Source organism: Thermobia domestica, chromosome 2, assembly GCF_964235325.1.
Source record: "Thermobia domestica chromosome 2, izTheDome1.hap1.1, whole genome shotgun sequence".
Classification (NCBI taxonomy): domain Eukaryota; kingdom Metazoa; phylum Arthropoda; class Insecta; order Zygentoma; family Lepismatidae; genus Thermobia; species Thermobia domestica.
The window spans coordinates 7,932,008-8,004,096 of NC_137455.1; positions in this window are offsets into that span (position 1 = coordinate 7,932,008).

Below are 72,089 nucleotides of genomic sequence, written 5' to 3' on the forward strand. Positions count from 1 at the left end.
TTATATTTATTAAAATTGTAATTTATTATTAATAATAATTTATTATATTAATAATCGACCTCCTTATGATGTTTACGATTGTGTCCCATTAACTTCCATATGCCTATGAAAGTATCATATGTCGATTTAGCAGGATTAAAGTATCTATAGTTTACTTGAAGTATTCTACCGATTTTTAAACAAATCTTATAGACCCTATATACAGTATGTCCCTAGAGGAAGCTCTAATTTGTTAAATTGTGGTATGGGTAATGTTAAGCAAAAAAAAACTCACCTGAACATGGGTTTTATTTTCAACGGTCTGGGAACTATAAGTTGTGAACCATTTTAGACTTTATGGGCCTTATGCAGAGTCGTTCTGACGCGTGATTAGTACCATACTAAAAACTCCGACTAACATGTGTTTCCTGTAGTAGTCAGGCCTTTAGCATGAAGTTAATCATATGTCAAAACGACTGTGCATAAGGCGGTATATGTTTTATTACTCATCCTGTAGTTATTATTCAGTGGTAAGATATAGCGCATTTTAAAAATAATAGAGCAGCCTTTTCAATGGTATGCAACATGTTACAAAGGTATCTTAGGAAGATAAATTATTTAGGAAATTTTCCGAATGTTAAGATTATTTAAGAGAATTAGATTACAACACTGACTTCCAAAATTCCCTCAATAACTTCCCTTCATAAGACACCATTGCTGATTCCTGCATACCATTGGAAACACTATTCCCAGTGGTCGAAGTGAGGCGGTATGTGGTGGTATGTCATACTGCCTCTGGTTTCACAGTGATAAAGGCATACCGTCTCTGGTTTTTCAATTATTAAAACATACCGTCATTGGAAAGTAGATGCTAAATACCTTTAATAAATCCATTTTTATTGACGAATAGCTTTGCACGTAAAAAGATTTTATTTCTTATGTAGAAATAATTTTTGACAACAACGACATTTTTCTTAGCTTTTTCCTACTTATTTTTTTTAAATGTGTCTTCAAAGAAGTTCACCTAGTTTATATTTTGATGTCCCATATTGCTTTGTTTCTTTGTTATGTATGTGTGTGTCTTCTTGTCTTGCATATGAATGCCGTGTTTTGAGCATGGGCGGACTTACGGGTTGTCTGCTGTGTTTGGAATACCCTACAGTCGAGTGGGGGACCGGGAGTATTTTCACAGGAAATTGTTAACATTCTCACTCGGGTTTTGAGTATTTTTAAGGGGATATATTTTTTAAAAAAATTTCAGACAGTTGTTGGAATAACTCAAAGTCTCTCCATATCCCGCCGCGTTACTACAGAGAACCACTCCAATGGTTTTGTCATTATGTAAATAGAAATGCAATCTTTCAGGCAACATACCTTCACTGTACTTCAACATGTTGATAGCCGGGATATCGAGTCAAAATTGTAATAAAACATATAGTCTCTGCTTTTTTCCACTTCGAACACTGACTATTCCATCACCTTTTACATGTGTTGTGTCTCATGATCCTAAAATTTCTACAGAATGAGCAATATCGAACAGAAGATCAAAAATGGATCACTATCTGTATCTCTCAAACTGTTGAGAATAGGACCCATTCTCATATGAACTTTATTTGAGTTTAGAACCACCCATACAGGATTACGGTGGTTCAGTGGTAGAACGCTTATTTATGGTGTGTCTGGTTCGATCCACTGCCAAGTGAATTTATGGTGGACAACATCGTGTCCGTGGGTTTTCTCGGGGTGCTTCCTTTTCTCCCACTTTTTCATTCTACCAATTCTTTCAGCATCATTTATTTGAGTTAATCATCATGTTCCTTAGCCTAAATGCCATAATCATGGGACGTTGAACTCAAATTTTTTGTTTCGTTTTTTTAAAAATCACCGATATTATCATTTCCCAAACAATTGCCACTTCCAACTGGGACATCCTGTATATATAATAAAAAATGTTTACGGTCCATGTTAAAGGTGATGGAATGGCCTGCAGCATGCACAAGTGATGTCTTTGGGAGGAAAGCTATTGAGGGAAACTTGGGAAAGTTAAGGTTATTTTTTAAAAAAATGGGATGGCAACACTGATTCCGCAATATCCCTCAATAACTTCTCTTCCAAAGACACCACTGCCAGAAGCTGCATACCGTTGGAAAGGCTATTCCATTACCTTTCAAATCCGCTCTGTGTCACCTCTGTAGAATAAATACATGGTGAGCAAGAAGCAACATGAAGTCAAAAATGGTTCACAACCTGTAGCTCTCAAACCGTTGATATTAGGACCTATGTTCATATGGACATTTTTGCATAGAATCACCCATACTACCATTTCCAAAAATATTGCCCCTTCCTCCTGGGACACCCTATATAAAGTTCGTTCTGGCAATGCTCTTGGAGCGTTCTCAACTAGTTTTCTTTCTTAATTTTTGCTTGCAACTTTTTAACCTGCAGCTCTATCCAAACAATGAGACTACGACAGATCAGTTACTTCCTTTGTTTTGACTTTTTCTTTTCATGAAAAGAAATGGTAAACATCTACCATATTTTAATTAATCTTCGTAATGAACAAACGAATGTCCTTTTATTCTGACTTATCCTGTTGCAGTCACTGTCGCGAAACTAACTTGCCTTTTATGTGACTGTTATTCCTTTCTGGAGGCATTGAAGGGGAAGGATATCTATGCTAGGACGGATCTTCACAGCGCCAACGGAAATAATGTTCGTATGCAGTACCTTTTATAGAATACTTATTCAAAGACAACAAGCACACAAAGATTTGGATTTAATGAAGATTCTTTCGTCTGTTACTTATAATCACTATCAAAAGATAAAGGAAAAGAAATACGCCTGTAGAAGAACTAACAAACTTTTTCTCTCCGATTCTTCTAACAGCAAGTGTACAAAAGAACAACAGGAGCAGGGTAGCCAACACTAAAACTTTAAAAATCCCAAACTCACTATTAAACATACTCAGTAAAAGTTTGACAGCACAATCTGCCTGGTTTTATTAGTCATTAGGCTATCTATGTATTAAAATTTTAGATTTATATGTTTGTCTTCAAGAAAAGTTTAAATGTTTCTGGACGTTTATATGTTTGCGGCCAATTATTTGACAATGAAATCTTCGAAACCACAAGCTCTAGACAGATGTCGTTTTCACTGATCGATTGCAAATTGTGTGTGGATTGTTCAGTTCTAATTGAATATTATAATAAATGGTCGTTATTTCTTTATTACATTTTTAGGGGTACATTGGATATATTGAAATTTAAAAAGGTAAACCATCCTATCCTACGAGTTATACATTCCGGCATCACATGTTTGTATACGGGATAAGTATATCTCTCCGGCGTTTGTTTTATATTCAAGTGATAATGAAAAACGAAGGATAACTATTTCTCCAGTCTAAGATGAATCTTTATTGTTTGGAGTGTTTCGCCCAATGAACACCATATATCACTGATATTATAATTAATTGTGTATGTAATGTATTTGCTTATTACATATTGCATGCAAGATGAAAGAAAACACTGATCATATATGAATTAGAAACTCCAACCGGAAGTAGCTCAAATCATGCAAACGGTGCGAGTTATTGAAAAGATAATCGTAAAACTCTCGACTTTAATTACTACTTGCCGATTTTTATCAAGACGTCCTTCACTTGTGTCTGTGAATGGCCATGTACAGATGTTGTGAGGAATGACAAGGAGATTCATGCACAGAGAAAAATCCGTTCTCCTGACAGTGGTATACGGTACCCTCTTGCTTACTACAGAAATCAGTACGGAGCATACGTTATATGTATACTACATAGACACTTCCCTTAGATGTTACATCATGCCGTTGCAGGATGTCTGACATCTAACAGTTTTCCGTATATCACATGCATATACTTATGTTACCTTCGTCGGCTATTTGTTATATACGTCCATTTGTATGTGAGATCCTGATCGCCTACATTGTTTCATACGAAAAGTACGTATAGATGGAACACTTATACGGAAAGCATTATAAAACATGCATTTTCAGTTATACGTCTGCTGTATGTTAAGTCCAAAAACTACAGGAATTACGCATGTAACCTATCTTTTTAAGTACGACACCTACAATTTTTTTTTCTCAGTGTGCTTATATGTGAATGATGCGCTGTATAGAAAGTGCAGATTTAGCTAATTGTCCTGGTAATAGTGTTCTAGAATTACATGCAGAATATTATAGTTGACCAAGGCATGCTATTTCAGTTAACGTTGACTGGTGAGCATCATGCACTTTGTCGTTGAAAGAAAATTTTAAAATGGTGACTGCAATTAAAATCTAGAATTAAATTTTGTCTCGACTTTAGCATAGGTTGACGCTGAACAGTTCCTGATACAAAAAACACACTGCTATGGGTAAGGAATTTTAGGGAGGGTGGTGAAAAAGTATGGAAAGTCATTATTATTAGGTAAGTATCAAAGTGACACTATTCTTGGATACAAATATGTCATTGGGAAAATTTTGGGAGACTACGTTAAGTAATGTGAGGGAATTAGCACTTCTAAAGAGGATTCTACAATGAAAGATTACTGGAATTGTGTTCTACTATGTTCGAGTCTGCATAATAGTTATATAGATACTAAAATATCCATCGAAAATGTCCGCAATTAATAAATTAATTGGCTCTAAAAATAAATTCAAAACAATGTCACTGTAAGAAATTAGTTAAAGGGAGAATATTTTCCGGATTCGATTTTCGATTGGAAGTTGTATAGTTCGGATCCTACGCTAAGCTATCCGTCGCACATTGTGCCGGCGCTGAAAAGAACCGAAATGGCCACAGCCAACAAACAAACAAACAAACAAACAAAATAAATAAGATGCAAACGTTAATAGGTAAAAGAAAATATGTGGATCTTAATCGCAGCTCCTTGCTCCGATTTATCCTAGTTCTTAATGATATATACCTAGGTACAATATACAGGATGTTTCGAAACAACACCGACAACGTTTGGGAGGTGATTTCTGACACCAATATAACAGGAAAAGTATAGACCAACCTGGGTACACAGATACTTCATTTCGGAGTTATAGGCTGCCGAAAATACGAAAAAATGAAATTTAAAGGTTAATAGCTCCAGAACTATGAGATCTACCGTAGTCTGGTCAAGATTTAACTTCGGAACTAATATGTGTGCTATTCAAAAATACATATTTCAGAACCCTAAAGTCTTACCACAATTTTTATAGAGGGAGTTTGGCTATGGGCATACAATTTGAAGTGCTCATCAATTACTTCTATAAAAATTGTTGCGGAAGTACCGCAGGATTCTAAAACATGGCTATTTGGATAGGGCACATACTAGATAGTTCCTAAGTGGAGTCTTGACCCGACTACGGTAGATTCAATAGTTTTGGAGCTATGGACATTTAATGTCCATTTTTTCATGTTTTCGGCACCCTATAACTCCGAAAGGAAACATTTGTGCATCCAGGTTGGTTTATACGTTTTGTCTTATCTTGGTGTCAGGAATCACATCCCGGACGTAGTCGGTGTTGTTTTGAAATACCCTGTATAAGATGCAAAAATTAGTAGGTAAAAGAAAATATCCAGATTTTAACCGAAACCCCTTGCTCCGATTTATCCTACTTCATAATGATATATACCTAGGTACAGACACATATTTTTTTCTGAAATTGGGTGACGGCGAAAACTGAAGCGGAACGGTATAGAAGGAAGAAAGTTTGTATCTCTGAAGGGCCTGACCTGTTATTAGAAAGGGATAAGAAACATTCGATTACTGAAACAATAGTCAGTGATGTAGATATGGGCTATATAGTTTAAATTTGTTGTCCCGTACCATTAAAGGCTACCTATTCCATTTTCAGTAAGCACATCATATACAGACCAAACACAGCAATTTAAAAGCTGACGAACGAGTGGTACAAACAAATAATAACTTTGTTAAAATTGAATCTAACGAACACTACGCAAAACCCAAAACACTTTTATATCTAATCCAGAAAAATTCAATTTTAAAGAAAATATCGATGTTGGTAACACTGCCTGGCTTGAAGTTTATAAGCTAGACGCTATTTTCTATACATGTTCATTATCTTTCCTTTCAGACAAGGGAAGGAAATAAAATTAATATATATATACACCTTATTTTGCAAATACGTAATGTAATCTTTTGGCTCTGAGAAGATAAAAAGAGAAAATTGGAAATGTTCATTGCAATTCCGTAAAGGGGGGAGACACCCGTTTTTCTCTTTATCTTAAAACCAGATCTAGTAGACAAACAAGCTGAACTCAAAGTTCTATTTGCAAAAGATTAATGAAAGTCAAAATTTTAAAAAAGAGAAATTTAATTATTAACAAAATTATAGTTATCAGTTATTATTAAAAAGTGAATTTAATTATTAATAAAATAGACATCACTCCGATTTGTTTTCAGATGTCTTTTAATTTTTCAAATATTGATTTTATATCAATTTATCTAACGTAAAATAACTGTATTCTGTTTCTGGTCTTATTTCACTTAATTTTATAGTATGTAGAATTATTATTATTATTATTATTATTATTATTATTATTATTATTATTATTATTATTATTATTATTATTATTATTATTATTATTATTATTACCATTGGCGTAGCCTGAATTTTCCATATGAGTATGCGCAAAGATAATTAAAACAACTTTTCATTTGGGTATATACAAAGACAATTAAAATCTGCTTACCGTCTCAATATACAAAAAAATTCTTGCGTGTTCATCTTAGGACGTTTAAAGTGTATTAAAAATCAGATGAAATATTATTTCATTGTTCTGAAGAGTTACAAAGAACATTTTAGAACCCATGACAATTGAAGGGAGAAAAGAAGAATCGAAACATTTTATTATTGTATTCGCAAGCACAGCCCCTAGCTTCTACTCCTATGAATACACTAGTCAATAAGGTTTTTGCCACAAGGGATCTGAATAGTGTTCTAAGGTTGTTAAGTTTAATTTATGTTGAAATATATAACTTCCTACTTTATAAGTATTCCGTAAAACATCAGTTCTGATCCCCATCACATCCCTTTGTTTAAGGTAATTTATAACAAATTAGCTTTAAGTTAGTATCTAAACCTGAGCTAATAGAACGGATGCTTGCACAAGGGTCATGCTAAAAAGAGCTCACCGCCACAATATTATTCGCTAACGAAAAGAGGGTGATACAGAGAATTCTTGACAAGTATGTTCCAATCAGTCAAACAACTATTACGCTGTGCGTAGGAAATCCTACATAATTTGCATTTAAAAGAATGATTTTTTTCCTGTACGCTACATGATGTGCTTGCTAGTGTCTTACGCACAGCTAACATAAAGTCTTAGTAGGAATAGCTGAAGAAAAAAATCTTAGAGAGATGAGTATAGTAGTCCAGACAGGATTAACTTGGTATAGTATACAACGATACTTTGTATTTTAACATCTTTATTATATCTTCATTTGTATTTATGGGCAAAATGTACTTTTAAAATATGCACAAGCTGTTCAAGAAAGGGAGAAGAAGAATATGAAAAGAGAAATAGAAGAAATTTCTTTTCTGTTGTTATGCGATGATATTTTGTTATAATAGTGATTTGACGATATAAGTTTAGTTGTCATAGCAACGGAATATAACTAATACATAACAAAGGATCTATCTCGTGAAAACTACATGTATAATTTTTAAGGTGCGTAAAAGTTTAATTTGTTACGTACTATAATAAAAAGGTGATATCATGATACAGCGTTTATACGAATTTTGATAAAATCAGTAACCTTGTTTAAATAAATATATGAACTGTGGACCTTACGTTATAAATAGGCGTCATCCGCTCCAGGATAACGTCCTAAGTATAACCTCTAGTAGTGGTTTATTTTCTGTTATGATAAATTTTTGGGTTCCTTAAGGTTTGATTATTAACATAGAGTAGCTTCCTAGTACAGGTAAGAAATTTACACTGATTGGCGCTTTCAGAAACATTCATCGCAGAGTACTGAAAATTGGCTCGTATACATCAATAGACATGTTGAGTAGATTTTCGTTATCACTAATATTTGGCATTTTTTGGTTCTTTTTCACACTGTTAAACCCTAACTGAGCAACAGATGGAAGTTAAATTAGATAAAATGCTTTAGTTTTCATGTTCATCATTTTAGGTATTAAAGCTTTCAGGAAAACAGAGAAGCATATATAATTGTATTGCTGTATCATGTTTCTTCAGCAGAATCGCAGACGAAACATACACTACGCCGGTGTCAAAAAAAAAAAAAAAAAAAAAAAGCGAACGCAATTCGAAAAGTGCACAGTTAAAGTTGATTGAAGAACAGAATATATACCTACGACATATTTCAGCACCAATAGAAGAAATAGTTGATGTTATGAATGAAACAAATGAATAAATATTTTCAATATTAGCTACTTTTATAGTATTCTTTTCGTAGTGACTGATATTGAGGGAATATGTTTCCATGTACAGTCCGCAGCAAAAATCCTGTAACATGAGCATGTAAGTTTATTGTAAAACGACGAAGTGTTTTGTTCAAAAATAAGTGTGCAGGGGAGGACGCAGAGGTTTCTCCTGGCACGATTCGTGCCACTTAGACGTTATGTTGATTCTCTGCACTGTTAGGCGTAGTTTCACAATAAACAGGCGTAGTTACATGCTCATTTTGCAGGTTTCTTGCTGCGGACTGTCATATTGTGCAGTCGCCCCTTGTCGGGCTGAAAGCTCAGATATTGCACTTACAAATAATGTAATTGGGGATGTCAGAACCGACAAGTTGCGCCCAGGATTTTGTATACGTTGAATTTAACATAATATGAGGTACGGGATCCAACCTGGGTTGCATTTAAATAAAATCCAACACGTACAAAAGAAACAGACTGTGATGTAAAAGGGGATGAAAAGGGGGAGAGAAGGGAGTGACTTTTAGGATAGGTTAACCTACTTGCACTTACTTGCGGGTCTGATTGTTGTCTTCTCGACGACTCCTCCAGCGGGCCGACGTCCGTTCATCTCTCTGTTTGGCTGGCTGGTCATCCAAGTAATTGAAGGTTAAGAGTCGTCGAAACCCGGACTGAAAAAACAACTTTAAGAAGACCGTAATTTTAGTTAGAGTCGAAACTTCTTCTCAAAAAACAATACATCGTCGTTGACAGCTATCTGACGTTAGCTGAAACAAAGGTGCTCTATAGGACAGAGCAAGGCTGTATCAGTCGTAAATTCCAAAATGAGGTTCGCGGTCTACATTTCAACTCGTCTCTAACTCCATGTCGACTGTTCCTCTCAAAAGTCTCTCAATCGATTCTGTATAGCGTTCCTTCCGGGTTCATATCCTCGGTTATTCACTCTGATTTGCTGCTCGATGAAAAAGTGCATGATCGTAGATTAACCAAGGTAAGGTGATGGTAGGAATGCGGACGGGGAAGCAATCTGTTGTATTTTTTAATTGAGAAATTACAAACGTAAGAAGTAAATGACAGACAGCAAAGGCAAATGAACTTAGAAAAAAAGTCGAAAGGTGATTTAATTTATAACGAATGGTTATTCTTTTCACTGTAATGTTTTTTCTAGAATAAAATGTCCCATAGTTCAAAATAAGATACTTTGCCATGTGTCCAAATACACATATCTTCACATCCCCCCCCCCCTGAAATCAAAGTCCCGAATGAAAACATTTCGGAGACAAACAGAAAAATCACTTTTTAGTTTTTCTAATAAAAAAAACAGTAGCATCTTTGTAGTTCCATTCAGTCTTCATGATAAAAACACAGCAGCAAATATAGTCTGGAAAGAATCATATGATGAGAAATGATGAGTACAGCATAAATTTTCACACACTAACACAGTTGACAGCATAACAGTCAATGCTAAATGACGTGAGCACAGCAACGTCGATGTTGTAAACACAGCATCACTAAGCACAAAATGTAGGTCTGGAAATCACAGGTACAATGTCCTTACACATCACATAACTGGAAAGTTCATTCAGTACAAGTAGATTATAGGAGTAGGGTAGACAGGTATATAATAGTAACATCACAAAATTTAGGGGATACAGTCAATGACTGCCCAAAACACATAAGATATGAGAGTAGGGACAATAATTGGATAAAATAATGGAATGAATAAAATCAACGAAAAATCAGGGAGGAAAATGCAAAAGTAATAACTAAACCATAACCCATACGTATATATCTATATATAGTAAATAAAAACTCCAATTCTAATAAAATTGTAACTCTATAATCAACATAGTCTTACGCGGTAGAAGAAAAATTAATCTAGCTACCCATAGAAAGAATAGATAAAACAACACAAAAGGATGTTGATTTCAGGTTTTAGAAAAACGAATTGTGGAGAATTTAGTTCCACAATGTCCGACGTGTTGGCAGAGTTATAGCCCTCTGCACTGGCTATTAAAACCTTAAAGAAATCAACATGACAGACTATCACCAAACATATTCCTAAATCCCTAACTAAATATACGATAAAAGAGAAACAAAAAAATCTTCTTTCTTCTTGTACAAAAGTAAAAGTACGTATACCCACAGGTAAATGTGGAATCAAGTCGATTCTTCAAATATACAAAAATATATATCAAATAAGCACAAATCTTCGTTATACATGAATCCCAAGTCATCTTCATGATGAAATACGCAAGTTTACTATATACACTGCAGGCGATGAAAAATTGATCATTCAAAGAGATCACCAAAATCACATAAGAGGTTATAACAGTGTATATTCCTTTGAAAAGAATACATTGACTGAGTACATTCCCATTAACTAATAACAAATCGTAGGATCGAATCAAAAATCCAGGGAAAGAAAAACTTCATTCTTCTTTACATCCACATTTGAGTCATATAATGCATCTTGAAAAATGCAAAATACGTAGAAATTCCTTCTTCATCACTATCATAACATAGATAGCATACCAATATCAATTCATAGTCGCGTCTATCTCCCTAGTTTTCTTCTGCTAAACGTAATGTATCAATAAGATGTTGATTTGGTGCCTAGGTACTAATTTATTCAGTTTATAAGCTGTTGATAAGATGACCAGGAAAAAGAACGTATTCTACAAAGTTAACCAACAGTTCTAAGTAACTGAAGAAACAATGATGTCTGTATGAGTACTCCTTTTTCTCCTTCGCTTCGTTGTAATTGTTATTGCCGGCAATACTTAGAAACACAAACAAACCAAAACAAATTCCATAATGACATGGCCAGTGTCAAAACAAAATTCGTCACCAATTTCACAGATGTTCCTAATCCATCAAATCTTCCTTTGAGAACCGTCTTCTTTTTCCCTCTTTTTTTTTAAAAAAAAAAAACTTCATTGCAGAGAAACAACTTCCACTTCTTTTCCTTCTTCCAAGGGAAAATACACAGGTAAAAGACGCTGATAGAGATCCCAATTCTCCTGGTCGAAAATACACAATACAATACGGTCTACGTCATCCACATGATCCTCTAAAAATTTCCGTGTATTTAACAATGCAATTCTCGCAGCAGGTTCCTTAGGGAAATGAAATGCACCAGCAGCGATGCAAGGAAAAGCCAAAGTTGAAAACTGATTTTTCAACACAAAATCAAAACAATTGTTATAACAATTCTCCAAAGTCTTCTTGTTCGCATCTCTGGGACCACACGTCAATAATACATGATCAGCGGGGAAGTTATAGCCTGGAGCAATCTTCACTTGTCCTGGTTTCAAAGAACGTATTTTCTCGCAATCTTCACGAAATTTTTCTCCTGCAGCTTCTTGGATACTTCTATCTGCTCCTCCTAATAGAATAAGTAATTCATTCGTGGGGTTGACAACATCGTCAGTTTAATCATAGCAATATCTCCAGGAAAAACACTGATTTTCTTGCTGATTGCACAATTGGCACCAAACTTCGGCTTCAAACCGGAACAATTCTTCCCTGTTTCAGCCCAAGTGGGTAATTGGTTGGCACTCACAACCTCACGAAGATTCACAAATGGAATATCTTCTTCTTTTTCTATCATGTTTACTGCGGGATTAAAAACAATTTCATAATGTTCTTTTTCTTCCTCTTTCTTCTGTTTCTCTCCCTGCGCTTCGGCACAGCAGGCATTCGCAGTAGCATCCTCAACAACGTCTTGTATATCCAAGTCAACGTCATCTTCTTCTCCCTCTTCCTCGTTTTCCTTCTCCTGCTTCTCGTAGTACTTCTTCAATCTCTGTACTGCAATCGAATCAACCTTGAATCTTCCTCGCGCAGTCCTGAACTTAACAAAATAGGAATTTGGGTGGTCAATATCTTGAATGATTCCTGGACCAAAATAACGTCCACTGAAAGCTCTGGTGGATCCTTTCTTCATGGTATTGTCCAAAATCCATACCTTGTCTCCGACTTTGAAATTGGGTTTCGAATGACGTTTGTCATAAAATTTCGTTGCCGTCTTATGTCTCTGGAACCATTTATCATGGGCTTTGTCTCGTATTTCTCCAAGTTGCTGTAAACGTTCAGCATTGTCCTGAAATTGACAAGGGATGTCCAAAATTGCTTCATGTAGCATGTACTATAAATCTGTAGATGATTTTAGGGATTAATAAAGTAAACATGTTCGTAATTTTAAAAAGTTACACTATATTCATTTTCGAGTAAATTTGAGTTTTACGTAATGTAATGAAGTTAAGATAAGATACATTTCTGAGTTTTTGTTTCGTGACGTCACAAATGTATGGCGTATGTTGATGATGTAAATTTAATAGGGGATGATAAGAGAACAATAGAAAGAAATATAAAGGTCTTATTAAACGCTTGCATATACATGGATTTAGAAGTAAATGCAGGAAAACTAAATACGTGGAAGTTCGTCGGATCGTAATACTGCAAATTATGGCTGTATTAAAATACCAAATAATACTTTCGATTAAGTGAATACTTTCTCATATCTAGGATCAGTATTAACAGACGAAAACATATTCACGAAGAAATTAAATGTCGACTAAAAGCAGGAAAACAGTTCAAAATCTCTTGTCACATTTCTGTCGAGGAATTTGAAGTTTAAAATATATAAAACGATAAACATGTCTGTTATTCTGTATAGTTGCGAAACATGGTAGTTTACTCTGATGGAAGAAAGTAGACTGAAAGTATTTGAGAACAAGATCCTGAGACGAATATTCGGACCTAAGAGGGACAGGAATGAGGAATATGGAAACTTCATAACGAGAAATTACACAGATTATACCGCTCACAAAGCATTTTTAGGGTCATCAAGTCTAGGAGGCTCAGGTGGGCAAGTCATGTAGCCAGGATGGAAGAAAGTAAGAACGCTTTCAAAGTTTTAATTGGAAATCCAATCGAAACGACCATTAGGAAGACCTAGGTGCACATGGGAGAACAACATTAAGATGGATATTTCAAAAATAGGAATACAAAGTACAAACTGGATCCAGTTGGCTAAGGATGGAAGTCAGTGGTGAGCTTTTGTGAACGCGGTATTGAACCCACGGGTTCCATAGGCCATAGAGTTAGTTAGAAGTCACAAATGCACATGCAGGCTACTATTTTATCGTATAACAGACAAGATTATTTGCATTTGCTTCAGAAACTTTTAGTATTAGAAGGAAGTGAGTACTTAGTTGATATTTAGTGTTTTTTCCAACACCAAGGTTACAGGTTAGGGTGGAATTCGTATCAAATTTTGGTGTTTTGTAACTATATTATAATCAGATACAGTAGACTCACGAGCATCCGGCTTGCGACTATCCGGCCTCAGTGCTCTCCGGCAGGGTTTTCTTTCATCATAATTAACTGAAGAAGGCAAGGCATTGCATTGGCAACATTGCCAAGGCATTGGGAGGGGACGTCTGCTACGATCCTCCTACGTGCCGTGTGCAAAATACAAGTTGTGACAGGAAAAGGGCAACGTTCTGTTCCTTGTTCATTCTTTCGTCAGTGTGTAACGGGCCTCAATGCAGTACGCTTTCTGCTGTTCCTAATTATAAGTGTAACAGTACGTACAATATTGCACTTGTAAATTGTTCTTGGGATATGCTTAATGTTCATAAAGAAATGTCTTCATAGAACTCCGGCCTATCGGGCTTTTTTATTATTATTATCCGGCCTTCGTCTTCCTTCACATTAGACCGGATACTCGGGAGTCTACTGTACTTAAAATTGTCACATTGACAGTTTTATTGTTTGGTTTAAATAAATCTTTTGAAAGTCTTTGAACGACAAAATTTAATTATCGCCTTTGCATCATTTTTGCATGCGTTACTGAATTCTAGTATTAATGTTATAAAGTGGTATAGAATTAATGACTAATGGGGGCGGTAGCATCGAGGCTATTTGTCCCCGTCAAGACATGGAAAACTGTTCAAACACGGACTGCTCGCAATAAAAGACTAGAGTGAACAGTGTAAAATATAAAAAAAAAAAAAAACAGGCGCTGGAAATGAAAGAGAAAACTACACACAAAAGAGTTAAAAGAATAAATATAGCTGATAAAAGAGATCACAATAATAATCCATATATATAAAATTGAAAATCACTCTGTTTCTGACTCTAAATCTCCTGAACCGCCCGACGGATCTCGATCAATTTTGTAACATGGATGAGATTCGAGGCTGGGCTGGTTTTAGGCTATTCACTTTGATGGTAGAACTTATGGGTTGGGGAGGGGGAATATAAAAAATAAATAAAACTTAATAACTCCTCAACCACTCGACTGATCTTCATCAAATTTTCAGCATAGATGAGGTTCAGGCCTGGGGTTGTTTCTATGATTTAAATTTGAGGGAGAAATATAGGGAACGAGAAGGATTTGTATATATATATAAATCAATTTATATAAGACTGAAAGTGGCTATTTTTGTAACTTAATAATTCTTGAACTATCCTACCGATCTCAGTCAAATTTTCAAGATACATGATATTCGAATCTGGAAACATTTTTGTAATTTCACTTTAACGGTAGATCCTAGGGCAGAGAGAGGGGAGGGGGACATATAGATAGAAACTAATAAAACTTAATAACTTTTGAACCACCCCACCAATCTCGATCAAATTTTCAACATATATATGAGGGTCAAGCCTTGGGTGTTTTTTTATCGTTTCACTTTGACGAGCCAACGTAGGGGAGAAGGGAGGGGGAGATATATATGTAAAAAAATTAAAATGAAAATGACTGCCTTTGTGACTTCATCACTCTTGAACCACCAGACCGAGCTCAACCAAAGTTACAACATACATGAGCATAGGAGTAGAAATTATTTTAGGCTATTTACTTTGACGATGCAACGTACTTGAGGGGGAGAGAAATTTTAAATTTATCAAAAAGAGCGACATTAGTGTGGAATCCATAGTTTTCGGGGTCGATGAGAGAAACAGTGACACTTCTGATGCTGTTTCAATCCAAGTTAGGCCTTTATACTTGGGGAGGGGAGGGTACAACGTAGGGGAGGGGATAAACATTTAAAATAATCGAAAATGGCTAATATTAGTGTCGAATCCATAGTTTTAGAAGTAGCTGATACAAACAGTGATAATTCTGATGCCGTATGCCGCAGCACAGAGGAGAGGAGGGGGAGCTATATATACCGTAAGAGAAGTGGAGGGAAATTTAAAAATGATCAAAAAAGAGTGACATTAGTGTTGAACCCATAGTTTTCGGGGTCGATGAGAGGATACAGTGACACTTCTGATGCTGTTTGAATCAAAATTCAGCCCTGATAGTTGGGGATGGAGAGGAGGATAAACATTTATAACTGATCGAAAATGACTAATATTAGTGTCGAGTCCATAGTTTTTAGGAGTAGCTGAGATTAACGGTGACAATTCTTATGCCGTGTGCCGCAGCACGGAAGAGGGGGAGCTATATATAATAATGATTGAAATGACCAATATTAGTGTCGAGTCCATAGTTTTAGGAGTAGCTGAGATTAACGGTGACAATTCTTATGCCGTGTGCCGCAGCACGGAGGAGGGGGAGCTATATATAATAATGATTGAAAATGGCCAATATTAGTGTCGAGTCCATAGTTTTAGGAGTAGCTGAGATTAACGGTGACAATTCTTATGCCGTGTGCCGCAGCACGGAGGAGGGGGAGCTATATATAATAATGATCGAAAATGAGCAATATTAGTGTCTAATCCATAGTTTTCGGGATCATTCAGATGAAAAGTGACATTTCCGATCCGGTTGAAATCCAAAATCAGCCCCGTCACTCGGGGAAAGGGGAGAAAGAGATATATAAAAATGATCGAAATGGCCACTACCAGTATCGAATTTGTAGTTTTGTGGGTCGCTTAGATGAACACTGATATCTTCGATTCCGTTTAAATTCAAATTCAACTCCACAACTTGGAGGGGTATATATATATATATATATATATATATATATATATATATATATATATATATATATATATATAAATGATCGAAAATAATCAATATTAGTGTCGAATCCATGGTTTTCGGAGTCGCCGAGATAATCAATGATTTTTCCGATGCTGTTTAAATCGATGCTATTAAAAACGAAAACAGCATATTTCACGGGTACTAAACACCTAAACACATGAGATACGGAGTTGTGCATTTAAATTTTCATTTAAACCCAGCAAAGCGGCAAATATATGTTAGTAAATAATATAAACAACAATAAAAAGTCAGAACAAAAGATAAAACTGCAGCAAAAATAGGTAAAAGAGCAAATAATTAAATAACTCAGAGAACGTGAGCAACCTCAGCACTGTACACAAAAAGCAAGTGCACGTCTAATAAAATCATGATAATTCCCCAACGCACGATCAAGTCCATGAGACAGCTCATGACGTTCTCTGAAATCTGAGTATTCAGGACATTCTCCAAGAATGCGCCGAATACTCGGCGGGACAGTACACTCTTACCAAATCATGCAGCCAATGGCTATGCGTAAAATTATACTGTAGCCTATGTATAACATTAAGCAAGTCCAAAGAAAAGTGCCAGCGTCTGAACTTTCCATAGAGTTGCCAGAGACTCTTAGAGAAGCAACCTAAGATTTAAAGAGCAGGGAAAATGATGGTAGAGCAATGTAACCTATGAATAAAATGAAAGCAATAAACGATTTAAATTTTGGTAGCAAATACACCAGGGCTGAATGTAGTAAAACTTGTGTGTGTAATTCGAGTACTTTACTGAAATTTAAGACCAAAAATGATGCAATGAAAAATAAGAGCCAGTTTAACAGCATAACGCTTAACGGGCCTGATGGGCGACAAACACCATTTTCGAACAGTTGGCACTGTACGTCTTCTTGGTACGGTAAAGTCCTTGATTTATGGTGGTTCTTATGTGTTGGTACCACTACCTAAAGTCCGACTTCTCAGATCGAGTACTGACGTCTGTAGAAGACGTAATATCTACTTTGCCTGATTTGGAATGCCTAGCTAAGCCGGAGATTGGGTTAAGTATCTTCGTGAAAATGCAACACTTACAATTTTAGGAGGCTCTTTTCAATTCTGAACTAGGAAGAAGTGGATGTCAATGGGAGAGATATCGAAGGAATACGGTGGGTAAGAAAGGGTACCATGATGCAACTCATGGAAAGCCTTTAACAAACTTTGCGCAAGGGAAACTGTCCTCGCCACCTGCAGGCTGGGGAAACTGTCCTCGACATTAATCAGGATCTAACCACTGTTCTGATCATTTACGATTATTTTACATCTGAAGTGAAGATTGGATACAGAAAGCCTTCCCAGTTATTTCTATTAAAATTTGGAATTTTGTTTGTATGGCTCATTTATATCCTAATCGGCATTTAAAAAAGTATACTATATTGCACGGGGGTATGTCTATTTTCACACGCTACTCTGGTCAACTGTTTTAAGTTGGTCACAAAGAAGCGGGTGAGGGTAGAGGTATATCGAAGTTACACCACTCGAGTGTGACGTAATGTGACGTGGTATTATTATAGGGGTCAAGGTGGAACAAAACATGCCCTGCGGAGCCTCGAACCCCCTACGCTTGCTCAGCTGTTTCATAACGTAAGTAAATAACTTTTTATGCATTATGTATTACGTACAAGGAGAAATGAGCATTATTTTTATTTTATTTTGATGATAATAGTGTTATTAAAATTTTAAAAAAATAAAAAAAGAACTTTCCTTGGACCGGGTTTGAACCCACGCCAAAAGCGACAGTCATTACGAGCCCGCACACTAGTATGCTTGGCCACTAAGACCGATAGCAGTTGGTGTTTGATTTGGCTATATATATATATATATATATATATATATATATATATATATATATATATATACTACATGGCGAGAAACAGATAACTTCAACCAATCAAAACAGTGTATTTAATTCCTATGACTAGGGCCAAGCGTGATTTAAATATATGCCACACGATTATATGTTCAGTATCCTCTTCCCAATTCAGACCACATTATTACAGTGTTATTTGAACTTTATATAATTACAAAAAATGAACTACATTTCCTTTGAACCTGTAATCTTGTTTATCCCGTTCCTTTTTCTTTCTTTATTTATTTTTACCCACATGTGAAATTTGTTACAAGTACTTTAGTGTAATTATAAAGTATAAATAAACTCTTGACTTTGTGAAAGCAGAAATTTTGTCTATATGTTCATGAACATTTGACGTCGAAGATTAGGATATTGAACTCGATTGTTTCAGCTTTAATATCCTCTCTTTTAAAAGAGAATTGACGCTCGAATCACTTGCTTTTTATTCTGCGCCTTTGATTGGTGGTTTTAAACCAATCGTTTGTCTCAAAGCAACTCAGCAGAGAGTATGAGCTACTCTTTTGTTTTATTTTTTATATGTTACACTTTGTCCTTTTTTTGCAACGCAGCGTTGTCACGTAAACGAAAGAGAGAGGAAGAAAGAAGATCGGTTGCAAAACAAAACAAAACAAAAAAAAGTAACAGGCGATTGAAACGTATTTACTGACTTTTTTTCTGAACTTCGTTGATATTACAAACATGGGTTTCACAGCTCAGTAATTTTAAGTTTTATTTATATACACTGATGTTTAAGATAAAACGTCTACTGCATATAAATCACAAACTATTGGTTGGACATGGAAGAATAGAAACGAAAAGTGAGATTGGAAAATGTCAGAGGGCCCATCAAATGGATCGCTTTGCTTGGCACATTGGGTGGCCCAAAATTTTAAATACAAAGATCCTGTAAGCCTCAGCTGCTACTTTTACACTGTCTTAAATGTACACCTTCACACACGCGCTTCGGTGCAAGTAAGCCGTTTCTCTGAGCCGCTTTGGAGATCACCCCGCCAGTAGCTGTCTCGAGCGGGCTGCTGGTGGGAAAGGAAATAATACGAGTCTTATATGAGCCCTTCACACATGAGCGTGTACTCGTTTGGAAGGCAGAAAAATGTATAGATATTTGATGTTGTAAATGTTCTCATTTTGGTATTACTCCGCTGAAATGCACACTTTATACTATTATAATATAATAGTATAATATATAGTTCGTCAAACTAAGATATAGAATCCCTGAAGTAATTTTTTTTAAAAAAAAATCTTTCATATTCTCTCAGTTTAGGAAACAGACTGTAAAATGAACATTCTTCTAGTCAAGATAAATTTATAGGATGAGTCCATATTGTTCTCTATCTTCTTTTTTTCTTTTTCTGGCTGCAGCTTCTTCTGGCTCCAGCTTGGCTACCATTTTGGTATCAGGGTCTTTTGAGCGGCTCAGTGGTATTCAATGTCATCACAGTACAGGTTCACGTGAGCGGATCACACGATCTTAGTGTGAAGGCTTCCTAAGAAACGGTAACCACTTAATTGTGAGTTTTATCTGACTTTGAAGAATTATCCATAAAACGGTGGCCATTTTGTAAACAGCGCCGTACACGATTTTTTATTACAAAAATTGTTTGATTCTCCTTGACGTTTTCAATGATATATCAAAGTCTTGTTATTTACAATTTTTCGAGTATTGCAAAGTTTATAATCATATATAAGGCTATTTTTGTTGCAGCTGAACGATAATACGTTGCATTTGTTTATGTTTACTCCAAGTTGATTCACTGAACACCAGGTCGCAATACTTTCTAAGTTCGAAGTCTACCAGTTTTACTCGTATATAGCATCAAATTTGTTTTGATTTTTTAAAAATACAAACTATATTATACTAGCTTAATATCTACATTTTTCCAGTAACATTAGATATTAATTTAAGCTGACAGTTACTAGCACTGTAAGATCTAGAAAGTATTTAATTCTGTGCAGGATATCAGATATATATACATTAAATTCTACTCGTTTCGCCTATAATACGAGGCCCCTCAAGCACCGAGTCTATGATAATCGATCCACTTCTTTTCCCTCTTCCCCAATGATTGCATAAAATACAAGGTTTTTCTTATTTTTTTTTACTTCTGATCCATCATTCAACAGTTTATTTTGTGTTGATTCATCTTCATTGTTCATCCTTCTGTACAAAGTAAAAGACAGCCCCATATCATCAAACAACAATTTCAATTTCACAATCATTCTAACGTTAATTAAACAAACGTATTTATCAAACTAAAATAGAAACTTAGTTTATGTGGCAAAGAACAAATGCAATATCGTGATTTCATTCCTTACAATAACAGTTTTCCTTCTGGCTGTCGGTAGACGTATGATGAACATTGATATAAATAGATTTTCCAATAAAAAAATATTTTTTTTCTATTTCTCTGAAATTTCAATGACAACAATTTCAGCCTTTTCTTGACAAAACGTTGATTTTTTTTTTTTTTTTTTTTTTTTGTGAATGGCAAAGACGCCGCAGATAGGTGGCCTTCAATTTCTTTCGTTGGTTTTCGTGTTCTGTCCAGTTGAAGACTTAAAGAAATAAACAACTTCCCTTCTGTAATGGGCATTGTTGAAACGGAGAAAAAGCCGAATCACTTTGCTTGGGTTTTTCTTACATCTAACCGTCAGCCATTGACAACTCTAGCACTTTTCTTTCATCAACGTCTATCGGGTTGATTCTTTCAATTTGTCTCGCGTGGGTGAGTTAACCATCTCCCTTGTGGAAGTGAAACGTTGCGCATTCTTCTAAGAGAATTTCATTTAAGGAAGAGTAGCTCAGGAATTAAGCATTTATTTCTTAGAACGGTCAGATCGGAGTTACCATAAATTTTATTGTGATCAATATATTGTATTTACGTATTTTTTGTATGCCCTCCAAACAAGGGCGCCCATCAAGGGGGCAAGGTGGGGCGCTTGCCCCCGTAAAAGAAATTGTACTTCAGAATATCAAAAACCCAACAGAATTTTTACATTAGTTGCAGCAAAATTTAAAACTATATTTGAAACGTCGCTTATACTTGCCCACCCTTGGAAACTACAACATGGGCGCCCTTTCCTCCAAAGTATTTAAGTGTAACTAGGGATGCGCACGAGACAAGTCGAGACAGGATTTTCCTGACAAAATTCGAGTGAAGACACGGCTCTTCCAATAGAGAAATATACATTTTTCGATTCGAGACCACTTTTATGGCACATTTTCGAGTCGAGACAGCCACAAATCTTGCGCATCCCTAAGTGTAATATCAGAAATAAGATAATTGAACTCATCAGCTCGTACACAATGAACTTGGAAACGGGGGAGATCTTCTAGGGTTATCTATGAGACGAAATGAGACTAGATTTTCATGGCTTGCTGCAAGCATGAATTGCAAGTCGACAAAGCTTGCATCCACCTTGACTTAAAACGTGGAAGCATGCCACAAGCTGGATTCTAGGAACCAACTTACATGGGGGCAACCTTGCATTCAGTGTTCCATTCAAACTTGACGCAAGTGTTTTACAAGTCAAGTCAAGTCAATAGCCAATGAATGACCAGTGATGCTATGACGCTCTGCGAAGGTTTTAAAGCATCACTTGCAAGTACAACAAAAGGCAAATTGTATGAAAGCATGCTTTTCAAGTGCAAGCGTAGAAAGCCAAAAGCCAAGCACACACCAACTGCCGAAAGCTTAAGGCAAATTGTATGAAAGCATGCTTTTCAAGTGCAAGCGTAGAAAGCCAAAAGCCAAGCACACGCCAACTGCCGAAAGCTTAAGGCAAATTGTATGATAGCATCCTTTTCAAGTGCAAGCGTAGAAAGCCAAAAGAAAAGCACACGCTAACTGCCGTAAGCTTAAGGCAAAATTATGAAAGCATGCCTTTCAAGTGCAAGCGTAGAAAGCCAAAAGCCAAGCACACGCCAACTACCGAAAGCTTAAGGCAAATTGTATTAAAGGATGCATTTCAAGTACAAGCATAGAAAGCCAAAAGCCAAGCACACGCCAACTGCCGAAAACTTTCTTGCTGCTTGGGAAGCAAACTTCCTTTGCCATCTGCAGGTACAATTCCGAACTCAAACTTCCTACATACTATTCTGTGGTCGGATCTCAATTTATTCCATCTGATAACTCAATTTCGCCGGAAGTGGCTTTTACCATTGGTTGCTCCGAGCCTTTCATATATACATCACAGAGTGGAATTCAGACGGTTTCTTGCTTTTTATTTGAATACCCTCACTAAAATTATTTGTGATTACTACTAGTTCTATCATATGATTTACACAATATTTCAGACTATGGAATGAACTTCAAGTTCAACTACCGCATATCATTGCACTTTACAGATGCTCAACATGAATGTATTAGTCTCATTCATGGCAACATATTTAGTTGATAAAATAGTCATAAAACACACACTATCTGAATTCTCATTTCCTTAGTGAAAGGAATTTCACGAGACCCAAGTGGTTCGAAAGAGAACATAGAAATATTTCAGTACACTTGTCTAATTTCGTTTCGTTATTTTCTTTATACTGTCCAGAGAGTTAATGAATCCAAGTTTTTATTTTGGTTTCGGTCTTGCTCAGAAACTCATTCAAACTACGGCCTTTGTCATTCTTCTCTGGTAATAAAAGTATGGGTTTAGTGTATGTATTTCATCCCTTGATAAACACGTAAAATGTTTTATCATAAAGGATGTGGCACAGTGCAGGAAACCGTTCTCTTTTTCTCTTTGCTTTTCAAAGATTCTCTCTGATGATAGCAACGGCCGTCCTCTCAAACAAACAGGAAAATGATTAAAATAAGAGGTTTTTTTTTTTTTTTTTTTTTCAGTTCAGTTCAGTTACAAACTATTTGCAATTAGCTAACTTTGAATCTTCATCTCTACCTACGCCCATGGATCTGATATTGTTTACTACGTCACAGAGAAGAGAGAAGCATACACGGTCTCTTAGCAGTGACAAATTGTTTGTTAAACACCGTGGCTTAATTATTTCGTGTTCTCTGAAGGTCAGTACCTCCAACACACGTATATACTCTTTCGCTTTAAAATAGATAGGGTAACCACACGCATAACGCTACAACGGTGTATTGGGAAAGAAACACACAAGCACACAATGAAGAGCGAGATACGTATTGTCTTTATTGTCTTAAAAGAATGTAAAAAAGAAATTACAATGACGTAATGCCATTTGTATCCAGTATAAACTTAATAATTTGGGATATACGAGGGATGATCAGAAAGTAAGGTTACAACGTCAATATTTCTGGAGTTGGAGTTGGCAACTGTGAAGATTTTCAGCAGCCTGCCACGTGCGGCGCTAGTTGCATGTAAACACAAATGGCGTCTCGTTTGGAAATCTAGTGTTGCGAAGAGGTCCGCTCAGTTATTCGACTTCTGTGGGCGCCGATACATATAACGCCGAATGAAATTTACCGGCAGCTGGTAGAAGTTTACGAAGAGATAGGGTTGTCATATTTCAAAACTAAAAATCTGGGACCCTACTAAATTACGAGAATCTTTGAATTGCTTAAAATGAAAGCAAGTGTTATATACTAATTTATTTTTTCCATTAGATAGAGTTGTTCAAGTAATACGTTATCACATTTTTAGTGATTTTAGTAGATCTGCTCCTCCCTAGATAAGCAAACGTAAACAGATGATTTACCCCTCTCTTCTGGTAAGTATATATATATATATATATATATATATATATATATATATATATATATATATATATATATATATATATATATATATATATATATATATATTTAATTTCTCAGGATCTGTTATATTTCGTTTCTTCCGGAGTTTCTTTTAGTTCATGATGTTTCCTTTCATACGTTTTGTCTGTTCGTGTTGTAACCCTTTTCTTTAGAACGGTTAATTCATTAGCAACATATTCTGCCAACATTTGTTATCTTCACAGAACTTCTTTCGTTTAATTTTTACTTTATTTCTGTTATTTTTAACAAACCAATAACTCAATAACTTGCACAATGCTTCGTTCAATGTCAACGTAGTTAAATCATGAATTTAATTGAATTCGTTTCATGTATTCAAGTTTTTTTTTTTTTTTTTTAAGTTTTGAATTGCCATACTCAAAAGTTGAAGTGAATAATTATATATGTAATCCTGTGAAGGAAGCAATTTATAATATTTCCTTCCTTTCTTCTTCGCTGAAATCCGAGATACTTAAGCGTTCCGAGAAATATTTTCGGGATGCAGACCTCGATTCCGGGACGAATAGCAACCCTACGAAGAGACTTTAACGTCTCATTAACATGTCGCAGAACGATGTCGAAAGTTTGTGGCTGAGAGGAAAAAAATCAACGAGGAATGCTATTGAAGCCGTTTCGCTGGGATATCATCGACCATCCTCCTTTCAGCCCGGACTTCGCTCCAAGCCATTTTAACCTGTTCCCGCACTTGAAGGAGCACCTAGAAGGCTTCGCTTCAGACGAGAAGGTGAAATACTTCGTAACAACATGTCTGAACACTCAAGGACAGTGCTTTTACCTGGAGAGAATCTTCAAACTCATCCCATGATTCGATAAGTGCTTCAACTGATATGAAGACGATGCGGAAAAATAACCTATTGTATGCACTATCTGTTGGCTGTATTAATTGTATGAAATATACAGTATACACCTTTCATTGCAGGCTTTGTAACCTTATTTTCCGATCACCTTTCGTAATAATTTCTGCAACTAAGCTCTTGGTTTGTTCTTGGATTGAATGAAGTATATCGAGAGAAGCCCGATGCACGAAAGTGCGTCATATAACATATTTTTCTTTGTAAAGTGAATTTTTGTTAAGAATGTAGGCACTTTGTTTTCGTCTGACAGTGAGTATTCCGTCTAAAGGCAAGGGGCAAGGTGGTTCAGTAATACAACGCTAGCTCTGATGTCACGAGTGTTGGTTTAATCCAGGCCATGTGAGTTTGTTGTGGACAGCATTGAGACAATCAATGGTTTTTCAGAAACCCCTCACGTTTCATTCCTTTACCTTAATGATCAGACCATGAAACTGGAAGATTTCGTTTTAATTTCCTCCTAATGGTAGGTTCTAACCAACGACAATTCTAGAGGGGACGACAGGGTATGTGTCTCTCAGTTCTAATATAAAATTATTATTTTCGGAATACAAAAAAGGACCCCTATCATTTTTTGCCCTTCCAATTGCTTCCCCCTCCCTTAATGAGCTGGTATTGTCACTGATTCAAGCCCATTTGGTAAAATGAGAATGTAGGAGGAAACCCACAGCTGCGATGTTGTCCACTCACAAACTTACTTGACTGGGAATCGAACTAGAAAACCCACACAACAGAGGTAATCACTCTACCACTGAACCACCGTGCTCCTTTAATCAATAGAAGACATCGAGATACACAAATGACATGATTGAAACTGAATTCTTATGCATAGTTTTTGAGAAAATTTAAAAAAATGTGGTTTTTAAAGTACATGTGGTTTGTTTTCAATATGACATACTTGAAAGTTTACGTTCTGTTGGAATAGTTTATTATTATTATTATTATTATTATTATTATTATTATTATTATTATTATTATTATTATTATTATTATTATTATTATTATTATTATTATTATTATTATTTATGTACTGTATAACGTATTTATTGTTGGTTGCAGTGGCGAGGCTTGGGGGAGACAGGGTAGGGGAGACTTTCATCAATAGTTTTACTACTACTTCTTTTACATACATCAGGCAGTATTCCTTGAGTTTTCGTTAAGTTCCCTAGCCAGTTTAACTAAACGTTCTGAAACATTAAATTCAGCACACCATTTTTCTTGACCAAGATTCGGGTAGTAAGCTTATTTTCACTTGTTCTTCTTTCTCAGCAACAGTACATTTCTGTTTCAATTTTTCGATGAGCACTTCATGTTCTTCGGCCAGCGACACTGAATGCATATTTTCTGTTGGTGATTCATCAGCAACTGAACTATCAAAAGAAACTTCAAGACTTCTTTTCAATCCTGTACTCAATTGTTCTAACTTTTTGCGCATTGCTTTTGGTCTCTGTTCAACACTTAACTTTCTTATTTTCGAAGCAGGTGACACGCTTAATTTTGAACACGTTGCATTCAAAACTTCAATATTGTCTGATGGAAGGACAAAATCAGGTTCATTTCCTGATTCAACACTATTGTTTTCGATTTTGTTTTTCTCTTTACAACAAAGATTTTTGTGTAGCATGTAGCACATGATTATTTTCCAGGAATCAGATCTACTGCATAATTCTTGTCCTTTAGTAAATGTGAACTCGAAATTTCTGAAAGTCCTTTGGTTATATGTTTTTAGATGGGCGCAACACGAATTACCAAAAAGATGATGGTACTTTCGAGAAAACTTTACTCCATGGTATTGCATATGTTTGCAATGCCACTGCTTGTTCGGATTAGCAGAAGATTCCTCTTCTCTTCACTGAAGTCACTAAGGGACGTAATGCATCTTGCTACCGGCCCATACACACATTTATGACATTCTTCAACAATACATTTGCCTACATCACATTCCATTTTCTTCACTAATTTGATGCAGTATTGACACACAGATCTGCAGAAACACAACCGTCTTCTTGCGCTGTAAGCATCTGAGTGAAGCACCAGTATGCATATCTGAACACGATTGTGCATATTGGAACAAGCACTCTGCTGAATTGTGTTTTCAGTATATTTGTTCTGTAGCTTATTAACAGGATAACATTTGTTCTTGTATGTTGTGCTTAACCACTCTATGCGTTATTCATCCATTGCCAACCGATTTATGATGGATATACAGTAAACTCTCGTTTATACGTACTTCTGCCTATGCTTGTTTATAGGTATAACTTTATGTTCATAATAAAGGTACTTATAGTCTAACTCCTAATTTTCGGTATAGAATAATATCATGTAGACCTGATATGGGGAGGAATTGTATATCTTTATCAGGTCACCCACCAGAGATATATACCTGTGAAATATGCACTTTTTCCACTTTTCTGAATTTTTGATAATTTCTAGAAAAAGTAGGGGACACATCTAAGGGTTGAAACTTTGAGTGATAAGAACCATATCAGACCTCTTTATTCAGTAAAGCTCAACTTCCTGACCCCTTCTCTTCTTAAAGGAAATAGGTGCCAAAGTTAGGATTTTAAACGTCAATCACCTACTTTTTCAAATTTTAATTTTACCCATTCATAATTTATGAATGACAATAATTAATATCCACTCTTAACGTGTAGAACTTACTGAACATTTTGGTTTTAGTTTCACATCGATAGGGTAATTAGGGGCTGAGATATTTCAGATTCTGTAACCCCTTACAACACCACAAAATGGCACATCTTCGAAAACAAATATGGCTGCCACCCGAAACCAAAAGCCAATAAAATTAAAATAATGCTAATTTTGAACTAACGACATGTTAAGGTAACAACACACAAAATATCAGAATTTTTAAAAATTGTCTAGCAACATGCATTGGACCACTTGATATGGATTTGCCCCTTGACTATGCAAGAATGTCCATTTAGAGGTCACAGGGAGGGGTTAAAGTTTGTAAATAAAGGGAATTATTTAACAAATTTGGACTAGTTAGCTGTTTAGGAATAATTCACGACGGATCACTTAGGGTCTGAAAACTTGTTCAAGGGGACTTCTAGTGACATTCAGAATGATTTGATTCAAGTAGTAAGGACTGCAATTTAGGAACACATAAGAAATTGAACATGTACAATTTATATCTATTCAGGCAAACGAAACAACAGACGCGTCAGTTAAGTTTCGAATGAGCATAATTTCTCGCTGTTGTCTAAATGACAAATTGAAGAAAGTTTTTTTTAAAAGGATTTTATGATGTTTCTGCAAATAAAAGAGCCAGGGGTGCATCCAAGGAGGAGTCCACCGAGTCCAGAACCCCAAAATTTCTTAAATCGATTCTTTTAACTTCTATACATTTTCTTAACAAAACTATGCTTATTTAACAAAGAAGTGATTGGTGTACCCCAAAGATTTGATTTTACATCTCATCCGTACTTTTTCTTTTCTTATAAAAATAATCTAGTTCTATTTTTTTCCAAAAATTATAGATGGCAGTAATTAAGAATTACGTATTGTCTTTACGGATGCAGAATAAAACCGGTTCAATATTATATAGATGTACACTCGGACACTTCCTAGGAAGCATTTCTGGATGTCCGCCTGAAACAGCTAATAATGCCTTACCTTATATAATTAGTACTCTATTAAGAGATTGGAACATGTCGAGGTCAAAACTTATAACGACTAGAGTGTAATGTCCGATCATACGCGGAGGGAGGGGGGATTATTCAAAAAATCTTACCCATTTGCTATTTTAGCTATGCTCATCAACTTAATTTAATTTTTGTTATGCAGTGAAAACAAATCTTCATTGTGTGAATTACATTGAAGATTCAAAGAAAAATGAAGTGTTAAGGCTTCCAACTACCTCATCCATCTACACGTGGAACTATCATTCACGAACAGTACAGACAATCAAAATGCACTACAGTGAGATTTACAATGCATTTGAGCACATTATAGCAGCTGATGACTGATTTCTCGAGTCAATTCAATTTGTTATTGGGTTAAACAATATTTTTTAAAAAATCTCACAATTTTTATTCTTGTTTTGTTTGCATAGAAAGATCTTTATTTTAGTGTTCTTATATAAATTTGTGCGTAAACGAAATTTTTAACAAAAGTGAGGATCTTAGAATCCTCAAGATGTGATAATACTGTACAGCAAATTGAAAATGAAACTTCTGCTCTTTGTCCAGGAACATGTCTCATCTCAAAATCAAAAGGGAATTTTATTTAAAATTCTTCCCTCAATAATTGTGCGGATGAAAAATAGATTTGGAAAGTATAAAAGTCTAGTCATTGTAGGACTAATAAATTACTGAAAATTTAATATGTATCAACAAATTTTTATACAGGACAAACTGAATGACTTGATATCCATCTTGCCTAATACTTCTTACTCAGATCAACTTATATTCCGGTAGTAACAAACACATTTCTCTTCCTGAATTCTTGAAAGATATTCTCAGTAATGAACTTCAAAGCTGCTAAATGTGGTATTGAGCATTCCATCAACTTAAGTTTTATGTGAACATTCAATGAGCTCTGAAAAGAGTGATAACGTACTTAACGAACAGTATGACATATGAAAGACTTTCTGAATTACGGACGCTTACAATAAAGAACTTGTGTGAAAACTTTGTATGATATCTGAATTCAAAGAGAGAGCTATTAATATTTTCGCCGAAATGAAGAACAGGGTACGGAGCTAACTTAAAGACTGTGGTATAAGGTATTTGTTTTTTACTTCCATTTTTAGTTCTGATATTTTGTGTTGTATACAAGATGTTGATGTACACTAATCACTACGCCAAATAAGATGATTTCTGATAATTTATAAATATAATACTGTGTTAATGTTTGAGTTCTCAATATTCTTTGAAATATATGTTTACTCTGAATTACATAATTAGTTGGGTTTTTTTTTTTTTTTTTTTTTTTTTAGAAGTATAGATTCCCGAATGGTACCACATTTGCTAGAAACGGGAGGCATGGGAACATTACTTCCCAATATCTTCTTTAGAGATAATCTGTACTATATATAATGTGTGTGTGTGTGTCCGTCTGTATGTCTGTCTACCACTTTTTTACGGCACGCTTCGCCACTGGTTGTTTGATGTTTCCTAAAAGTAACCCAAAGACTACTAGCAAGAAGTTGACTTTGGGACGATTCTGAGATGTGGTCCACTGGCATGAAAAGTTAGCAGATTCTAATAATAAAAGACCTTTATTTTTCATTGCTTTTAGAAAGTGTTTAGCTTAAGTATGCTTAAGAGGCCTAATCACTGCGAAATTAAAATACCGCTAATTTTAAAGTAATTATGTAATATCTTCAAATATGTAAAACATAATCGAAATATGGAACAAGAGCGCCCTAGACAATATTATTATGCATGAGGTACTGCTATCACGAGTCACCTAGTACGCTTTCCGTTCGCAGCCATTTATAAACGTGAAAGTAAATGCTGATTGTGTAAATGGTTGGAAATCGAAAGCAGATAAGTGGATCGTGATAACGGTATCACATGCAAAATAATATTATCTAGGGAGCTCTTGTTCCACTTTTCGATTATCTTTTTTCTTTTTGTAGATATCACATAATTACTGTAAAATTAGCGATATTTTAATTTCGTCGTGATGGAGCCTCTTAAGCACTAACATTAATTTGTCAGGCATCAATGACTACTAACAAAGAACTAGTGATTAGCATAATCATTCTTCTAAGTGAGAGTTTGTTAAATAAAGTTGGCAAACCCTTGTTATTAAGCCAAGAGCTTGTATATATGAAAGCACTGACGTTAAAACTGACTTCACTAATGCCTACTAACAATGCTCTAACTTTAATCTCTTTCTTAGGCCAATACTGAGGTGTGAGTCTCTCCGCATGAAGTTAGCAGGCCTATGATTATTGATAATGTAGGCGTTGTCTGTGGGGTACTAATAATGGGATTTGCGGCATTATTGAGCACTTTCGAAGTACTAACGATTTGTGAAATCGATATTGGGATCTGTCGTAGGGAACCTCTCAATTTCATGGAGATGTAAATCTTTATAACAATTATTTTGCAAAATAAATAAATAAATAAAATAAAAAATAAACGAAGCATCAAACACCGAATTAGACAGTTCATATCTCAGAAACCAATAGCCTCCATACCATCATTTTTCACGAGTTTTAGAAATAAAGGTCTACCTCAATGCAAAATTTGATCCATGCGGGGTGAGTTTAATTGATCTTTATTTCTCAATATTTGGGCTAAATTTTAATGGCGCGTAACTCGAGAAGCAAAAGCCTCTACACCATAGGTGATATTTCATATGGGTACTAAGCGTTTCAAGATCTACCACTAGGCCAATTTTGATTGAGATCGGACTGAATTTGGTCGAATTCAAATGATATATAAGGTATCCGAAGCCAGATTGAACTAACTTCTTTTTTTTTTCATGTAAGTTGGTCCTTAAAGAAAAAGATTACTTGACATGAATTTCATCCTTGGAAAAAATGCTTCACGTGACACATGCGTCAATTCCTACACTTAGTTTGTTGTGGCGTTGTCTACTTCCCTTCATAAAGAATTTTGTTGCTGTCGATGAAAATTCGCATATTTGCTGCAAATTGCGACAAAAATTCCCTTGATCCCTTTTCGAGGAATCAATGTCAAAAAATCCCACAAAATCACTAGTTTTTATCTATTGCACCTACTATCGGAAGGGCACCTTACAAGACGTTTGAAAGAAAAATAAATAAATAAATAAATAAAAATAAAATAAAACAAATGTGGTGTTCATGAGAACTCAATATGTGTATTAATTAAAGGTTTCATTCCGACTATCGTCTGTACATATTAAATAAAAGCTATAGAAAATCACAGAATGATCGAACTATGGATTGCTAGGCGGGAAAGAACCACCTTGCTAAGATGGGAAGTTCTAGGGAAAAAGAGAGGAATATTGAACTCGAACCCATGACGTTTCGGTTCGAAGAGGAAAAAAAATATCACTATTAAAGAGAAAAAGAACCGAAGTGTGTAAAATATGGTTCTAGTTGCGCCATTTCCCACAGGAAATTGACTATGTGCTACGCGTTCCTCCCCCTACAATTTGTTTTGGAAGAAGGACAAAGAGAAAAAGACCGGAGTCGAGATTGGACTCTCATCTCTCAATCAATCAGAAGGAAAACATCAGTCGATTGCAATGCTTGCTTCTATTCCATCCGAAATGTTTTATGGATAGCGCTGATAGAGTTTGTGGTACGAATCATATCCTAGAGAGCACATCCACAGCTTGAGGTCAAGGGCGACTATAGATATATATATATGCATGGAGCGAAAGTTGGGCACACACACACAAAAAAAAAGTCGTCAATTTTTGCGTTAAGAGACGCTGGCGCTAGAAGGAGCGCTAGAACGAAAAATATATTAGTAAATGGTGAAACGAGGAAAACTGCGAACGCATGCTCTCAAAACGATTGCTTTACCCATTCACGACTTGGGGACGCGAGAGCCAATGCGCATTGGAAGAAGTTTTTCGCGCGCGCGGAAAGTTGCCTCGGCCGAATGCTTTGCTTCAACTTTCCGTAGCGTCAGAAGCTCAATGCCGTGTCTCGCGATTAGAAGTAGTAACACGGGTTATCTAATCTGAGTCTCTCAACTTTCGAAACAAAAGTAACTAATATTTTTTAAAAAAAAAAATAAATAAAAGAACGGACCACAAAAAAAGAAAAACTAGAAAAGAACTGTTTGACTTTTTAAACAATGGAAGACGCAATGAACGAACAAGCTGTTCAGTTGAACTTTACGTACGATTTCAACAACACAAATCATAGTTTCCAAAACATTTTGGACAAATGGAAATCGAGTTTGTTTGTCTATGATCAACCGCAGAACATAATTTTGATCACGTGTTACGTCCCGCTTATCATCTTGGCCGCATTTAGCAACGTTCTCGTCATCTACATCATCAACAAATACCACTCCTTGAGGAGGTAAGTGTTTCTCCTCCGATAAATTAAAAAAAAAAAAAAAAAAAAAACAGTTTCTACATTTTGAATGTTTAATGTTATGTGTTTGTCGTTGTTCCACGAAAACAGATTTTTACCGTCTTGACCCTATTACACAGTCAAGTTGTGTTTTCGGGATAAATGCTCGAATGGTTTCGTTAATAACTCTCATGGTTTTTTCTGCGCTCATTGGTTTCTTTGGACTGTGTGACAAGCAAGTGATATAAAGTTTCAAACTCGGAATATAAAAAGAACAACTGCATCTTTTTCTTTTAAAAAAATATTTGTAATATTTGTGCTATTAAGCGTTCTCTTGACATGTGAAGTTACAAAGAATTGTGTAATACCTATTTTTTTCGTTAAACAGAGTACAATTCCGACCAGTGGCGTACTTACGATTTTGTTTCGGGGGGGAAGGGCTTTGCAAACTTTCAGGGGGGGGATTTGCCTGAAAATGTGCAAATTCTGAAATTTCATATACTTTACTATAGTAAGTAAGAATTCGGGGGGGCTTAAGCCCGGAAGCCCCCCTAAATACGCCACTGATCCGACATTCGAAATTATTAGCACTTTACTTTCTTTACCAGTTTGGGAGGTTTGATGGGTCAATGTTATAATATTTATATAAAGAGTTCATGAATTCGATTCCATTTTACAGATTTACTTACTTTGCTTATTGAAGTTAAACGTAGCTATATGAGTCATAGACCAACAAATTAAAATGGAACCCGATTCTCAATGCGTTCAATGTTCTCTCAGTGAGAATCGAACCCGAGATCCCATGTAACAAAAGACGCGCGTGCTAGCAACTGAGTCATTTATATTTCTGCGTATTCTACGCTAAAGAAAACTCTTTTCGCTTGTAAGTACTTAAGAGTCAGAGTCTTCATCCCGGCGAAATTAAAATACCGCTAATTTTACAGTAATTATGTGATATCTTCAAATAGATAAAAGATAATTTAAATATGGAACAAGAGAGCCCTAGACAATATTATTTTGCGTGTGGTACCGTTATCAAAGTCACCTAGTGGCTTTCCGTTTTCAGCTGTTTAAAAACGTGAAAATAAATGCCGATTTTCAAAAATGACTCGAAATCGAAAGCAGATAAGTGAGTCGTGATAACGGTTTGTCATGTAAAATGATATTGTCTAGGGCGCTCTTGTTCCATATTTCGATTATCTTTTATCTATTTGAAGATATCACATAATTACTGTAAAATTAGCGGTATTTTAATTTCGCCGGGATGAAGACTCTTAAGGTACTCTGTTATTCTTCTACTTTAGCAATTTTATTTATGATGTCCTGGAAAAACTTGGTGCGTGGGCTCCTTGGTTCAATTCCCGGGCAGGTAAGACAACACCGTGGATAGACAATACCGTTTCCGTAGGTTTTTGCGGGTTTTCCCGTTTCCTCCCACTTTCTCATTCCACCAATTCTTCCATCATCATTCACTTGTCTTAATTATCGTCTCCTTTAGCCTAAAGGGTATAATCGCGGGACGTTAAATTGAACAATTTTATTTCACTTGCCTCGGAAAAAAAAATGAAGCCCTTAACTTATCGACCTATGTTAAAACTCGTTAGGTTAAAGAAGACAGATGATTAGTGGAAGGGGCTGCTTATGACGTAATTGATAGAATGAGAATGAGGGAGGAGACAAGAGAATCCATTGACACGATGATGTCCACTACAAACTGACTTCGCCTGGGATCGAACTTGGATCCTCTGTGACTCTAGGTGACCATTAAAGCCTCGTATTTGATATTAGCCATGTCGGTCCCGGCGTCCTCCAAACGGGACATAAAATATGACAACATTATTACTCCTTTACAACTTTAAAATCAGACTGGCAACATTGAGAACTGTTTACAGGAGATAATCATAGGTGGATCATCCCTTGTAAATCGTTTTCAATGTTGCCAGACGGATTTTAAGGTTGTAAAGCAATAATAATAATATCGTCATATCTTATGTCCCCTGTGGGGGACGCCGGGACCGACATGGTAAGTAAACCATGTTTTAATTGGCTTTAAATTTGACAGAAGTTCAGAAAATGTGACCTGACATTAACCTCGTATGAAGCAGGGAACCAGATAGCAAAAACAGATACAAAATATAGAAACTACCGAAATTAGAAATTTTCTGTTGATTTTCGACAGTTCAATATTTTCGTGATATTGCTGAGGAATTAGGCAAAAACACGCTCTTAGTATTCGGCTGAATTTTTCTTTGTATTTAGAGGTTCAACGTTCAAATTCTAGAGCTGACCATTTTACTACATTCTTCCAATTATTTTAATTTCAATCACTAAATACATAGTAGTTTTAAATATAACCTGTGGATTAGTATTAGTGATGTTTTGACTAATTTAGGAAATGTCTCAGTGATAGAGTGGTTCATCTCTCGTGCATGGGGTCCTTGGTTCGATCCCAGCTCGCGCCAAGTGAGCTTAGTGGTGGACACACACGGTGTGCGTGAGTTTTCTCGAGTTCTCCCATTTTCTTCATTGCCCCATTTCATTCATTTCTTATGATCACTGTATCCTTTAGCCTAGACAGTATAACCATGGGACGTAAAACTTAAAGATTTAATTTTATAATTTAGGAAATACTGCATTTATCTCTGCTGATAGATTTCTGAGTAAATGTTTGGCATTAATTTGCAAGTAATTGATTGACATAATAAGAAGATTAGAGCTTAATGCAGAAAAAGTGAACAATATTTTTGGTAAAGCGCCGCCTCTGGTGCGACGGGTCACCGGTTCTTTCCCAAGACGTGTTCTTTTGTTTAGTTTAACGTCTCAAGATTATACTCTTTAGGTTAAAGGAGATACGAGATGATTAATGCAACTAAATTATTGTGAAATTATTTTTTTTGTGTCTACGAGTACCACTGGAATTCGAACGCAGGGCCACACTCACCAAAGGGGAGGGATGTTGTTTTGTACTGAACAATATCGTGTGTTGGTTTTTTCTCGGCGTACTTCCGTTTCCTCCCACGTTTTTTAAATTCAAGGGCTCGGGGCAACAAGTGGACAAGTCACACTTTTGTGAAAATCCTTTTATTAGTTTAAATGGTATGTTGTGAGTATATCTACATTTTTAAAAAAATATATTTCGTCAGATTCCGACACGATGGCAGCACTATCCGAGCCCTCGTTCATAACAGTCACACACAAAACATAAAAGTTCTGTGCACCATTCCCCAGCGTATGGATTCGATTTTTTTTGAAACATAGAATCCAAATTTCGAAATCCCAGGACGATTGCTTATGTCAATTTTTTGTTATGGGAGTAACATTTTACTGATTTTGGATTGGGAGTACACACGTTTTTCGCCCATAAATCAAAATTCACACGGTCAATTGTTCTAGGATTTCGAAATTTTGGGATTATGTAGCTATAACAAAATACACTAAATCCATGTCCTGGGATCGAGTGCACAGAGCTTTGATTTTGTGTGTGTGTGGCTGTGTGTGTAATCACTCAGTTTCATTAACAATTCGTTTCTTTTTGCCTTAGGGCGTAGAAGCGGGACGTTAAAATATTTCATTTCAATTCATTATGAATATACTTCGATAATTACGCTAGTGTTTTATGTGCATGAGAACTTCTGATGTTGACCATCTCTGAAAGTGGGGATAATGAGAGTAGCCATTAGGACAGACCAGGTAAATAGCAATTTACATTTTTGCTGTTGGGAAACCCTCGATTCAGAATTCCTCAGCCAGCCGTTTTGAGTGAAGTTGTTCTAGAGCAGTGATCGCCAAACCGTCGATCGCGAGCTACTAGTAGCTCGCGGGGACGTTTACAGTAGATTGCGTTAACGATCCTGTTGTTTAACCCTGATTCCTCCACTGAGCTGACGCTAACGACAGGGGGCGCTGACGACAACAACTGTTTGTTTTTCCCGCGCAAATGCCATTGTCTGCTTCATCTCACGGTTGATGGTATAGGTGTGGGGTTGTGCACATTATGTTTTTCGTGTGTATATTAGACATTTGCTATGTTTTTCGTGTGTATATTAGACATTTGCTATGTTTTTCGTGTGTATATTAGACATTTGCTATGTTTTCGTGTGTATATTAGACATTTGCTATGTTTTTCGTGTGTATATTAGATATTTGCTATGTTATTCGTGTGTATATTAGACATTTGCTATGTTTTTTGTGTGTATATTAGACATTTGCTATGTTTTTCGTATGTATATTAGACATTTGCTATGTTTTTGTGTGTATACTAGACACTTGCTATGTTTTTCGTGTGTATATTAGACATTTGCTTACTTGAATACCTTGATTTCATATTTAGTAGAAATGTAAGTTTATAGGCAATAAACAAATGTAAGATTTTTTAAATCGTACTTCTTTAGGTTGGTAGGCCACAGTAGGATTTAAAAACGGCATGGTAGCTCAGAAGGTTTATAAGTTTGGAGACCATTGTTGTAGAGTATTTCTTTAATCTGTCGAGACGGAATCATCTTTACCTGGTATCCTTATCCTATGTATTCTGACATTATCGGCAGAGTACTTGCCGAAATCTGAAAATCAGTATTGCCCACGAGATGAGACCAGACGAGATATATATGGTGTTGTCTTATCTTGAATTTTATACACAGGGGCATTATTTAGGAGAAGGCAGGAGTGGGCAATTGCCCCCCCCCCCCCAGAGTTTGAGGAATACATATATTTTAATCGATTGTCTACTAATATACTAGTACAAAACATGAAAGTCTTATGCCGATGGTGCTCTTGTTCCCCCTCAAGGGAAATCTGCAATGAAGTCCCTGTTTGTACAAGTCTCGTTTCGTTTCCACTCTCAATGAATTCTTTCTTGCCTCGTATCAATTCCTGAAAAGATTTTCTCGTCTCTTTTGTAAATGTACATTCAAAATTTATGCTCTGACTTTTTTAAATTTTTCCCTACAAGGTACCAGAATCCGTCCGCGTCACAAAAGGTGCAAGATAGTGTGATCTAAGGACATCTAAACCATATTTAAAATTGGAGTATATTGTGTAATATTGGGTATCTTTGAACATTGGAGTAACCCCACTTAGTGTAGTAGCTAACGTTTTCGCCTTTGATGCGTGGGGTCCCGAGTTCAATTCCCCGTGGGGACACTCGGTCGAAAAAGTGTAAAAGATTTTTCAGACCAGCAATCCTGAATGAAGTTTTCTTGGGTTCTCTTCGTTCACGCTACAGAAATGCCGGGATGGTACTTAACATACAAGTCCCATACCGCTTCCTTCCTTCTCTTTCCTCGGATAGTGTGATCGTCGAGTGACATCATCTCTCAAACGTACGACTAAAAATGCTGAAAGCCCAGAATTTTAATTTCTAATCCTTTGAGCATTGACGAATACTCTTTATTGTGTTCGCTTACCTCTAGTGCATGGGGTTCCTGGTTCGTTCCCTGGCCAAGTAAGATTGTGGTGGACATCATCTTGTCCGTCCCCATCAGGATCCTGCCGCCTACAGTCGGACAATTTGTCCATGCCGACCAGATGCCGTGGTCGGATTGTTATTTACTTGCCTTAATCATTCGTATTCCATAGCCTAAAATACGTAATTGTGAGATGTTAAGCTGAAAGAAAGATCCTATCCAACTGTAAATGTAGGAAATCATGATGTAGCAAGAAGAAAACGTGCTATAGGTGGACATTATATAACAATAACTAAATATCAAAGAAGAATTGTACTATTCGGTGAAAAAAGAGCCGAACAAAAGCTTAAAAAAAGTACTTCGTTTGATGTACTGTGTAATAAGTGGATCATTAAACTTTAAGAACGAAATCTAATAGAATTTCCGATTGGGAATTTTGAATTTTCTGAGTGAATTTTCCCTGCGTGTTGCCCTTAGATTCATTGCTTAAGAGGCTCCATCACGGCGAAATTAAAATGCCGCTAATTTTACAGTAATTATGTGATATCTTCAAATAGATAAAAAAAAGATAATCGAAATGTGGAACAAGAGCGCCCTAGACAATATTATTTTACACGAGATACCATTATCACAACTCACTTATCTGCTTTCGATTTCCAGCCATTTTGAAAATCGGCATTTATTTTGGCGTTTCTAAATGGCTGTAAACGGAAAGCTACTAGGTGACTCGTAATAACGGTACCTCATGCAAAATAATATTGTCTACGGCGTTCTTGTTCCACATTTCGATTATCTTTTCATCTATTTTAAGATATCAGATAATTACTGTAAAATTAGCGATATTTTAATTTCGCAGTGATAAGGCCTCTTAACAAGTTGGAGTTCTCACTAATCATATCTTTTACTCATTAATTGATACGTGGAACTACTTTCCAGGTTTCTTTGAAATGAATTGGAATTATCATGACGTGTTTTTACTGATACCGTAGTTGATTGGTTAAAGCGTCGGACTCAGGTCCGCGTGGTACCGAGTTCGATTCCCGGGCAGTACTTCCCAATTTTCGGCGTCCTTCCAGTGTCATGAGGCAAACTGGAGAGTCACGTTAATAGAAGACGTGACAGCCACTAGGTTTAGACAGCTCCTGATATGCTTGTTAGAAACAGGATGAAGAAGTGCACTTACATGTTCGTCGCCAAGTTGGACATAGTTCAGCCCGTCACTAACAGATGGCGTTGGAGCAGTTGAGGCCCACAAAAGATCTGAAACATCAAATGTGTGTTTTTCTGATATCTTCTTTCTCTAGTTAAATCTTTTGCTTTTATTTAATATGACTTGGATTCGTTTGTTGCTATTTAGCATCCATTTTCAGAACCGAGACTATGTGAGACGTTGCATATTAAGGTGGGATACGAAAGAGTGTAATGTGTTCAAATTTTAGTGTTCTTTTACTGGGAATCGAACCTAGAACCCCTGAACCAGTCACAAGTGTTAGCCACTAGAGTAATGACAAGAGCTTTCTCAAAATGTATTTGCATTTGTACGGTACAAGGTCTTCGGGTAGTCTCTATACAACCTACGTCGTGACATATTCAAAGCCACAAAAAGAAATATTTTATGCGAAAGTTTGCCACTTGGCGGGTAACAGTCCATTTTGTGGGCCTGAGTCGCTCCAACGCCATCTTTTAGCAATTGGCTGAACTACGTTGAGCCTAGCGGCGAACATCTCGTCAGCGAGCTGCGACACAATGTCCCTAACACGAGGATGAAGAGCTTTCTAGATCTAGTGGCCGTCCCGTCTTTTGTTTACGTAACTCCGCAGTTTGCCTCACGACACTGGGCGGGCGCCGTAAAATTGGGAAGCACTGGTCGAGGATCAAACCAGGAATCACGCGGATATATGAATCTAACGGTCTATTGGCTTGAATATGGTGTCACCTGCGAAGATTTGCAACACTTTATGTGAAATTTGACCCTGTTAACAGAAATTGCAATAAATTTGGGTCAGTTGTGGATTATATGTATTTTGATTGTTTGGGAAAGGATTTAATCAAACTCATATTGGTGTATACAGACTCTCCGAACAGCCTATATATAAATTAAATATTACTTAAATTTGGTGATCAATAGACTCCCGAGTACCCAACCTAATGTGACGGAAGGGCAGGCTGGATAAAAAAAAAGCTGGATAGACCGGAGTTCAATGAACTCATTTCTTTATGAACATTAACCATATCCAAGAACAATTTATGAATACAGTACTGTACGTACTGTATAGTTATAATCAGAAGCAGCGGTAAGCGTACTGTATTGAGGTCCGTTACACACTGACGAAACAATGAACAAGGAACAGAACGCTGCTCTTTTCCTGCCACAACTTGTATTTTGCACACGACGCATAGGAGGATCGTAGCCAGTGATGCCAACCTGTGGGGAAAATCCCATATCGTGGGAGTTTTGACCTTATTTTCTTGGAAAGGGATAAAAAGCAGCATATATGGGATTTTTCGAGAAGATCGAAATTTACGGTTTATTCATTTAGATATTGTAAAAATTGACTAACAGAAAGAAATTTAGTTTTTAATACTATAGCATACTTTTAATTAGTATAACGTGGGAAATTCACATGTAAACTGGGATTTTTTGCCTCTCGATTTGGGATTTCATATTGTTTCAGGTTGGCATCACTGATCATAGCAGACGCCCGCTTCTAATGCATTGGCAATGTTGCTAATGCAACCTTTCCTTCCTCATTTAACCATAATAAAAGAAAACTAGGTGAGATAATACGGAAGCCGGATACTCGGGAGTCTACTGTATATAAAATAAAATTTCATTTCCACGAAGTGATGAACATTTAGATGGATTTGAAAAAGAAATAAGTAAAATCAGACAATTAAAATTCTAGTCAATTTCAAAGAAAACAAAATAATTGCTCAGAAGTCAATATGTTTACATAATATTAGACGGCATTAACTCGGAGAATAAAAATAAAAGTAATAGTTAAGTCGATACTAAAATTACAACATGTATAAAAATTACTGCACGAAAATGAAACTGGAAAATTATACAAGTGTATCAAAGAGAAGCACGTTAAATATTCAGTAGTATGTATATGCAAATAGAGAGAATTCATAAAATGTTTTTTAGTCGTTTGTCTGGAAAGTTTTGGCTTTTTAGTGATTATGATTGTTCTTCCCTCGGGAATGTGAAACAACGTTATCATTTATTTCCTGTCCCCAACAAAAGATTTGTCTTTACATTCAAAATGACGCTTTTGGGCTGTTGCTACACAGTTTGTACGACATTTTTTGTTGGTTCATTGAAAACAAAAACTGATTTTTTGTGTTTTTCTTTATTATTATTAAGTAGAACATGTCTATTCTAGGTAGAATTATGTTTTTCTTTCTGTTCCAACAACAACATTGATTCCTGACATAGGGAACATTCTGTAATTTTAAAAACAGATAACAACATTTTCTGATGAACACAGTGGGATTTTTTAACCTTTTATCGTTTGCTATTTCACACAGATAAAATGGTCCATGTATTTTTCAACACACCTAAGTAAATGTTTTAGAACGAAATTGGATATTTTCTTTCGTTTTAACATATCATACTGAGAAAAAAATTGTAGGTGGCGAACTTAAAAAGGTAGGTTACATGCGTAATTCTTATAGTTTTTGGACTTAACGTATAGCATAGGTATAACTGAAAACGCATGTTTTATAATACTTTCTGTAGAAGTGTTCCACATGTATGTACTTTCCGTATGAAACAATGTAGGCGATCAGAATCTCACATACAAATGGACGTATATAACATATAGCTGAGGAATGTAACATAAGTATATGCATGTAATATACGGAAAACTGTTAGATGTCAGACATCCTGCAACTGCATGATGTAATATCTAAGGGTAGTGCCTATGTAGCATACGGATAACGTAAGCTCCGTACTGATTTCTGTAGTAAACAAGACGTTTTCGTATATTTGTACAATATACCGCTGTCCGGAGAACGGATTTTTCTCAGTGCACCACACAGAGAAAAAACAGATGTGGCGTACGTGAAAGCGTAGGTTACATGCGCAAATCCTGTAGTTTTTGGACTTAAAGTACTATATATAACATCGTACATCAAACGTATAACTGACAGCTTGTCGTATAAATGTTCCATCTATACGTACTTTCCGTATGACTATACAGGCGGTAAGGATCTCACATACAGATGAACTTATAAAACATAGCTGACGTATGCACCATACGTATATACATGTAATATACGGAAGGCTGCTAAATGTCAGACTTCCTGCAGCTGCATGACGTAACATCTAAGCACGAAAAAGGCAGTACATACGTAGCATATGGATCATGTATGCTTCGTACAGATTTCCGTAGTAAATATATGGATTCCATATTTTTGTACAATATACCGCTTTGTTAATGATCAAAAACGTTAGCACATGTTTAATTATTTTGTGTCAAAAATCTAATTAACACATTTGACTTCTCTAAATCTAGGGAATTTCAAAATATGGGTGTCTTAGTGTGATCCCTTCATCCTTTTTACTGTCCTTTGAAATAAAATATAAAAAAGTGCTGAATACTGTTTAATTACTAAGTATTTTAAATAAAAAGTCCAAGTACCAAATTCCAAGTTTCTAACATTAAAACATGTGAAGATACTGCCATCGTATTATGATAATTCTAATCCCCATTTCAAACCTCCAATTTAGATTTACAATCCCCTTTTTCTTCTCTTTTAGGTCAAATTTCAGAAAGCTGAAATACCTCTTTAATTATTTTAAATCATAACTCCAAGTGTGAAATTTCATATCTCTACCCTTAAGGGGTTTCAAGATATATATGTCTTATTATAGTTACAAACTCAATTTCACTCATTGAAAATGGAATTTCGAGACATAACTCCCTTAGTGGTACCTTTCGTCACAAACCTAAGTGCTGTCCAAATTTTACTTTCCAGCTTAAGGTGTTTGTCCCAAGCTTAATCAGTCAGCCTTTCAGGACTTCTGTTATATACAGAGATTATGAATTCCCTTATATTTTAGGGAGTTTTTCATTAAGAAGAGTGTATGAAAAATCTATTTCTCTCACTTCAGTACTTGAATTACACACGTTTTGTATGAGATAAAATTGTTCTACCATTTTCGGCGAGTCCGATTCCCGCCGGAAGATCATGTGCCTTGAATCCCACATTAAACTATAAGGCTACGTCATTCATAGTCTCGGTGCTGAAAGGAACAAGAAACACCAATTTAACCAACTTACCATTTTCTGGTGCAAGAAAACGGCATCGTGATATCAGGTAAAGTTTTTATTAGCGCTTTTAAGAAAACATGTTTCAGAGATAAAAACTTGCTCTAATGATTTCCATAACATCAGGTGAGCATCATTTTGGGGAGTGAGAAGGCAATTTAGCGTTGTTTTCTGGAAACGTTAGGAACAGAGTGTGCAAGATATCTCTACATCCCTACGTTTCAGTATCACAGAGATAGCAGTGTTATTTTAGTTGTGGTATTGGCCACACTGACATCATAGCCTCAGACAGCCCTGTTTGGTATCCATACGTTTAGGTTCACATGGACCATATCATTGTAGGCCGTGACTGATGTAATTGGTTGCGGTTACTCAATTGAAGAAAGTTATTGGCATTAGGAGGTACCTAAACGATCAAACACAAGGTTTAGAGACAGCTTTGACAAGGATTCACCTCATAAATCAATCCTTCTTGATTGGAACAAACGTGCGCTTGCTTCAAGATGAGTCAAAGATAGGCATCAAATTGAAGATGAGAAGACGCGTGAAGAAACATGTGCTGCTGTTGTTCGGATAGAGCAACTCAAAAATAAATATACCGATTGCAACTATGCATAACTACTTTAAACTAAATTACACATGAAAGCTTTGTAACAGAAGGCCCCCGGGCCAATTCCGGGCCCATTGAACTCTTTCATCCGGCCAGCCTGACCCGTTATTGAAAAGTATTTCTTACGTATTTTTTAAAACTGAAATGAAACTTTTTCACGGATAGCTGATGCCCAACTTGAAAATATTCCCGTATCGCATCATTCAGTGCATCACCGAACATTGACACACTACTGTAGAATATAAAGGGTGACGTTCCTGATTAAAATGGTAATAAATATATTTTTCTCTTTCTCTTTAGTAAGGAGATATGTTGGTTACTGTTATAAAGATTTTGTGTCCCTGTAATGTCAGTGTACAATTGTCTTCTATTGAATATCTACGGCCCTCGATTGGCAGTAAGGCTTCTGTGATTGGCCTACCCCCTGTTCCAACTTGCAAATGCATGTTTTAAACCGATGCTTATGAGAAAATTATCTGACAACAACACGAAGAAGTGTGTTGTAGACTGCTGTGCTTATTAACACAATTTTTAAGTCCTCTGTCTCGCTCACGAGTGGGTTATTTTCAGATGAATGTGCGATATATCGCAGTTCACACAAGTGAAATGTGATCTTCTGGTATAAGCAAGTTCTCTTTGTACAAACGGTTGGAATGACATATCCGTTATTCTATGATATGGGGCGGAATGACATCACGATACTTTTCAGACCAAACTGTTTATGAGTATACGAACTAACATTTTTATTTAAGAATCATGAAATCGTACTTTATGCCTCAGAGCCATACCTACAGTTGATAAGCTAATCATGAGTCAAGTTTGGATACAGAAGACGGGATCCAGCCCATTTTGCTCTTCAGGTAATTTCTGTGGTTCTCCAGCAACTCCATCCCCACTGAAATCGAAAAAATGAAATTTTTGAGTTTTACGTCCCAGGGTTATGCCGGTTAGGCTAAAGGAGACAGTGATGATGAGAGATGAATGAAATGGTGGAATGAAGAAAGTGGGAGGAAACGGGAGAACCCCGAGAAAACCCACGCACACGGTGTTTGTCCATCACAAAGTTCACTTGGCGGGAGCAGGGTTTGAACCCGGGACCCCAAGCACCAGAGGTGAACGCTCTACCACTAAACCACCGTGGCCCCACCCATTGAAATCGACCCCAAGAAACCCCGACCTTACAACACCAGATAATTCGTTGTAGGGAATAAATAAGTCATACGTATCTCAGCGTCGGAAGAGGACAGACGAACAATCCTGAAAATATTGGAGAATGCTCTCGAGTGATGACTTCTGATAAGCTTCGCAACATTTCAATGATAACAAGGAGACAAATATATCTGTGTGGACAGCACAGTGCAGCACATACAGATACATTGAATATATTATTCGTATGTTTCTATGTAAGTATATTTAACTATAGTATATACTGAATAAATAAACTAAAGATATACTGATATTGCTCTGTGACACTCAAGCGTAGGTGTACATCACTACTCAGACACACTGTACAAGAGTGAATAGGAGAATTAATTTTGTCAACAGTGGCATTAATTTCTGTCTATAACAATTTCTGTCCGTCAAATGTAATACATCAAATGAACTGAATCTATAGTTCTTGGTTGCAAGAATACGTACTACTTAGTTATATCTCGATTCGAAAAAAAAAAGATTTAGGAGGAAGCTTGGGTGAATCTAGAACTGTAGCGAATTTAAACTCAGTCACGTAGTTTACCAAGTAGTAACTATTGTATCTGTTTGCAATGTTTTGCATTAATAATGCTTTTTATTAACAACATCATCATTTTATACAACGCATTCTTTCTATTCGTAATATTTTTCAATGAGAACATTTTCCGTGAGTAATATTTTGATACTTATATATATTTTTTCAATTTATAACATTTACATATTTTCAATTAATAATATTTTGGATTTATATTCTTCAATTGACAATGTTTTCATTACTAATATTTTGCATTTATATTTTTTGTGCGCCACGTAGGCTCCATGGGGCCTAGAGTTGCCTTTCTTAAAGAGGTTGTGTAGATCCCATATACGCTACATGTCTACCCTGTTTTGTAATTCCCTTAGGAGACCGTTAGTCCGATCTTGTTGATATTTTTCCCATTACGAGGAACCGACGTATCTCCTTCCTAATGGTTTTGATCTAACGGTGTAGTAATATTGCACGTATATTTTTGTTATTTTCAAAATTATAGCTTTCCCATGGAAAAGGCTACAAAATTCACCGTGGCGCTCAACATGTTTACGAGTAATCTTACCCATTAATAATGTTTTTCATTAGTGATAGTTATCATTTTTCATATTTTCTATTGATATTTATCCATTAACCATAGCACGACCAAGAGAGACCACAAAGTGCAACACTTTCGAAATTGGGAATTTTAATCGTGAATATGTGTTGTCCCGTACTCAATATTCTATGTTAACAAAAATGAAATGAAATGAAATGAAATCTTTAAGTTTTACATCCCACGATTATGTGGGCTAGGCCTAGGAGACGAAGATAATTAGAAATAAATGAAATAGTGAAATCAAGGAAGTGGGAGGAAACGGAAGAAAACAAACGCACATGATATGATCTTGAAGCTTTGCTGGCGTCTACTATTAATCCAATGTTCTCGGAATTGCTGCCAGAGTGAGTGTTGCTGTGCTGAGCTTTCGTTACCATACAGCGGCAACATCTGGTAACGAACAGCATACAGTGGTAACGAAAGCTCAGCACAGCAACACTCACTCTGGCAGCAATCCCGAGAACATTGGATTAAAACGCACATGATGTTTGTCCACCACAAAGCTCACTTGGCGCGAGCTGGGATCGAACCAAGGACCTCATGCACGCTCGACCACTGAGCCACCGTGACTCCGTATGTTAACAAGTTTATAAAATATTCGATTCCACGGAACAAATCTTTCTCCACTGTTTCCTTTGTAAACAATAAGAGTTCAAAAAATGATATCTCATTGTCAGAATGCGCTGAGGCTTGGTCCTGCGAGGGTGAATAATATTTTCCAATATTCTTGTTAAAGAGCAGGTACTTGAGTTAGCCAATATATAAACACCAACAAACTGATGCTGCGACTTCTGTTATCAATATATGACCAACATACAAGCTTTACACGTGGGAGATTCTTGTTCGATTTTTTGTTGGTCCTCGTGTTGTTCCAGGTCCACATTACTCAAGCAGCCTCTGTGCAGTGCGGTAGGCAACACTCATAACATTATATTAATGTGGGTTGTATACACAACAGGAGTCAACACAAAAACTTACTACTTAGAGCCGTTCTACTTGAAGTGTGCCTTCGGAAAATACGCATGTGAAACATACTTCAGTTCCACTTCCGCCGACCTCTTACAGAGGAAACTTTCCCTTTGCTTTGGGGTAAGAATTAAATGATCTCAGCTGTGTTGCCAAATTGTCATTCAGTCGTTTGGTCTTGACGAGTGAAGATCGTAGGCTACTTAGAAGTACACAGTGAAGTCCGTGATGTGATGGCAACCCTGTCCGCATCTAACCATTGAAGGATCTTTGCCATAGCAACTTGTTCCTCCTCTTTCGAGGGAGGTATGGGAAAACACACATAGACAGCAGCGCCGGCAGAGGCATACTTGAAATAAAAATACTCTAATCATGCTTATAATGCTGAACCGTCCCTGAAGTTAGTTGCGTAAGATTATAGTGGTAAAAGGAGAATAGTTAGTTGAACTGTGTATATTATTGTACTTTTTATTTAGGATATTTGCGAGAAATATAATTTAAATTATATAAATTGAAGTAGAGAAATATTCTATAAAATTTAAATTTGAATGAATGATTGTGTGTGTAAAATATTTTACTCGCTGAATGACACGGTAAAATAGAACATACCTTTTGTTTACGTACTTGTGAATTTTATGCTGGTATTTTCCAATGTTTAGGCATTTAAGCTCTACCTTAGACTACTTCAGTATTGAACAAATTCGGTTCAATTTGTCCCTGTCAAGTGTAAGCAGGAAAATGTAAATTTTGTAGATTGAAAGGCAGAGTTTTAAAGTATAATGCACTTTTTTTTTTTTGAAAGGAAGTGCAGCTAATATACCTCTTTATTTCTCAATTACCTAACCAAGTAGAGTATCCAGAGCACGGGTGGAGAACATAACTTTATTTCAGAGCAGATCCCAAGCATTTTTCGAGAAGAGTTTTCTGTTCGTATATTTTATCAGTGATGCCTGGTCGAAATTAAACTGGAACCGTCCAAACGTGTTACACTTTTGTTTCATCTTGAGTTAAGGCATACTAATTCTTAGGTTTTTAATGCATGGAACTAAGTGAAGTGGACTAGTGGACTATAGATGTCTAGAAACCTCAAAAGAGGCAAAGGAATAGTTTGTTATCGATTCATACGGTGGACTTTCAAGAGTTTAAAATAACCATTCTACCTAGGTATAATCCCTGAAAAAAAGAAACAGTGGTTTTACATCCATGAATAACAGTTCGTTTTATATAGTAGTACAGCTTCATTTGAAAAATAAAATGATCGTTCATACCAATTCGAAAACCTCGTGGCTAAGCTGTTAACGTACGCGCCTTTGGCGTGCGAGACCCGGATTCGATTCCCGGCGGGAGCTCATGTGGTTCGAATTCCACGTTAATAACCAGGTCCCGTCTCATATAGCCTCGCTGCTAAAAGGCACGTTAAACTCAAAATTAATTCAATTCAAGTGTCGATAAAAATTTGTTCCAAATACTTATTATCTATACCGTAAACCGGAGTTACTTGGAAAATCTGGGGCTACTTGGAAAACTGACATTTTTGTGTTATATGGCATAACAATAAGAGAACTATGACAAATATGTCGTTTTCTTCCAGACCAATGAAAAGTGGGCACCTAAAAGAAACAATATGACTGGTCATAAGTTTTGTGTCTTATTTATAGACTGGTCTAAAAATTCTCACAGCAATTGAAACTTCTTTTGTGTTTCTTGAATTTTCTGTAATTTGTTCCTGTGTTTCCGTAATGAAAAGTGATTTTTACCTGGTTGTGCCAAGTACCATAGTTCCTAATGATAATTTAAGAAGTTTTCTAATGAGACGAATTAGTTTTACCTTTCCACTTCCCTTCTGAGACAATCTGTGGCTATTTTTTTATTTCCTTTCGTTTTTCATACTAAAAATGATAATATTGATCAGGGGATAGACAACGATGACGTTATTGACGTTTTGCCTGAACCCACCTACAACGGAAGAGAACAAGATATTTTTCCATATGACTTTGCAGCAAAGAATTTCAATATGTGAATTTTTGGCCTTATCCTACTGTGTTACATTATTATTATAATAACAGTACCATATGATACTTTTGCAAAGAGGTAGCGCAAATGTACACTTTAGCGCAAATGTACACTTGTAAAAATGGTACCAGGTAATTTTGTAAACCAATGTAAGGCAATTACTGATCTCATACATACATAAATTTCATAAAATTATGTAAGACATGTTTTAGTGTCTTAAAAAAAAATCTCAAGAGCTTATGCGTATATTGGCATTTGCCAAAATTTTGCTTGCATTGTTTGAGAAACTACCGTTTATAAAAGTATGTTGCAAACACAATTTTTTACTTGTTCTGTAGGCCTTCAGGAAGACAAGCTTAGCACTGTAATTAGTTTAGACTGGTTCAATAAATTAATTGTGTTTAACTAAAAGGTTGTACCAAAAAGGCTCTTATTTTATTTAAAACTGCCTAGGAACACATTAACATGAAAGAAACATATTCATGTTACATACCAATCTTCTCAGGAAAGTGTGATCTTACAAGTGGTTCTTTCCAAATACTCAGCTCTTACTACTATGAAAAGACATATATTTTCCAAATAGCCCCAAAAGCGGGACTACTTCGAAACAACACATTTAGTCTCCTATGAGGCTCTAGTCTCAGTAAAATTTTGATATAACTGCAGGAAAAGGTAACAAGCTCTAGAAACATCACAAAAAAAGAAAAATGAATTGCAATAAATAACAATGGGTAGTATGAAAAAGAAAAAGAAACTTTCCAAGCAACCCTAGTTTACGGTACTTTCTTTTTTCTCTCCTCAACTATACGTAGGTTGGTGGGCAACATGGACATTTTAAAACTTTTCCTTGGGAGAGTTGTTTTATGTTTTGATCACTACGTACGTATAGATCTGTAACAAACAATTGAGACATAGATCCCACTTTCAATTCTATTAAATATAAATGTTAAAGCTAAAAGCTACGTGAAGCTTGACTATCATATTTCATGAAAATATTATCGGATTATACAATAGTGAAAAAAATGGTTTTACATCTCTTTGGATCCATATCCTAAGGTTTCCGTGTCTTGAAATAAAAATTCTCCTTTTCTTTCATGACCTTTTGTAACATGTTTTCTTGTTCTAATTCTGTCTTCCTATCTTTTAAACAACATTCTATATTTATGGAAAATCCGTTCGCCGAACATTTCGTAATGCTGTTTTTTTCTAGCAAATTGACTCAAGGAAGTCTTTGCCATTAAAATAAAACATATTTTATTATGTTCCTTGAGAATCAATAACTTGCACTCAAAAGTGTTGTAGGCGTGTGAATATTGAAATATGCAGACAATTCAGTTGTATTTTTACTGGAACCTGTGTGTATATATATACACACTCGCAATAGTCATTTACTGAAATGTTAATGCTGGAAGACGCCATGCTGAATAAGTCAATATAGTGTCACACATGCAGAATACGAAAATGATTTCAGTTCAAAAAAATCTGTAACAGAAGAAAATTGCGAGTCATATCCTCAACTCTGAAAGTATTATTTTAAAATATAAGTTTTCAGAGTTAATGATACGAGTACCGTTGGCTTATTCTTTTTATGCCTCTTTAAACATAGAATGTTGTTCTGCTTCTAATGTCATAATGAAGGGATTCAGGGGATATTCTTTAAAAGCTGTTTTCCCTTAATAAGTGACAAGTTATTCAAGCTGTTACTGTTTGGCCACGCTGTATACAATAACTAACTAACCAACTCTATGGCAGTGTTTGTAGGTTTCCAAAAGAAAATTTCCCTGAACTGACACAAAATTTTCCCTTTTCTTATCACATTTTTCGTAATTTGTTGATTGTCCACTTTCTATGGTAGAAGTTATAAGATTCATTAAAGGAAAAACCGACCACATTTACTTTAGTCATTTGCTTTTTGTTCCTATTTTTACTATTTCCTTCACTTTTTTTTAAACAAAAATTACAAACACACCCAGTCAGCAATGGATGTAAATTCTGCTAATTTTAACACACACACACACACACACACACACACACACACACAAATATTGTTATTGTATTGGTTTATTTCTAAAGACCAAAGAAGAATTTAAGCATTTACAGTCAGCCCGAGCATTTACAGTCAGGTCAATCAGTCAGCGCGAGAATCACCCTGGATTTTTCACGTTTTATCGGAAAATTCTCTTTTTACCTCTTTGCTAAATTTACCTATGAAATTTTCCTGAATTAGGGAAATTTCTCTCAAACTACGAACACTGCTCTATGGTGTATGCAACCCGGAGGTTCAATGCCGCCTTCGCAAAAGCTTTCCATTGACTTCCGTCTTTAGCCAACTGGATCCATTTTCTACTTTGTATTTCTATTTCTGCGAGATCCATATGAATATTGTCCTCCCATCTGCGCCTAGGTCTTCCTAATGGCTGTTTCTCGATTGCACTTCTACTTAGGACTTTGAAAGCGTCCCTACTTTCTTCCATCCTGGCTACATGGCCTGCCCACCTGAGCCTCCTAGACTTGATGACCCTAACAATGTTTAGTAAACCGTATAAATTATGCAGTTCTTCGTTATGAAGTTTTTCTATTCCCCATTCCCGTTTCTCTTGGGTCTAAATAAATGATCTTGTCCTCAAATACTTCTAGTCTACGTTCTTCCCTAAGATAAGCGATCATGTATTGCAACCATACAGCACAACAGGCATAATTAACGTTTTATATGTTTAAAGTTTGAAATTCGTCGACAGAATTCGCGACGACAAAATATTTTGAACTGAATAATAACACGAATTCCCTGCTTTCAGTCGATATTCAATTTCTTCGTATATATAATTTTGTTTTGTTAATATTGATCCTAGACATTTGAAAGTATCCACTTTGTCGAAAGTATTATTTCATACAGAAACATATTCAATTAATTGATATTTGTCTGATGTTTTAACAAAATGTTTACCTTTACGCCAATACTATTGTGAAATTTCATTAAAATTCACAGTATTGTGTACATTAGTAGCAAATGATGGATATCTCAGGCACGGACTCTGAAATTTTTGTAGGGAGGGGTTCAAGACTTTGGTCGATCCAATACTACAAATCACGACTTTTATGTAGTATTGAACTGGTATTATTCTCTTTCTGAAACCACGAAAGTAATCATAAAATACTTCAACATATATATTTTCAGTACAAAATGATAGAACTAATTTTTTTGTAAGAAAAATATTACAGATGAAGTGTAAGATTAATTTTTTAGTTACCTCCATCATTTCCCTGTTAAACAAATATAGTTTGATGTTGAGTTAGGAATTTTTTTTTGGGGGGGGGGTCTGGACCCGGTTGAAACCCGCAGGTGATTAATGGAAGTTAATGATTATGAAAAATTTGGTGGAATGAGGATGTGGGAGAAAAAAGTTCCGAGAAACTCATGGCCACAATGTTGTCCACCACAAACACACATACACACATTGCACACATTTGATAGGATCGAACAAGGGTCCCTCGCACGAAAGCTTACCTCTGGATCAGTGAGTACTCGTCCTCTTGAATGCAGTGTTTACTTATAATAAAAAGGTTGCTTAAAAATAGAATCAAGGGTGATTTTTTTTTCTAAACAAGAAAAATTGCAATTCGTACTATACATTTTATTACTCCAAGCTTGTAATGAAAATGCTGCAATGTGCTAACAACAGTATTTGTGAATTACAATATTTACAACAAGTTCCTTTTCCGATCTCTTCGTCGATGAGTAGCTCAATTTTGTTTACCTTTTACCAGTGGAAAGATTACATTTGTTTTCATCCTGTAAATTAAGTTGCCTAATGCACCGTTGGGCATGGTGAACAGCTTAGCCATTCGTTTTCACATTAATCCCTTGTTTTCAATTTTATGGTCCGTCAGGAAACGGGAGGAAACAGACAAATAGAGAGAGGGGGAGAGAGGGGGGGAAATAAACAAGTGAATTTGTCAGTTAATTTGGAGATTAGGGTTCCCTCCAGCTTCAATTTTAACGTGTGGATCTAAACCAAATGTGCTTAATCGGTAATCGAGTCCGGGTCTTCTGCACCAGAAAGCCTCGTACGCTAATATATACGCCTCGGACGTATATATGCACGAGGAGTCCCCAAGTGGGTCTCGCTTCAGATCGTAAAATTTTCAAACTACGGATTGGATGTTCAATATTGAAACCTGAGGTAGCTGATACTACAGGGATGTGGTCGAATATGAAATTTATTGTTGAAACATTGTATCAATGCCAAACTATCGTTACCAAATCACTATTAAAACAGAAAATGGTAGATTTCTGCAACTTCAGCCTACAAAAGCAGGAATAGAGTTGACATTGTATCTATTCCTAAAACACAAAATTCATATTTTAAAAGAAACATTTCTTTCTATCTAATAACATTACTGTTCTATAATGATCAAAATTAAAACCGGAATATCATTATACTTGTTGTGCTGTATGGTTGCAAAACATAGACGCTTACTCTGAGGAAAAATCGCAGACTTAAAGTATTTGAGAATGAAATCCTGAGACGAGTCTTCGGACCCAAGAGGAACGGGAACTTGGAATGGCGGAAACTGCATAACGAAGAACTAGATAATTTATACCGTTTACCAAACATTGTTAGGATCATTAAGTCTAGGAGGCTCAGGTGGGCAGGTCATGCTGCCGAAATGGAAGTAAGTTTTAACTGAAAATCCAATCGAAAAACGATCATTTGGAAGTCCTAGGCGCAGATGAGAGGACAGTACTAAGATACATGTAGCATAAATAGGAAAATAAAATAAAAAAACTGGATCAACTTTGCTAAGGTAGAGACCTGCACGGGCTGGGCTCGTCCCGAGGCCCGAAGCCCGGCCCAGCTTGCAGGCCGGGCTTGGGCGGGCCGACTCTGTTATTTCTTTGGGCCGTTCTGGGCTTGGGCGGGCCGACACTGATTTCTCTTCAGGTCGGGGCAGGCTGGGGCCGATTAATTGTAATTCTTTAATAATTATTGACTTTCGTTAAACGATAATTAGAATAAAGTCAAATGTTGAAGAAGTGTGTACGTGAAAAATTTTACAAAATGGAACTTTTAAAATTTATCGGGCCCGGGCCGGGCTCGGTCCGAAAATCTCCAAAACTTTTCGGGCCCGGGCTGGGCCGGGCCTAGGTACAGTCGGGCTAGATTGGGCTCGGGCCGAAAAATTCTGCCCGTGCAGCTCTCTATGCTAAGAACAGAAGTGAATGGAAAGAGTTTGACTCCGGGTTCCATAGGCCATACAGTTACTTAGTTCAGTTAGTTACTTCCAGTTAGGGTAGAGGAATCAGACGCAATATTAAATATTTTCTTTAGACATTGAATTCATATAAAAAGGTTTTTGGTATCTATTCCAGCTGTTACTCTGGTTGGATCAATTTTGTAACTAGGAACTATAGTTGATTTTATAAAAACAACTTTTGGATTCAGTAGAGTGTCAAAGGTGCAGATGGGTGCCTATTCTTAGGATATTGAATTTCAAAACGGATCTCGCAACCCATTTGTACTTTTGCACTTATGGCGATCAACAACAAACCTGGAAGTATTATATTCCTACCATTTCCGATAACAATGAAGAGATAAAAAGGAAGATGAAATATACATATTTCTAGGACGAAAAATCCATACCAGAAAACATTTCGCCGATATCTCTTGGTGTTTTCGCTCTAATGCCTGTTCGCAGATAGACAGACAGACAGGCAGACTCGTTCTATAAATCCCTATACTTATGCATAGTCTAATATCTACACATGATATATTTGTGAAAACCAGCGATATTTCTTATTTGTAAACAAAACCACGTATTGCCTTATTATAATTATTACAAGCAAGCAAACAACTGGCATTTTTGTTATTATCAGATTATGTAACAGAAGAAAAACATAGGACCACTAGTGTTTAAAAGAGAATATAAAGCACTATGTATTAGCTTTAGTTGGTTAAATTTCTTCTTTTAGCTTGCTTGGAGCTTTAAAATATTTAACTTAGCCTAAGCCTTTTAGCTTGCCTAAAGATTTGAGGTTTTTTGCTTACTTAGATTTCCTATAGCTTTATGGAAACTTAATACCTTATTTGGCTTCCTTAGAGCTAAAAAAAATTAACTGCAACCACCTAGCTTGACTGAAGCTCTGTGGTTTTTCTGTCCGCTTAGATTGCTTGGAACTCTGTACAACACTTACTTTTTTGTCTAAAATACTAAAAATTCCTACATTTTCCCACTTAGCTTGCTTAGAGCTTTGTAAAATCCTTTTCTTGGCTGCTTGAGATTAAAATCACTTATTTTTACCCAAAGCTCTTTTAAAAATTGTATTGGTTTTTGGACTACATTTATAGTAATTGTACATGCTATAATTTTATATGGCCGTTGGATACCTTGTCCCAAAAGAACATAACACGAAAAGGGATACATCCTCGATCGCAACCGTTGCGAAGATATAAGCGTGAAAAGTTAGAAATTATGCTCCATACTATACATTACAAAGTCAGCTTCCGGGTCAGATTTTTCGGAAACGGTCGGGTAAGGAAACTCAGCGAATAATAATAAATTAGTGTGAGGAGCACAGCACCTTTTGAATGAAAAATTTTTGTCCCCGGGGCACTCGCAGGGTCCCAGGCGAGGTCCACATCAAAATTTGCAATGGGGTCAAGTAGCATATTGTATGAAAGCTATTGTTAAATAAAAGAAAATAGAACAAATCTCAACTCTCTACGATAACCCTGTAAACGGGCAACTGTATAAAGTGTCAATACAACCTACATCAGAAAATCTATGGCCACGCTTCTAAATCCGTTAAGTTGCGACAATAACAAAACAGAAAAACACGTTTAAAAGGGCAAGGTATTGAAGTAAAGCAAATTGCTGCAGAGTCTTTCACAGAGTCGCGCAACGAACCTTATCCAAGTATAAGTGTGACTTCGAATGACCAATGGACCATAGAATGACCATGACCATTGGGTTTTGTGTCTTAGAAGAGAAAGGATACATTGTTAATCTCAACCGTCGTGGAGGGGGAGAAGTTCAAAAGGCAACGGGTCTGTTTCCATTGAATTTTACGATGTTTGTTTTCATTTTGTCTAGCTCAATATATGTTTTCCTTATTGAAGTAACATTCTTTAAATACACCAACACGTATATGCGAAGTTGTATATCTATTTTCTTTGGACATATTTTTGTTTACTTATATTTCATCCACATATTCTTCCAATAAATTGCATATTTCTGCAAATCAATATTGTATTGTCACAGGGTATTTTGTGTGCCAATATTCTATGAAACACTACCTTTTGGTACGTTTACTATGTTTTGGCTCGTCACCCACCCCACTTGGTTATCGTTTTCTTTCCTGAGTTTACAATTATCAAACTGGTTTCCAACTTTATATTTTAACGAAATATTATTCTTTACCATTCCCTATAGCCCTAGAAAAGCACCCTCCGATATATTTTATTTCTGCACCATTATTCCAGTTTTCCCCAACCCCACTCCTCTCCAAGTTGCCTCACAGTTTCAAGGTGTCACTCCTTTTCGTCTTTATTATCATGTTTCTTGTTCAGTAAATCCTCCATTGTCGCAACTTAACGGGTTGAAAAGCGTGGCCATAGATTTTCTGATGTAGATTGTATTGACATTTTGACCAGTTGCCCGTTTGTACAGGGTTATCGTAGAGAGTTGAGATTTGTTCTATCTTCTTTTATTTAACAATAGCTTTCATACAATCTTTCATACAATTTCAAGGAATTTTATTAACACTTGCGTGAATGGGTGCATAGGGTAAGGATTGCACCCATTATACGATCTATCTGCAGCACAGTTCTATCAGTTAACCTACGGATGGACGCAACTCCTCTAGCAGTAGGACTGTACTAGCAGAGCGTTTTAGGCTAGCTTCTCTCCTACCTTTGTGCTAGGTGTTACCAATACTTTCAGATACCGAATCCTACGAAATGATCGCAGTTTGGCAATCTGATGTCTATCTCAGAGGCATTCGAAAATCCAATACGGACGTACTATGTACTCTCCTGGATCAAATGGCGTGAGTTTGAGTAAAAATTCATTTTATCAATTATGTGCTAATTCTCATTGCTTATCATTAAATAAGCTAAAACCACATCTGTTGCAATAATTTTACGACAACAGTGATGCCAGGGAACACGTTTCAGTTAAAAAAAGACCCTTTTTACGAACTTGCATTAATTAGTCTTTTATATGGCAACACTGCATCAATCTTGTCACATTTTCGCACCAATGGATAAATGTTGATACATATACAAAGGAATTCACCCGCAGGAAATCAGTTTTCTGCAACTGAATATTCATTTTCTTCACTTTGCACATTTTTTTATTTTTTATTTTACACTAACGGTAATTTCCTTCGTTACTACTCAAACATGTTACAAGTTCCAGCACTGGTCATGATTTCGAAAATATCTACATAGAATATGCTTACATTTGTTTCAAGTCTCAGGTCTTTATCACTCTTAGATCAAGAGAAATACGCAATCAAACTTTGGGTTGCGCAACTTTACAGACACACTGTATAACAGTGCACAAATTTGGTCATAATTGGATTTGTTTTATGGATCACATGTGATACATACAGATTCGTATTCTATATATATTGGTATTGTTGTCTGCCATATTTGTGCTAACATTTCCTCATTACCTTTTCATTGGTATTCTCCTCTGCTATATTTTTGCTAACATTTCCTCATCATCCTTCCCATTGTTATTGTTCTCTGCCATATTTTTGCTAACATTTCCTCAATATCTTTCCATTAGTATTGTTCTCTGCCATAGTTTTGCTAATATTTCCTCATTATCTTTCCATTGGTATTCTCCTCTTCTATATTTTTGTTAACATTTCCTCATTATCTTTCCATTGGTATTCTCCTCTTCTATATTTTTGCTAACATTTCCTCATTATCTTTCCAAGGGTATTCTCCTCTTCTATATTTTTGTTAACATTTCCTCAATATCTTTCTCATTGTTATTGTTCTCTGCCATATTTTTGCTAATATTTCTTCATTATCTTTCCATTGTTATTCTCAGCCATGTTTTTATTAATGCTTCCTCATAAATTTTGCATTACACGATCTACTTTTCTATTGTTACTCCCTCTGTTTCTACTGGCTAAAGCGTGCTATTCGTATACGGGTTCCTGATACAGTGTTCGGTGGGAAAGTTTTAAAATATATCGTGTTACTGTGATTCTTATTCCATATTATTCAGTAGGTCTACGCCTCATATAGCCTCTGTGCAAAAGAGGTACGAAGCATGCCAAACAACCCAAGAATTTAAGTAGAATCTCTCTCAAAAAGGAATTTCGTGTCAATAAAGAAGAACTCATAGTAATAATTACTTGACACTGAGTAAAATATATTATTATTATTATCTATATATTAATAGCGATGTCTGTGAACAAAAAACTTCAGATCCAAATTGAAAGTGACTATGTTTGTGACTCTAATCTCTTCAACCACTCGACCAATCTCGTTCAAACTTTCAACATAGATAAGGTTCGGAGCTGGGTTGTTTCACCATTTTACTTTGACGGCACAATGTAGGGGAGAGGAAAGGGGAACATATATGTAAAAAAGAATAAAAATAAAAGTGACTGTCTTTGTGACTTCATCACGCTTAAAGCACCTAACCGATCTTAATCAAATTATCAACATAGATGAGGTTTGGACCTAGGGTGATTTTTATCATATCCCTTTGACGGTAGAACTTAGGGTAGGAGAAGGGGAGGCGATAGATATATAAAAATAAATAGAACTCTTGGACCACTCAACCGATCTCGATCAAAGTTTCAACATACATGACATTTGGGCCTAGAATACATTTTTATCATGCTGTGCCCGTGACACGGGGAGGGAAGAGGGATATATAAAATTCACCAAAAAATGGTCAATATCAAAGAACGCATTAATAACTGTAAAAACGGAACAGTTTACTATTTTTCCTTAATTTAATCCAGCGCAATCGGGGTGCATCTTAGATTCGAGGACGTCTTAAATTCAAGTAATTATCGAGAAATTCTTAATTAAAGATATTAATGTGTTATTAAAACTACTTTGCTAGCCATGAATATTTTTAATTTTGGATCATATTCAATCATTCAGACAACAATAGTGTCCTGCGCTTGCGCAGGACGTGCTGGTTTGCTTATTATTATTATTATTATTATTATTATTATGTGTAAACCTAATCTATATATATAAAAGAGAACGTACAAATCCTTTGTTCCCTCATCACGCTAATACGGCTGAACCAATTTCTTTTATTTTTGGGGGGTTATTAGGATTTGGACCCTAGATGGTTTTTATCATATCACTTTAATTTTTAATTACCAGTGTCTTGAGATAATTGACCATTCAAGTGTCCATAACGAACAAATCCTTTGTTAGTTCATCATAGGTAAAAATAAACGTATTTATATGCAACCCGCATGACCGTGTCACTCGGCGGGTTAACATAAATGACAGGCGATATAATGTTAACATTTACTGCAATCTACTATGTTTTTTATCATATCACTTGAAAGCGAAAACTTCCGGGATGACCGCAGCGAAGCGGGGCGGGTTAACATAAATGACAGGCGATATAATGTTAAGATTTACTGCAATCTTCTATGGTTTTTATCATATCACTTGAAAGCGAAAAAGTAAAAATTATCTAAGTAACAAAGTTTATTGCGTTCCGGGGTGACCGCAGCGAAGCGGGGTGAACGCTGCTAGTAATATTTAAAGAAGAGATCGTAATTCCTCATAATCTACACTGAGTACAACTTTTATATTGGAAATTGGTCATTAGTTTACTTTTAGCTTACATTAGTTTATTTTTAAAATTTGACGTAGTAATAATTTATGTCAAAGAGTAAATGACAGCTTCATGAAAACAATTTTGATTGTCATCAAAGCTGTCACTCATAATGACATATTTTTTGAAAATGCATTTCCACATACAAAGAGCATTACATTACCTATTGAAACCATAACCTATGTTGATCAACTATTGCGTGTGGAAAGAGTTACCTTGTTTTGTGTGGCTTTGACTTTGTGGCATGTACACATATATGCTTTTGTGATTATTATGCATATTTCCCTATTAGACACACACAATAATTAACCTTTAAATAGTTGGCGGTTACCATTTTCCTCGTAAATCTCAGCTTCCCAATAGCAATCGTGATATGTAATGGACAGTGATAACAGTAGTTCATGGAATCATGACTGGAGTATCTATGTCAGAGAGTTATGAATATTATAGCGGTTGTGTACAGGGAACAAGGAAGTTAATCTACGTTGAACTATTGTTTATTTTTCATTTATATATTTGTGTCACTTTTAGGAGTGTGTGTGTGTGTGTGTGTGTGTTACCGTTAGCAGAAACGACCAATAATACATACAATATGTTCTTTATCAATGTAGTCTTTTACATGTACGAGGGTTGTTTCAAAGGTTCTATGCCTACCTACAAACGAAGCACCAGAGTGTTTATGGGTGTTGATACTTTTCAGCATAGTCCCCTAACAAGTCAACACATTTCACCTATTTATTTTTAAGTGCGTTAATGCCGCTGATCAAAAAGAAATGATTTGTGGTAGGCGTGTAAAATTTAACCTACGGCACGCATGACGTCATCATCAGTGTCAAAATGAGTACCTTTTAACTTCTTTTCGAGCTTTGGAAAGAGATGAAAGTCAGAAGGTGCCAAATCAGGCGAATAAGGTGAGTGGGGGACCAATCTGTAGCCGAAATCTTAAATTGTTGCCATTGCGATGACTGGCTTGTGGCTAGAGGCATTGTCTTGATGGAGAAGCACATCTACTGTCAGTTTTCCATAACGCTTCCGCCGAATATTATCACGCAGCTGTCGTAGAAGACCTACGTAGTACTGCTCAGTCATTGTTCGTCCCTTTGAAAGATAATCCACCATCACTATTCCTTCTGAGCCCCAGAAAATTGCAGACATCACTTTTCCAGCTATGGATACTGACGAGGCCTTCTTCGAAAGGTAGGATAAAGGGTATTTCTACCGTTTGGAACCTTGTTTGGACTCGTTGGTAATGGTGGACATAGATCTCATCTACTGTTATGAATAGAGTACGAAAAGCATCTGGATTTGTCCGGAAGAGATGAAGATTGTTCCTTGAAATGTTGCATCTGGTTGTGAAGTTTTGGCACAAATCTCATTCCCAGATGCTGGGTGATAATTCAGTCAACGCGTGTAGTCGATAAGTCCACTGTCTCAACAACCTGGCTGATGATTTATTCGCCGATCATTCATGATAATTTCATGCACTTTGTCAATGTTCTCCTGAGTTAGTGCTTCCACGGGCCTTCTTGATCAACTGTCATCTTCAGTCGAGGTTCTCTCCCTCTTAAATTTGGCTATTCATTTCTTCACTGTAGCATATGAAAAGTCACTATCACTTAAAGTATCAACCATGTTGGCGTGGATCTCCTGGGGTTTTAAATCTTTCTTGTGGAGATATTCAATAACAGCTCTCGCCTTCAGTTTCTCCATTTGGTCACACTTTGCTCAGTCTTCTGTCTTTCTCGACCTGTAACAATAGAATAACAGTCGACGTCGATATTAATACCAAATTTGGTATGACATCATAGGAAGTTTCAATAAATACTGCTTAAGAGTATTACATATCTAGTTCTAATATTTATTAGTTAGGCTAGGCACGTAGCCAGGATTTCACAATATGGAGTCCATGACGAAATACTGTGGTTATCACACCAGGGGATCGATCGATCTAAACTATTTTACTGGCAACTACCCATATTGGTTTGTTAAGATAATAAAATGAGGATATGTTAGTAAGCATTTTAGTAACAAACTATGAAGAAATCTCGAGTAAAAGAATATTAAAAGAAGTATTGAAAAAGATATATTCTTCCGAGTATTCGAACTCGGTTCTTCTTGTCTTCTTTCTTCTCCTTTCTCTTATCTTCGTTTAATGTCGTCAAGGATAGCAAAGATCTCTTTCGATAGTAGACATCCTATGAAATTGATTAGTGTTGCCGCAAAATTCAAAATGGCTCATATTATTAGTGATTCTGGGCATTTCTTAAGTTCTACCTGACAGCCTATCTCATCGAATCGGTTTATCGAACGTCATTTATAGTCAATAGGATTAGCATGGAGTTAAATGGAATTCGGAATGCTCCGTTACAATAATATCCATTTTAGCTTGACACCCCCAATTTTCTCCACACAAAACTTCTCATAAAGAAGAGTAATCAAACACTTGTTTAGCATTTTATTTTGAACGCTGATTCTTCTTTTTCTCGTTTCTTTTTGTTTCATCTTCCCTTAATATTTTTCATTTCTGGTTTCGAAGGGGGGCGTCCGGACCCCCTGGACCACCCCTTGGCTACGTGCCTGGTGAGGATTAAAATTCCTCATATAGTACATAATTACAATAACACTTCGTTCAAACAGAAAAAATCAATAATGGTTGGTGACGAGTTACATAATTTTTAGCACCATAGAATGTTATTTTTCAATTTTCTCAGAAACTAAGCATCAAAAATTTGCTATCAATCGCCGTTTTGCTTAGCCATCTCATCACCATCTTCTCTCTTAGCCTAGGTGTATAACATGGGAAGTTAAACTAAAAATGATAATTGAATCAGATATTGTATTTCATCGTTGAATAAATATTAAAAGAGAAAATCAACACAGAAAAATATGATTTATTTTTAAATTGTCTTCTATATTGGTTCTTCCACTACTCATATCAATATTCATAACACTCTCTAATTGTACACTTGAATTGTAGAGTGGTAATTGCTTATTATTACTTCTCTGTATTTACCTAATGGAGATATCATACAACTCACTGCCGCCGATTAATTAATAGCCAAAACGCTTCAGAACACCTCAAACAGCAAATAAAGTGATTGAGACTGTTTGTTCTCGAATTATTTCTCTGTCCATTGTCAATACAGATGTTTCTTTACCAAACTAGGGAACACTTGTTATCAAGCGTAATTAAACAGTCTATGATTGGTTCTAAACACGACTCAAAATGGATTCCCTTCAAAGAAGAATAAATAAATAATTGTAGATACGATCTTTATAAGAAATTGAAGAACAATACACTTATTCCTTGTATGACTTCTTTCCTCAACATGCACTAATTGAAAAAGAAGTCATTTTGTTCTTGTTTCTTAGAAAAAATCGTTTATAGAATGCACTAAACAAGAAGAAAATAATTCAATGCTGTTAAAACAACATAATAGAACGCATTGAAACAACAAGAAAATAATAAAATACAGTAAAAACTAATAAAATTCAACAAAAGAAGAAAATAATAAAATATACTAAAAGAAGAAACTACTAAAACACACTAAAAGAACAAAATAAACAAAACAAAGTAATAAAATGCACTTAAAACAAGATAATAATAAAGTGTAATAAAACAGGAAAAAAACAAAATACACTAAAAGAAGAAAATAACAAAATACACTAAAATGAATATAACAAATGTAACAAAGGAAGAAAATACATGTAATAAATGTTATACAGTAAGAAAATAATAAAATTCACTAAGAAGAAAATAATAAAATACATTAAAAGAAGAAAATAAATACAATCAAAGAAGAAAATAACAAAATTTACTAAAAACAAGAAAATAACAAAATTTACTAAAAAACAAGAAAATAATAAAACACACTGAAAGAAGAAATGATAAAATGCACTTAAAACAAGATAATAATAAAATACACTAAAAGAAGAAAATGATAAAATACATTTAAAACGAGATAATGATAAAAACACTAAAAGAAGAAATTAAATAAAATATACTAAAGGAAGAAAATAATAATATACACTAAAAGATGAAAATAATAAATTCAATAAAAGAAGAAAATAATAAATACACTAAAAGAATAAAATAATAAATGTGATAAAATAACAAAATAGTAAAATACACTGAAAGAAGAAAATAAAATATGCTAAAAGAAGAAAATACTAAAATGTACTAAGACGAAAAAATGATGAAACACACTAAAGAAGTGTATTTTGTTTAGTGTATGGACTATTGGTGAACGTAGTTCTGAGTTCCATTCCAATCGGAGAGCGTTGAAAATTTCAACACATTACGGTGGTTCCGATTCCACCTTTAATATATAGTTCCACGCCTTATAAAGCCTTGTTGCTAAAAAAGAGGACGCTAAACTTCAGAGTAATGTTCGGAGCATTTTACGTTAGCGATTTCACAACACATTTTAAGTACTCAACCAAGGAGAGAGAGAGAGACAGAAAAGAAAAAGCGCCATAATCATTCACTTCTACTTATGCCTCTCGTGAAATATACAATAGTGATCGAGTTGCTAAAGCAACATCTGGACTTTCCGTTAGGTTTCTTTTTTCAGATATTAAGACACACAAAACGACAAAATATGTTAAAAGAAATCGTTCTTCAACTGCACGTTATAACAATTTAACATTTTATAGTATTTACTTTCTACTTAAAAAAAAAAAGGAAAATAAATTATTGGGAATTTTAAGTTTGGAAAATATCTAAACTTAATGCGCATAAAGTTGTAACGTGTAGACGTTGTCTACTTTGCCTATTCTCAAACCTCACACTGGTCTTTACCATAGTAATCCTGTTGGATAAAGCTGGAAAGACTATACTAAAACTTAAATAACTGAATATGTGGAAGTCTGATAGAAGCTATGTATATAGTGCTGCCAAAATGTCTTGAGTCGTGTCAAAATTGCGAACTAAAGCTCACACCCTCGACACACCCAGGCGTTGAGCCAATAAGGGTTCAGCTGTTGCTAAGCGAGAGAGCCTTAGCGAAAGGCAGGTTGAATTCCTTCAGTCGATAGCAGCACTTGGAACTAGTGTTGTAAAAAAACGGTTTTTTTTCTGTGAAGTTTTTTTTTCAATAAAAAACATCGTTCTTTTTCATGTTTTTTTTCAAAAGTCTGTTTTTTTTCTGGCAACTATTATTTATTGATTTATGTTGCAGATTATTGAAATAATCGACAGAACTTGAGTCGAAGCCCTCGTAACTTACAAATCGTTTGTTTCTTTGAACCTATACGAGCAAAATTGTGTGATTATTCCTTTCGGCCCCAGGTCATTTTTGGCGTTTTCCTACATTTCCAGTTAGTGACTTATTGCTCAAAAACTATTCATTCGATTGACATGGTTAAGGCCTTGTTTTTAAGAAAATGGATATGGCTATTTTTTGGTGTAAGTTGTATTGCAGTGTTGCCAACGGGTGGGAAATTATTGAGGGAAATGTAGGGGTGAAAATTTACAAAAAAATCCCTAACCGAATTTAAAAAAAATTGTATCTAGCACCACTGCTGCTATATGGGTTCAAGTCACCTAAACAAATCTTTGGTGTGTTGACAAGGTACAGTGAAATCCTGAAATCGCTGGCTTCCATTCAAAGAGGGAAAGAAAAAATTTTGTCATACACATGAAATTTTGACACTTTTTACGCCTCACAAGTAAAAATCAAATATTCCGTGGTACAGCTTCTCTAATTATCCTATTGAAACTTTTTATCGTGCGTTCTGTAGAACAAAGAGAAAGCTTTCAGGTAGTGGTACGTTTGTTTCAATGTAGCCAGTAAGAGAGTAATAATAGAGGGGAGAAAGGAAATTTTCCGAATTTTTCACCTAATAGCGGGAATTAATTGTTTTGGCTGGAAACGCTGCCACCAGACAGACGAAAACTATCTGAAAATAAACCGTAGTGCTCCAAGAATATATCCTACAAGTATCGTGGCGATATACAACAAAGTAAGCATGAAATTAAAAAAAAATCTCACTCTACCTCAGAAATTCACCATTTTCTTACCATTTCCAGAACATGGTTTATTAAAAACCTCAACTGTACTTCCCCTTATTATTCTAGTAAAACTTTTTATGGTGCGCTGTGTAGGCTAAGGATGAGGCTGTTAGACAGTGGTATATTTGTTCGAATGTAGCCAACAAGAAGGAAATAATAGAAATAAAAAAGGAAATTTTTTCCAAAATTTGACCCTAAAATCTGGAATTAAAATTTTTTGTAGCTAGAAACACTACTATCAGACACACACAAACTATCTTAAAATAAGCTTTGGTATCCCTCTAATATATCCTACAAGTATTGTGACGATATGTAATAAAGTAAGCATGTCAATAAAAAATATCTCATTCTACCTTTAAAAAAATCACAGTTATCTTTCCAATTAGAGAACAAGGTCCACTGTAAACCTCAACTGTACTTCCCCTAATTATCCTATTGAAACTTTCTATAGTGCGTTGTGTAGAGCAAAGACGAGACTTCCAAATACTGGTACGTTTGTTCCGATATAGCCAACAAGAGGGAAATAATAGAGACAAAACATATAATTTTTCCAAAATTTCCCCCTAAAATCTGGAATTAAAATATTCTGTAGCTGGCAACACTGCTACCAAACAGACGCAAACTATCTTAAATTAAACATTGGTACACCACTAATATATCCTACAAGTATTATTGCGATATTTAAGGAACAAAGCTTCTAATTACCAAAAATATATTACGGTAAACAGAAAAGTAAGAGAAAACTAGAAGAATCAAAGGCTAGAACCTAAATACGAATTTTACGTGCGCCCCTAATTACCCCATTGTAACGATATGTACTTTCGTTTGTTAAGTAAGGACAAATGTTCGATTGGCGTAAGTTGACTTGCACTCGGACGTATAGATACGGATTTATAAACAAAAATTTCTAATTTTTTGCCCAAATATAAGAGAATTTTAATTTCCCTAATTGGCAACACTGCGCGCAGGCCCGTCCAATTGATGTCAACAGTTAGGTATCCATCCGAGGTATCTACCTGGCAAGTCTTAAGGATGTCTTTCTACAACGAAGGAAGCTAGAGGGAAAGAAAAGTAAAGAAAATTCGAAATTAGAAAATTCTCGAATTTTTGACTGGGGTGAAATTTGAGAAGGAAATTCGACACCAGAAGAAAAAGAAATTAATATGATAAACTATAGTCCAATCACATTTTGCAAGAATAATATCCCGATATCTTAATTAGTGTCCACACTGGAGCGGATTAAACAACTGACACTCCCGTGTGTGCCACTTTGGCCACCTGGGCCACCGAGTATACATTTGATTACATTTTTTTGACTACTAACTCGCGTTGTTGTAGTTATAGTCTCGACTAATAATAATAATGTTGTAAACAATAACTTTATAAGGAAAAGTTTCTCTCCTTTTTACATCTTAGTTCCAACACTGTTGGTGAGAAATGTAGGGTGTTCCAAAATACATTTTGGGATTTTAAGTCTTCGTAGTACTTATTACATTTTACGTACAATTATAAGCAATGCATCAAGTAAAAGAGCACCTCAAACAGTCTTTGCTACAAGTGTTCAATGTGAGATTCATTCGTCACACGGCACACATCTAGTCGATAGGCGAGAAAGGCCCATAAACTTTCCGATATATGGCACAAAACACATTCAATTTACGGGAGTTTCGTTTCAATTGTACCATTTCCTGAGGATTTGCTGACGGTCAAATGCAAACATTATGAGTGTTCACATTAGCTCTTAGAAGAAAAGTCGATTTATAACTGAAGACGACACAATCCAGAAAATCTTCATTGTTATGCAGGAAATTGGCACGTAAACAGTAGCCTGTAGGCTTTATACCTGTAGCAACTGCAAACAATAAAGACGTAGTTGCAAGCGTCTCCTTAATATTCTTCACACAGACGGTTGCACTGTACAGGTTCAGTCTTTATTAAAACACAAAAAGCTTTCTGCTCTCTAGTCTCCATCTTTACTACTTTCTCTTTCTAACGGCAGACAGAAGAAACAATGCATGTACATACTTGCGTACAAAACTTTTTGAGTTGCTCTTTCATTTGATATAATATTTATAATTGTAAGTTAATTGTAATAGATACTACAAAGTTTCAAAGCCCTAATATTAATTTTGAAACACCCTGCATTACTTCAAATTGAGTCATCCTATATTCAGGTCCTAGTCAACTTGTCGCCTCGTGCAATGGCATAATTTGCCGCCTCCCCCTTTCTCCAGAAAGAACAAATCTTAGAAGTCATGATTTTAAGTATGCTACTCCAGCATGAACAACAAAAGTGAGGGTAAGTGCAGTTGCACTCAGAAAGGCTTAAATACTTACTAAAAATGCAATTCCGTTGTGTCTGTTTTTTTCTTTAAATGTTAATCTATTATGATAATGAAAGATAAAGCAAACACACCTGCTGAGGAAAGATGGTAATCCTTTTTATAGAATTCACTATCGAGCTTCAATCTCAATGTATCAGTTTGCAATTCCAGTGCAACTAGCTCTTTTATCTTTATTTCTTGATTTTTCTTCTACATCTTCTAACATTTTTTTTTAAAAAAAGCTTGTTTCTATCTTCAATGATAAGGAACTTGCTTCTGACAAAAACAAGACGAGTTTCATATAAAAACTGTGATAACTTACTAAATGGAACAGATATTCACTACTATTCGAGAATTAAATTCTTGCATTTGACAACAATCAAGCAATTTGTGCTCGAATTTATTCGACCATTTGCTTTAGCATTGTCCATGTGGCCTTAAACTAATGCAACCTAAACATAATTTATGAATGTTGTATTCAAATAGAAGGTCAGCTTAGTAAATGTAACTACCATCATCATGAAGTCTGTTTCCAACAAGAAATATTTAATTTAAATAATATATTTATGACACATTTTGCCGGACCATCCAAGCTTGCCGTTCCACGCAAATGCACGTGTTGCATATATACAGTGGAGTATTTAGGAGGGCTTCCGGGCTTAAGCCCCCGCCCGAAATCTTACTTACTATGAAATATCTTGCAGAATTTTCACATTTTCAGGCAAATCCCCCCCGAAAGTGAGCAAAGCCTCTCCCGAAACAAAATCGTAAATACGCCACTGCATATATGGTAGAGCCGGCTCTGCATATCATATATATCTAGTAGACAAATTATTTAGATATGACATTTAGAAAAATACTATTAGGCAAATTAGTATTAGTTTTTACCTTTAGACAAGTTATTGGAATTTTATACTGTTCGTGACATTATTTTCGTACTTATTAAAGGCCTGCATTCACGAAAAAACAAAATTTCATTTCTACTTTTATTTCTTAGTTGATATTGATGAAAACTGCTGAAACCCGAATTGTTAATAGGTATGGTATTCATGTAAATTGTAAAATATTTGTAGCGTATCAGTATCTAGCGTTTAATTTATGTTGCATTTTACGGTGATTACACCTACATAAAAATATTTCATACTTAAATAGACGTAAGATGCATTACAAATGACTATTTGAAAAAAAAACGAAATTTAGAAAAAAACGAGAGGCAATGTTTTTTTCTTAAAAAAACGTACATTTCTGAAAAAATACGAACCGTTTTTTTTTCTATTTACAACACTACTTGGAACGGAGACTAGATGTCAAATCAATGTGGTATATCTATACTAAAGGCGCCATCCTGACATAAGCCTTGTAGAATCGAGCAACTCGATGGAAAATCCTCAATCAGATTGATCGGTTGCGAAATTGGAATCAATGATAACTTTGATTGCTAGACAGAATAGTCCATTACCGTTAGTTGTCCATTCTGCACATATCGCCCTGATTACATCCCCAGCCACGTAAGTTTGTGGTGGAAAACATCGTGCTCGCGGGTTTTCTCGGGGTACTCCCGTTTCCTTCCAATTTCTCATTTCACCAATTCATCCATCATCATTCACTTGCTTTAACTTAAAACGATATCACTTCGTTTTAGCCCTGATTCGCTTTACGTATCTTTTAAATTATTACGTTATTATAGTAAACATATCAACTACTAATTTACTGACCATAAACATGAATTGCATCCAGAAATCTTCGATTTATTCCTCTGTAGTATACGTACATAAAATATCAGCAGCAATCATAGCAAGTAATGATCTTGATAATACCAACATGTCCTATCCATCCTAAAACAATAATCTTACTCATGACAACGAGTCAATAACAACGTTCTTTCTTTTAATTATATCTAAGTTATCTGTTTAATTATTGCGCCTCTGATCAATGTTGATAAAATGGGTACAGATTAATTATAGTATCGCTGTAAATGTCGCCCAGAACGGGAATTCCGTAACAGTATTCACAGAGAAGGAAAGAACCCTGGATATTTTCAAAACACTTACTTTTTGAATAGCCCTCGTACTAATCATTATTACATCAATCCTCGTATTAATTATTATTATTACATCAATATAAATATTTTTCTTTTCTCTTCTTTCTCCATATATATATATCAATTCATTTATAACAATATTTTTCTTTTATTACTAATTACATATCATAAACGTCGATTCATTACAAATATCATTTATGGGTCTATCCAAAATTATAGGTAATTGATGACTTACGCAGAGTTACTACTTAACTGTTCCTCTTTTACATTGAGCAATAACATCCATTTACAAACAATATTATTTATAATTAAGATTGTCATCTTATCAAAACAACAACAAGATCAGAAGGCAATAATTACGTTTAAAAGCTTCAATTTAAATTCACTGTCATGGATTTCAAGTTAATACAATCGAATCTCTTTTGAACATGCAAAATAAAATAAAGAAACATAACATTCAGAATTAACACAAAGATAAGATAAATTAATCACACGATAACATGTCGCACAAACATAAAGTTTAAATGAAGTATTCACAACACAACTCGTAATATCTGAGATAATAAATTAAGAATTGTTATCCAAATTTAATTTAGTTAACATATCAGGTTTAACTAAAGCTTCAACTAGTTTCAACCATTTGTTTTTCGTATCTAAATTATATTTAACGTTAATATTATTCACAAATAAACTAATAGACGAATTTTGAGTCGAACAATCGTGGGAACCTTCGGCTGGTATGGGATTAACCCCAACCATATCAGCAGGTTTTAGTTTAAATTATGATTAACAAATGGGTCAATTAAAGTACATTGAACACCACAGTCTTGGTTATTTTTACTTGATCCATTTCCCGTTTCATTCACTACTTCGGTCCTATTCCGACAGTTCCTGCCATCTCGAGATCTCCAATTGAATCTGTTTTGAGTCACACTGGTATGCATGACATTGTTACTGTAATTACGTCTTCCACGAAAGTTTCTTCCGTTCGTCCAACTGTTCCTCGGATTACCATAATTCGTTCCATTTCTGCCGCTAGAATTGAATCTTCCATTAGCTCCAGTTCCAGTACGTATAACAGATCTTTCACTAATTCCAATGCCAGTATTATCACGTGACCTCTCATCGCTGCGAAGGTTTTCGATATTTTCACTAGTTATATTCAGGTTTCTGACAGGAATTGGATTGGGTGGATTACGATTACTTCCGCTAGGGTTCGGGAATTGATTCTCGAAGTTCTGAACTAAAATTATCAGATGATTGAAGTTTACGCATTGAGCAGACAACAGTATCTGTTGTAATTTATATGGCAATAAAATGCGTACGGAAGCGATTATTCTGGATTCGGGCTGAAACGGATTGACAAGTTTAAGTTCATTATAGGCATTAATCGTAAAATCTGTA